This window comes from Meriones unguiculatus (genome assembly GCF_030254825.1).
Source record: "Meriones unguiculatus strain TT.TT164.6M chromosome Y unlocalized genomic scaffold, Bangor_MerUng_6.1 ChrY_unordered_Scaffold_23, whole genome shotgun sequence".
NCBI lineage: Eukaryota > Metazoa > Chordata > Mammalia > Rodentia > Muridae > Meriones > Meriones unguiculatus.
This window is the reverse complement of record NW_026843709.1, coordinates 18,876,911-18,948,999: the sequence shown is the minus strand read 5'-3', so window position 1 is coordinate 18,948,999 and position 72,089 is coordinate 18,876,911. Positions and strand designations below refer to the sequence as shown.

General features: G+C 37.7%; 1 protein-coding gene across 1 annotated transcript; it reads left to right on the top strand.

Moving 5' to 3' along the window:
• The first annotated feature begins 22,781 nt into the window (after window positions 1-22,781).
• On the top strand, window positions 22,782-69,003 carry LOC132651578 (uncharacterized). Its single transcript, XM_060376818.1, is given in 8 exon segments — window positions 22,782-22,823; window positions 22,873-22,881; window positions 22,883-23,575; window positions 23,578-24,240; window positions 24,242-26,672; window positions 26,675-26,752; window positions 28,544-28,662; window positions 68,860-69,003. Coding segments are annotated over 8 exon segments (4,179 nt in total).
• Window positions 69,004-72,089: the final 3,086 nt, after the last annotated feature.

Genomic DNA, 72,089 nt, shown 5'->3' with positions numbered 1-72,089 from the left:
GTACTTGAGGCTGTTTTACGAATATGCCTAGGAGTGGTATAGCTGGATCTTGAAGAAGCACCATTCCTATTTGTCTGAGGAAGTGCCAGATTGATTTCCAGAGTGGTTTTACAAGTTTACATTCCCCCAAGCAATAGAGGAGGGTTCCCCCTGCTCCACAACCTCTCAAGCGTATGCTGTCACTTGAGTTTTTGATCTTAGCCATTTTCATTGGTGTAAGGTGAAATCTTAGGGTCATTTTGATTTGCATTTCCCTTATGACTAAGGATGTTGAGTATTTCTTTAAGTGTTTCTCTGCCATTTGATATTCCTCTATTGAGAATTCTGTCTTTAGCTCTGTACTCCATTTTTTCGTTGGATTACTTGATTTTTTGCTGTTTAACTTCTTTAGTTCTTTATATATACTTGATATTAGTCATCTGTCAGATATAGGGTTGGTGAAGATCCTTTCACAATCTGTAGAGAGTCATTTTGTTCTGACAACAGTGTCCTTTGCTTTACAGAATTTTCAGTTTCTTGAAGTCCCATTTATTGATTGTTGATCTTAGATCCTGTGCTATTGGTGTTCTATTCAGGAAGTTGTCTCCTGTGTGAATGAGTTAAGAGCCCAGATGCCCCTCAGTGGAGGAATGGATACTGAAATTACATCTACACAATGGAATATTATTCAGCAATAAAAAATAAGGAAATCATGAAATTTCCAGGTAAATGGTGGAATCTTAAAAAAGATCATCCTGAGTGAGCTATCCCAGAAACAGGAAGATGCCCATGGTATATACACACTCATATAGACATATAATATAGGATAAACCTACTACAATATGTACACCTAAAGAAACTAATCAAGAGGGAGGACTATTGCTAAAATGTTCAATCTCTATCCAGAAAGTCAAAGAATATGGACAGTGAAGAAAGCAAAAAGAGGGAACAAATCAGGAGCCTGACACAAGGACCTCTGAAAGGCTCTTCTCTGAAGAACATCAATGCAGATGCTGAGACTTATGGGCAAACTTTGGGCAGACTTCAGGGAATCTTATGAAAGACGTGGGAAACAGTAAGATCTTGAGAGGACAGGAACTCTACAAGGAGCACAGTTGTCTTTCCTTAGACTGATACTCCAACCAAGGACCATGCATGAATATAACCTAAGACTCCTGCACAGATGTAGCCCATGGCAGCTCAGTGTCCAAGTGGGTTCTTTGACATGAACTGATTGACCTGCTCTTTAATTATCTCCTCCTGAGGTGCAAGCAGCATTACCAGGCCACAGAAGAAGACAATAAAGCCAACCCTGATGAGACGTAATTGACTAAGATCAGACGGAAAGAAAAGAAGACCTCCCCTATCAGTGGACATGGGGAGGGTCATGCATGCAGAGGGTGGAGAAAGGGAGATATTGGGAGGGGATGAGGAAGGGAACCACAGGGGCGATACAAAGTTAATAAAGTGTAATTAATAAAGAATAAAAAAACAAAAAAGTAAAAGAAAAAATGCTAATATTATATCAAATTCTATTATAATATCCCAATCAAATTATGACATTATAATGGTGTTATAAGATCAAAATGCTGTTATGACATCACAATGCTAATATGATACCTTATTGATACAATCACATTAGAATTTTATTATGACATCTCAATGGTATCATGTCATCACAAGGGTGTCATCACGTAAAACTGATTTTATAATATTACAATGGTATTATGAAATAAAAACAGTGTCATGACTTCCCAATGGTGTTATGACATCACAATAGTAAGACATTCCAATGTTATTATTATATCAAAATGTTATTATGATATCACAGGACTATTATGATCTAATGGAATTATTACATGACAATGGTAAGACATTCTAATGCTATAATATCCTCACAGTTATATGACTTCACAATGGTATTGAAACATCACAATGGTGTTATGACTTCACAATGGTATTACAACATCAAAATTCTATTATGTTCTCAAAATGCTATTATGACATTACAAAGGTATGATAACTTCACAAAGATCTTACAACATATCAATGCAATCATGAAATCACCATGATAAAACACCTAAATGCTATTATGACATCACAATGTTATGATGAAATCACAATAGTATTATGATATCACACTGCTGTTATGATTTCAAATGGTTTTATGACCTCACAATTATATGATGATTAAAAAATTATGACATCACAGTGGTATTAGGACATCACAATGCTATTATGACCTTACAATGCTATGATGACATCACAAATCTATGATGACATCATAAGGGTATGGCATCACAAGACCATTATGACATCACAATGATATGTTTACATCACAATAGTATTATGAATTCAAAATGGTATTATGAAATCACCAAGCTATTAATACAGTGGTATTACAAGATTGTGCTATGACATCACAATGGAATTTTTATATCAAAATGATATTATGATTTTAGAACTATATGACTTCAAAATGCTCTGATGACATCACAGTACAATTATGCTATGACAATGGCATTAAGACATCAAAATTCATCATGACATCACAATGGAATTGTGACATAAAAGTACTATTACACCATGATTGTTTTATAACATCACAAAGGAAATTTGACAGTCATAATAACAGTATGACATCACAACACTATTATGACCTCAAATGTTATTATGACATCACAATGGAATTATGACATCACAATGCTATTATTGATTCACGATGCTATTCTGATATCTCAATGTTATTGTCACATTAAAATGATATGAAATCACAATGCTATTACAATATTACAGACCCAGCTATACCACTGCTAGGTATATACCCAAAGTTTGTTCAAGTACACAATAAGGACATTTGCTCAACCATGTTTATAGCAGATGTTCATCAATGGAGGAATGGATACAGAGATTGTGGTATTTTTACGCAATGGAATACTACTCAGCAATCAAAAAGGGGGAAATCATGAAATTTGCACGCAAATGGTGGGATCTGGAAAAGATCATTCTGAGTGAAGTATCCCAGAAGGAGAAAGACAAACATGGAATATACTCGCTTATATAGACCTAAAAGATATGATAAACATAATGAAATCTATACACCTAAAGAAGATAATCAAGAAAGCAGACACAGGGTATGATGATCTATCCTCATTTAGAAAGACAAATGGGATATGCATTGAACTTATGACAGGAGTCTACCGCAGAAAGCATCTGAAAGACTCTACCTAGCAGTGCTCCAAAGTAGATACTAAGACTCATAAGCAAACCTTTGGTAGAGTACAGGGAATCATATGAAAGAAGGGGAGTTAGTATGATAGAGAAAGGATAGGAGCTCCACAAGGACCAAGCATATCTGGGCACAGGGTCTTTTCTGAGAAGGACACTCAACCAAAGACCATGAGGGGATAAAACCTAGAACCTCTGCTTGGAGGTGACCCATGATAGCTCAGTAATCAATTGGTTTCCCATAGTAAGGGGAACAAGGACTATTTCTAACAGGAACTCAATGATTGGCACTTTGACCTCCCCACCTCCCAAGGGAGGAGCAGTACTGCTAGGCCACAGAGGAGGACTTTGCAGCCAGTCCTGAAAATACCTGACAAAAGGGAGTCATATGAAAGGGGAGGAGTTCCTCCCCTATCAGTGGACTTGGAAAGGGGCAGGGAGGAGATGAGGGAGGGAGGGTGGGATTGGGGAGGGAATGAGGGATACAGCTGGGATACAGAATTAACAAAATGTAACTAATGAGAAAAATAAAATTAAAATAAAATAAAATAAAATAAAATATGCTGCTCTCTACCCTCAACTGATTGATCATTGAGGTGTTCTTCTTTCTACAGAGATGCTTCCTTCTGCATCAAATTGGATTGCATACAGAAACCCACAGTCTGATATTATGCACAAAAGAGACCTTAAAACAGCCAGCTCTAAATGGAATTTCCCTATAAAATTCTCCCTCTCCTCAGAGCTCTGAGGGGCCTAAAGGAGAGAATGTAAGAAGAGTTTCATAAGTACTGACAATTGAGGACACAAGGAGAACAATGCCCTGAGAATCATGCTGCAGAGGAAGGTGATGCAGCTAGCCTTGATGAGATCAGTTAAAATAGGGTCAGAGAGAAGGTGAAGGAGAACCTCCCCTATCAGGGAAATAGAGAAAGGGTATAAAGGTAGAAGAAGGAGGGTGTGTGGGACTGGAAGGAGAAGAGGGAGGTGGCAGAAATCTGCATAAACTGTGAACAAATCGTAATAAATAAATACATAAAAACTGTGATCAAGGTGATGAAGTATAGAGCTCTTCAGTATTGATGGCTTCTTCTTGGGAGTGGTGGCAGGATGTGGCAAGGATGAACTCAGTTTTCTTTAAGGGACTTGGCACTGAGACTCTGATCATGTTTCAATGTGTATATCAAAAATATATACCTCACTTGATGTATTTTAATGGATGGGAAAAAAATAATGTGACACATGGGTAAGAATTTGAACCTGGGAACAATGGAAAAAGAGTGTAATGTATGTTATATGAAAGTCCCACATATTCAATAAAAAGATTATGTTGACAACTTTTATACTGACTTTTAACATGGAGAAAATTTTCCGCTAAAGGAGGGCAGAGTTTGACTTTGTAAGGCATGCTTTCCAGGTACTCATTATGTAGCAGGGAATCCTAACCATGAACTAATGGTTACATCGGTACCTCAGATCCCATAGCTCATTGGCGCCTCTGAACAATCAGTCTTGGCACTAATTCTACATTTAGAGAGTTTGTCTGGAGGACATAGTTGCTCTTCTGTCCTAGGTCTAAAACATGGAACCATTTCTCTATCCTGAAGGCTCTGTTTTAACTGTAAAACCCAGTACCAAGAGGGTTCTTCACTGACCACTGTTAGGACACAACTGCCCATAAAGCCAGGTCAGCCAAGACAACCATGCTAATACAGGGTTGGCATCACTAGTATTTAACAGCACCAGCTGTCAAGAAATAGCTTGCCCTCAATTCTCCCTTTACACTCACTGATCTTTATCACTTTCAGCCAAACCATTCATAGGAACTGTCAGGTTCACATTTTTTTTCCCTATTCTTTAAGACTCAATACCCTAAGTAGTGCTAGGGCTGGTTTGCCTATTATATCAATAAAAATGTGAAGGTACATTTAGTGAGTATGCTAGTAACTTCTCAGTTCTAAGTCACAACCTGGGAAATTTCAGAACCAAGACAACAGTAGCAAACCACCATGTCATTCAATACATTTCCCTTAATCTCACATTCTTTTAAGCTTCCCTAGTTAGGAAGCTGTTCAATTGAATAAACATTGAAGGTTCATTTCAAACCTGACATTGTCACAGAGGTAAACAGGAGTAAAGGTGTGGGATCTGGATATAGAGATGAGATAAAGGATTCTTCGGTTTCACAAGAAAAATCCATGCTCACAGGACCAGAGACACTGGACACTGAGAAAAGTTTGTTTACTCATCTCCATGGAAACCTCAAGATTCTCTCAGGCTGAGAGGGAGAATGATGTCATGAAACAGCTGAAATCCAGCAAGAGTTTCATGAGCCAAGTATTAAAAGGGCCAAGTGGATAGCCTGCTTGAGATATAGGCTGAGAAGCCCTACCTGCCTCAATCTGGGCAGCTGAAAGCACACAACCCAGAGATGACAATTCCTGTGTCTAAGACTATTAGTTCAGGAAAAGTGTCACATATTTCTTTCAAGTGGTCATTAATAAAGCCAGGTGACTTTCACATTATCACAGTTTCCATTATTATTGATTAAATGCACAGATATGCCCTCAGTCAGTGAATTTCTTTTTGTGAAAATGCTCTTTGACCAAGGCAAGTCTTTGAACAAAAAGTGTTTAATTCGAACCTTGTTTATATTTTTACAAAAAGCATCCTGATTTCAAGTCAGCAAGAAGTCAACTTGTTGTTTTCCTTCAGCAGAACTGAATGCTTTTCATACTGAAACACAAGCAGCAGACATAGAGAGGGAAACAGAGTGTAAGACAGAGAAAGGGCTAGATAAACAGATTAAAATATATAGAGACCAAGCCCAACAGAAACAGAGATATAAATTGACAGAGATCAAGAGACTCTCTTCTGTCTGGTCAGTCTCATTGCCATATCAAACTCAAAGCACACCCTCCTATAATATAAATCCAAAAGGAATTATATTAATATTTTTATTTAAATTTTTATTAATTACAATTTATTCACTTTGTATCTCTCCATAACCCCCCCATCTCCCCTCACCAGCCCATCTTTCTTCGCCCTTCTCCATGCTTGCCTCTCCCTAAGTGCACTGATAGGGGAGGACTTCCTCTCCTTACTTCAAATCCTAGTCTATCAGAACTTCTCTGTGGCCTGGTAAGGCTACTCCCATATCAGGGTGAAGTGATCAAAGAGCAGGCCAATCAGTTCATGTCAGAGGCAGTCCCTGTTCCTATTACTGTGGAATCCACTTGGACACTGAAGTACCATGTGCAATAACAGTGCAGGGGTTCTAGGTTATCTCTATGCGTAGTACTTGGTTGGAGTATAAGTCTCAGGAAATGGCCCCTGTGCTCAGAGTTTTTGTTTCTGTTGCCCTTCTGTGGAGCTCCTGTCCTCTCCAGATCTTACTATTTCCCACTTCTTTCATTAGATTCCATGTACTCAGTGCTATTATGACTTCACAATGGCATTATGACATCAAAATGGTATTATGGCATAACAATGCTAGTATGATATGACAATGGTATGACATCTCTGTTGTATGTGTTGATTTTATTTACATTTGATACATCATCTGGAAAAGCTGCTGTTAAAGTAGGGAGCTGTGTAACCAAATCACTACATAGATTCTGGTTTTATTTAGTTATCCTAGAACACAATGCTGGCCAATAGTTACTCCCTCCTAAACCTCCAAAACCTTATAGTTTCCTAACATTTAAATTTTACCCATTTCACTTACTTTTTTGTGAAATCTTAATTCTGGTTCATTTTCCATGTATTTCCTAGTTCCCCACACAGCTTATCTCTCCTTGCTCTGCCCCCCCCCCCTTTTTTTTTCTCCCATTCATTTCCTATATTCTGGCTCCTCCCCTCTCCTTGCTTTACATTGTGGCTAGTTGCTTTATATTAGCCTTGAATCAGGATGCATAAAATAGCTATTAAATGCAATATCCAGATTGAAACCAAATAGTTAGGGGTAGAAATCAGCATTTGAATGAACAAGCCTAAGCTGTATATATTTTAAAAGTACATTTTACCAACCTTTCCCCCTTTAAGTCCAATAAAAGTCTCCTTTAATTTCAATACAATAATAATTATGAAATTATGAAAACTGTTAGGTAAAATCTACATGTTCAATGTCCAGTCCATGTATATTTAGCAAATTAGGCGACATTATCAAATTATCCTATTTTGAAAAGTTTAGAGTTCTATACCTAAATTGGTTTTTATACTCATTGGTATTAACTATATGAAAACATTTCTTAACTTCTAAACAACTTAAGCTTTCTTGTGGCACTATAACTATTTGGTCTTCAACCCCATCAGAAACTTGAGAAGAAATTAAATTAGTTACTAGAGTAAATAGGAAGTAAACTAAGTAAATAAGTAAAGTGAGTAAATAGTAAGTTGCATGTTAGCAGCTTCCAAAAAAATTGACAAAAAAAAATTGTTACCTGAACAGTCACCCATAAATATCTGTAACATTGGAGCACCATCTTCAGCCTTCTGGCTCAGAATACTTGACAGACATATATGTGAAGGAGGAAATATTTAGGACTTGCTTAGTATGTCTTGGAGGAATCCGGTAAAGGTATTACATCTTAATGCTATGCTGACATCCTAATGTTATGATATCACAATGCTATTATGACACCACAATTGTATGACAACTGAATGCTATAATTACATGATTTTTGTATGACATTAAAATGGAATTTTGACATCACAATTCTATAACAATATCACAATACAATTAACTATAAGATATTTACATGACATCACAATGGAATTATGAAATCACATGCTATTAAGACAGAACAATGCTATTATGCCAAAACAAAGGTATGACATATCAATGCTATTATGAAGTCACAATGAAATTATGACATCATAATGCCATCATGACATCATAATGCTAGGATGACATCACAGTGCTATTATGATATCACAGTGTTCTTAATGCATGGTTTTAGTATGTCATCACAATGTAATTTTGACATCACAATGCTATGAAGACATTGCAATTGTATTACTCCATCACAATGCTATGATGACTCACAATGCTATCATGAATGCAAAATTTTGTTTTGACATCACAAAGCTATTATAACATCATAATGTTATTATGACATCACAATGCTATTATTACATCACGATATTATGATATCACAATTTTATTATGACCTCAATATGGTAATATGACATCACAATGTTATTAAGACATTACAATGTTATTATGACTTAAAAAATGCAATATGATATAAAAATGGTAAGACATCTAAATGTTATTATGACATCACAATATGACATCACAATTGTATTATGATATCCCAATGCTATTATGACTTCATAGTGCTATTATGACATCACAATGGCATTATGACATGATTGTCATATGACATCACAATTGAATTTTGTAATCAAATACCTATTAAGAATTCACAACGGCAGGACTTTACAATCATATAGGACATCACAATAATAACATCACAATTCTGTGATGACTTCTCAGTGGCATCAAGACATCAAAATTAATCAGTGTACCCCAATGGTATTACGACAACAAAAAGCTTTACAACATGATTGTGCAATGACATCACAATTCTATTATGATATCACAATGCTATGACATCACAAATTTTTTTATGAAATTAAATTGCTATTATGACATCAAAAATCTATTATGACAAAACAAAGGTTTTTGTCAACTTCACATTGATATGACATCACAATGCTTTTATGAAAGCACAATGGTATTATGTCATCACAATGGTATGATGATATCACAATAGCATTATGACATCAAAATTCATCATGACATTCTAATGCTGTTATGAGATCACAATGCAATAAAGACATGATTGTGGTATGACATCATAATAGAATTTTGATATCACAATGTTATTATGATATCTCAATGCTATAAAGATATCACAATAGTATTATGACATCAAACGCCATTATGACCACAAAATAGTTTTATGAAAACACAATGCTATTATGCTATCACAATGTGTTATGATTTCAAAGTGTTATTATGACATTAAAATGTTATGATATCACAATTCTGTTATGACCTCATAATACTATTAGAACTTCAAAGTGGTATTATGACATCACAGTGCTATTATTTTATTACAATGGTTTATGACTGCAAAAGATTAATATGACATCACAATCGTATTATGATATTACAATGTAATGATGATATATCAATGCTATTTTGACATAACAATGATGTGAAATCAGAATGCTATTACTACATGACAAAGGAATTTTGACATCACAATGCTATTATAACATCACAATGTTATTATAACCACAAAATGGTAATATAATGGCACAATGGTACTATGACATCTCAATGCTATTATGACTGTAAAATGTTATGACGTGACAATGCTCTTATGCTATCACAATGGTGCTATGACATACCATCATGACATCACAACTATATGACATTACAATGATATTATGACATCAAAAAGCTCTTATGACATCAAAATTCATCATGACATTCCAATGCTATTATGAAGGCATAATTCTATTTAGACATGATTGAGATATGACATCACAATGGAATTTTGATATCACAATGCTATTATGACACCTCAGTGCTATTTTAACATCACAATACTATTATGACCAAAAAATGATATTATGACATCACAATGATACAAATTCACACTGCTATTACAACATCACAAAGGTATTTTGACCTCCAAATACTATTATGATATCACAAGGTTATAACATCCAAATGGTTTTATGATTTCACAATGTTAATATGACTTCACAAAACTATTATTACATTACAATGCTATTACTACAACACAATGCTTTTATGACATCACAATGCTATGATAACATCACAATGCTAAAATGATATCACAATGGCATTATGACATCAAAATTCATCATGCCATCCAATGTAATTATGATAGCACAATCATATTACAACATGTTTGTGGTATGACTTCACAATGGAATTTTGATATCACGATGGTGTTATGCTAATCAATGGTGTTATGGCTAAACAATGCTCTTATGACTTCACAATGGTAATATGACTGCACAATGGTATTCTGAATTTACAATGGTATTATGATATCTCCATGCTAATATTACAGCACAATGGATAGGTAATGATTGGTGGAGAGGGTGAATAATGTCATGAAACAATTTAAATCCAGTAAGAGTTTCAGGACCCAGTTATTTAAAAGGCCAAGTGAACAGCCTGCTTGAGAGAAAGGCTGAGCAGCCCTACATGACTCAATTTGGGTAGATGAAAGCACACAATACAGGGATGACAGTTCCTGTGACTAAGACTCTTAGTTCAAGAAATATGTCACATATTTCTTTCATGTGGTCATTAATAAAGTCACTTTTCCTTGACATGTGACTTTGATATTATCACAGATTCCATTATTATTTATTAAGTGCACATATATGTCCTCAGTCAGTGAATGACTTACTGAGAATCACTCCCTGAAATGGCAAATCTTTGAAGAAAGATATTAATAGGGACCATGCTTATATTTTAACAGAGACTATCCATGATGCCACATAAGCAAGCAGATAGTTTGTTGTAGTCCTACAGCAGAACTGGGAGCTTTTCCTACTGAAGAACAAGTGGAAGGCAGAGAGAGGGAGCCTGAAAGAAACAGAGAGAGAAAGAGCTAGAAAAAAAGATTCAGAAATAGAGAAACCTAGACATATGAAACAAAGATGTAAAATGACAGAAACAGAGAGACAGAGACCCATTCTGTCTGGTCACTTTCATTGGCATATCAACCTCAAATCACACCATCCTATAATATAACTCCAATAAGAATTATATTATCTAACAAGGCCATACCTCCTAACACTAACCAGAAATTTTCTCAATGGGGACTCAACATGTAAATAGAAGAGCTTCAAGACGACTTTGACATTGAAATTATCAGGTAGTAGAAAAAGACTTAGGGACTTCTAGGCTAAAAGAACATAGTTATCCTGATAATTTCTCATTCAATACAATGATTAAAGTCCCAGAAACTTCTAAGGACTAAAGAGGACTCACAATCTCCTTTGGAGAAAATGAGGAATATTTCCATAGGGAGTATTATTCATCTAAGAAAATGACAAGATATTTTCAGGTAAATGCATGGAAGCAGGAAAAATTGTCCAATGTGAAGTAACTAAAATGCAGAAAAACAAAAATGGTATGTATTCACTTTAGGAGGTCTCCTAATAGTGGGTGTTAAAGTTCCTATAAGCCATCTAATTGTGACCAAACCAGTCTTCCACTAGGGTGATTGGGTGATTAATTGAGTAGATGCCAGGGCACCCTACAGAAATTTTAAAGCAACCCAGGCTATTAGTTTAAAATATGTTGCTCTCTGCCCTCAAATGATAGATCAGTCATCTTCTTGCATCCAAAGTTACTCCTCATTCTGCATGAAATGTGATTACATACAGAGACTCACAGCCCGATATTAGGCAGAGAGAGAGAGACCTTGAAACACCCAGATCTAAATGGGATTTCCCTATGAATTTCTCCCTCCCCTCAGATCTCTGGGAAGCCTGGAGGAAAGGAGGCAGGAAGAGTGTCATAGTTAGAGGCAACTGAGGACACAAGGAGAACAATGCCCTGAGAATCAGGCAATAGAAGAAGATGCAGCCATCCTTGTTGAGACCTGATAAGATAGGGTAGTTTGAAGGGGGTGGAGGGCCTCCCCTATCAGGGAACTAGAGAGAAGGCATGGAGGTAAAAGAGGGATTGTGGGTGGGATTGGAAGGAGAAGAGGGAGGGGGCTGTGGAGGGGATACAAAATTTAAAAATCATAATATAGAAATACATTAAAAAACTGTTATGAAAGTGGTGAAGTATAAAGCTCTTCAATACTGATGGCTTCTTCTTGGGGTTGGTGTCAGAGTGTGGTAAGGGTGAACTCAGTTTTCTTTAAGGGAGTTGGCACTGAGATTCTGATCATGTTCCAATGAGTATATGAATAACACATACTTGCATTGGTATATTTAAAAAAAATAGTATGACTCATGGGTAGGAATTTGAACCTGGGAACATTGGAAAAGCAGAATAATATATAGTATAGGAAATTACCACATCATCAATAAAAATAATACATTGTCCACTTTTACAATGACTTTTAACATGGAGAAAATATCCCGCCAAAGGATGGCAGAATTTGACTGTGTAAGAAATGCTTTCCAGGAACTAATTACGCAGCAGAGAATCCTATCCATAAACTACTGGTTATCTAGCTACTTCAGACTCCCATGAAATCATGTGGCACTTCTGAAAAAGCAGTTCTGGTAATAACACTATGTTTAGATGGCTTGTCTAGAGGACAACATCAAGGAACACTTCTGCTCCTGTGTCCTCAGCATATAACAGGGAACCATTTCTCAGTTCTAAATGACCAGTTTTAGTTGTTAACCCCAGGACAAGAAGGATTTCTCACTTTCCAATGAGTAAGTCACAGCTGCCAATCCAGCCAAGGCAACCTTCCTCATAGAGGTTTGCCAACACTAGTGTGGGACAGCACAAGCTGTCAAAGAGTTTATTGTCCCTCAGTTCCCCTTTCACATAAACACATCTTTCACCGTTTCACCCAAACCAGTCTCAGTAATTGTCTGGTTACCTTCTCTTTTCACTGCTTTTAAAGGTGCGCTACCCCCAGAACACCTAGACCATGCCAGCCTATTATATCAACAAGAATGTGAAGGTACATTTAGTGAGTGCATGAATAACTGCTCAGTTCAAATTTCAGATCCAAGACCACATTATGAGACTACCTTGTCATTCGGGACATTCCCTTCAATCCCACATTACTTTGAAGCTTCCCAACTTAGGAAACTGTCCAGTTAAAGAATATTAAAGTTTCATTTTGTAATTCATATTGTCACAGAGGTAAACAGGAGTAAAGGTGTGGGATCTGGATAAAGGGATGAGATAAAGGCTTGTTGGGTTTCACAAAAAAATGTTAAGTGTTCACAGGATCAGAGATACTGGACATCGAGGAAAATTTGTTTCCTCGAGGAAAATTTGTTTCCTCATAGTTACTCCTTTCATTTCCTCCTTTCAATTTTTCCTCCCCCTTCTCCAAGCATGCCCTTCCACAAGTACACTGATAGTGGAGATCTTCCTCTCTTTCCTTTTGATCTTAGGCTATCAGATTTCATCATGTGGCTGCATTGTCTTCCTCTGTGAACTGGTAAGCCTGCTCCCCCATTAGGGTGAGTTGACCAACAGCAAGACAATCAGTTCATGTCAAAGACAGTCCATGTTCCCATTACTTTGGAAACTCCTTAGACACTGAACATCCATGGGCTACACCTGTGCAAGGGTTCTAGGTTACCAACATGCATGGTACTTGGTTGGTGTCAGGAAAGACCCCTGTGCTCAGATTTTTTGGTTCTGTTGCTCTCCTTGTGGAGTTACTGTCCTCTTCAGATCTTATTACTTCCTACTTCTTTCATTAGATTCCATGCACTCTGCCCAACAGTTGGCCATAAGTGTCAGCCTATGCTTTGATAGTCTGCAAGGCAGAGCCTTTCAGAGGCCCTCTGTGACAGGCTCTTAATTGTTCCCTATTTTCTCCTTCTTCTGATGTCCATCATGTTTGCCTTTTAGAATGGAGACTGAGCATTTTAGCTAGAGTCCTCTCTTATCATTAGTTTTTTTCAGTGTATATATTTGAGTAGTTTTATCCTATATATTATGTCTGCATTAGTGAGTCCATTACATATGTGTCTTTCTACTTCTGGAATTGCTCACTCAGGATACTTTCTAGTTCCCACCATTTACCTGCAAATTTCATGATTTCCTTGTTTTTCATTGCTGAGTATTATTCCATTGCTTAGATGTTCCAGAAGTAGTTCTCTATCCATTCTTCAGTTGAGGGGGCATCCTGTTTTGTTTTGTTTTTTCCAAATTCTGGCTTTTTTTTTCTGAGTACAATTTTATTATTATTATTACTATTATTATTATTATTATTTACATTTTATTAACTCTGTATCCCACTCTCTCATTCCCTCCCATCCTCACCCTACCCCCTCATCTCCTCCCTGCCCCTTTCCAAGTCCACTGATTAGGGAGGACCTTCTCCCCTTTCATCTGACCCTGTTTTATCAAGTATCTTTACGACTGTCTGCAAAGTCCTCCTCTGTGGCATAGCAGGACTGCTCCTCCCTTGGGGGATTGGGAGGTCAAAGAGCCTGACATTGACTTCTGAGCACAAAATTTAAATGCAAAGATCAGCAACATTTCTCTATACCAAAGACAGAAATACAGAAAGAAATTAATAAGAAGTATTATAAGAGCTATGCTAAGTAGCAAGGTGGGTACATTTTGTATTTTGGCTTTTGTCTTTTTTTCCCCATTTTTCATTTTCTCTGAACAGCAAAAACGCTGAACAAAGAGACATGAAGAAAAGATGCCCTTCATTCGGGTCAGAGTTGAGTTCAAATCCCTGTTCATCCTTTCATTAACTCTGCCAGCTTGAGCAAGGTACATAATGTACTTTATCCCTAGATGATGGATAGCCTTGCCTACTGATATTAGAGAAGATGCAAGTTACAAAGAAAACTGCAAATTACTTGTCTACTTAGCACCTGTCCCTGATTCCAAGGGTGAATCATCTCATGCCTGTTGGTACTCGCCTTTGTTGAGGAAACCCTTAGCTTCTTTGTTGTTCTTTTTAGAGCTGCCTACAATGCAAAGGAATACACAGTGAGGCTCTGACTCCAATAACACTTTCTTCTATCTAATCAAGGTAGCCAACAATATATTTTTATATAAAGAAATAAAAGCATTACACTAATTTTGAACAAAGATGGAATAACAAACAATACCTAACTATATCAGGAGAGTTGCAGATTCCACTCATAGGTTACATACAGCCAAGTGAAGCTTTTTAGAAAATAAAGACATGAATAAATCATGCTGACACATAGGAACAGACTCTCCAGCTGGTGCTTTCCATGCTTCCATTAGAAACTCAGCATAGAGCTGCCTGTCCAGTGTCTATGCTCTTTCACCATTCCTACTTTCATATCTCCCATTTTAGAACTTTCCTAAGGAGCTAGCCACTGCTGACCTATCTTCCTTTGTGTTCCCTTTGATCCCACAACTGTAATTAATCAAATTCTGGCTTTTACAAATAAGCTGCTACACACATGGTTGAGCAAATGTCCTTATTGTGTACTTGAGTCTCTTTAGGATATATGACTAGAGGTGGATATCTGAATCTTGAGGAAGCACTTTTCCAAGCACTAGATTGATTTCCAGAGTGGTTATACAAGTTTACATTCCCCCCAGCAATGAGGACTGTTCCCCTTTGACCACAATCAATCCAGCATGTGTTGTCACTTGAGTTTTTGAACTTGGCCATTTTGATGTGTGTAAATTTCCGGGTCATTTTTATTTTCATTCCCCTGGTGGCTAATGGCATTGAGCACTTCTCTAAGTGTTTCACTGCCATACAATATTCCTCTATAGAGAATTCTCTGTTTAGCTCTGTTCCCCTTTTTAAATTGGAATACTTTATTTGTTGCTTTTCAACTTCTTTAATTCTCTATATATACTGGATAAAAGTCCTTTGTCACATAGAAGCTTGGTGGAGATTCTCTCAAAATCTGTAGGCATTCCTTTTGTTTTGATGACAGTCTTTGCTTTCTTTGATGGCAGCAAAGGAGATACAAATGAACAAATCATAATAAATAAATATATAATAAAACTATGATCAAGTTGATCAAGTATAGAACTCTTTAAGACTGAAGGATTTTCCAGAAGCTTTTCAGTTTCATGAGGTCCTGTTACTCATTGTTGGTATATCCTATGTTTTAGGTGTTTTATTCAGGAGCTTATTTCCTGTGCCAATGATTTCAAGGCTCTTCCCCACTTTTTCTTCTACCCAATTTAATGTGTCTGGTTTTATATTGAGGTCTTTGATCCACTTGGACTTAGGTTTTGTGTAGGGTGATAAGTAAGAATCTATGTAGACATGTAGACATTCAGTTAGATCAGCGCCATTTGTTGAAGATGATATCTTTTTTAATTATATGGTTTTGGAATCTTTGTTGAAACTTAAGTGTCCATAAGTGTTCAAGTTTATTTCTGGTGCTTCTCTTTGGTTCTACTGATTCACCATTCTTTTTCTATGTCAGTACCATGCAATTTTTATTACTGTTGCTCTATAACACAGCTTGAGATCAGGGATGGAGACACCTTCAGAAGATTTTTTTATTGTAAAGGATGGTTTTAGCAATTCTGGCTTTCTTGTTTTTCCATATGAAGTTGAGAATTTTTCTTTAAAGATTGTAAAAAAATCGTGTTGGTAATTTGATGGGAATTGCTTTGAATCTGTAAATTGGTTTGATAAGATAGCCATTTTTACAATGTCAAGCCTGCCAGGCCATGAGCATGGGAGATCTTTCCATCTTCTGATACCTTCTTCTAATTCTTTCTTCAGAAACTTGAATTTTTTTTTTTTCATACAAGCCTTTGACTTGCTTGGTTAGTGTCATCCAAATGTACTTTATGTCTTTGACCAAATACAAGACCACCTCAATAATATCTTCCATATGACTAAGTAGGCTTCATCACTGGTATGCAAGGATATTTCAAATAATGGAAATCCATCAAGGTGATCCACTATATTGAAAAAAATGAAAGAAAAAAAAAACATATGATGATCTCCTTAGATGCTGAAAAAGCACTGGGCAAAATCCAACATCCATTCATACTTAAAGTATTGGAGAGGTCAGGGATACAAGGCACATATCATAATATAGTAAAGGCAAAATACATCAACTCTATAGCCAATATCAAACTAAATAGAGAGAAAATTAAAGCAATCCCACTGTATTCAGGGACAAGTAAAGGCTGCCTGCTCTCTCTATATCTAGTCAACATAGTTCTAGAAGTCTTTGCTAGAGCAATAAGACAATTGAAGGAGATCAAGGGAATACAAATAAGAAAGGGAGATGTCACTATTTGCACATGATATGATAGTATACCTGGGTGACTGCCAAAAACCTACCAGGGAATTCCTACAGCTGATAAACACCTTCAGCGAGGTGGCTGGATACAAAAGTAACTCAAAAAAATCAGTAGCCCACTGATATAAAAAGACAAAAGGCCTGACAAAAAAATCACGGAAACAAAAGAAATTATATTATCTAACAAGTCCATACCTCTTAACACTAAACAGACATTTCCTCACTGGGGACTCCACCTGTAAATAGATTGACTTTGAAGGGAGATTGCAATTCCAATCACCAGGAAGTAGAAGAAGATGGATGGAATTATAGGCTAAAAGTATATTGTTACTCTGAAAATTTGTCATTAAATACAATGATTAAAGTCCCACCAACTTACAAGACTAAAGAACTGGAATGAAAATCTCCTTGAAATATATCCATTTGAATATATATAATATAATATTTGAATAAATATATCCATAATGAAGTATTATTCACCTAAGAAAATGACAATAAGATATTTTCAGGCAAATGAATGAAACCAGGAAAAATCATTCCGAGTGAAGTAACTAAAAGGCAGATAGATAAATATGGTATGTATTTACATATTAGGAGGTGTCCTAATAGTGGGGGATAAAGTTTCAATAGGCCATCTACTGTGTCCAAACCAGTTTTCCACTAGGGGGATTGGATGGCAGTTAATTAGGTTAATGGGCCAGGGCATCCTATGGAAATTGTCAAGCAACCCAGGCTGTTGTTATTAAAATAGGTTGTTCTACCCTTCACTGATAGATCAATGCTATGTTCTTGGATCCACAGAGATGCTTTCTTCTGCATCAAAAGGGATTGCATACAGAGACCTGCAGTCCCACATTAGCCATAGAGAGAGACCTCAAAACACCCAGCTCTAAATAGGATTTCTCTATGAAATTCCCCTTCCTCTCAAAGCTCTGGGGAAGCCTTCAGGGGATGAGGCAGAAAGAGTGTCATAAGTAGAGGGTATTGAGGACAAAAATAGAACAATGTCCTTGGAATCAGGTCGCAGAAGAAGATGATGTAGCAAGCATGATGAGACCTGATAAGCTAGCTTCAGATAGAAAGGTGAGGAGGGCTTCCCTATCATGGAACTAGATAAAGGGCATAGGGTTAGATGAGGAAGGGTGGGTGGGATGGGAAGAATAAGGAGAATGGGCATCAAAGGAGATACAAATGAACAAATCATAATAAATGTATAAATATATAATAAAACTATGATCACGTTGATGAAGTATAGAACTCTTTAAGACTGAAGGATTCTTCATGGTGGTGGTGACAGTGTGCAGCAAGTATGAAGTCAGTTTTCTTTAAGGGACTTGACAGTGAGACTCTGATCATGTTCCAATGATTATAAGAAAAATACATACTTCAATTGGCATATTAAAGGAAATGAATTTAGTGTGACACATGGGTAGGAAATTGAACCTGGGAGTAATGGAAAGACCGTAATGTATATTTTAAGATATTGCCACATAATCAAATAAAATTAACATGTTGACAACTTTTACAATGACTTTTAACATGGAGAAAAGATTCTGCTAAAGGGTGGCAGAATTTGACTTTATAAGGCATGTTTCCAGGAGCTCATTATGTAGAAAAGAATAGTAGCCATGAACTGGTGGTTACCCAGCTACCTCAGACCCCATTAGCTAAGATGGCACATCTGAACAAGCAATCCTGGCACTGACACTACCTTTAGAAAGTTTTTCTGGAGGACAAGAGCAGGAAACAGAGCTTCTCTTCTGTCTTTGGTATGTAACACGGATCCATTAGTCTGTCCTGATGGCATATTTTAAACTAAATCCCAGGACAAGGTGGGTTCCTCACTGACCACTGAGTAGGACATAGCTCCTGATCCAGCCAGGTCAGCTAAAGAAACCATGCTCTTTGTGGTTTGCCAACACTAGTGCTGAACAATGCCAGCTGTAAAATACATTATACCTCTCAGTTTTCCTTTTTGCTCATTGATATTTCTCTATTTCAGCCAAAACAGTCCCAGGAATTGTTAGGGTTCGTTTTCTTTTTCCTGCTTTTAAACACTCAATATCCCAGCTAACTCTAGACACTGCATACCTATTATATCACTAAGAATGTGAAGTTACATTTAGTGAGTTCACAAGTAACTGTTCAGCTCAAAGTCACAATTTAGGAAATTTCAGATCCAAGACCACAGTAGGAGACCACATTGTTATTTTGTACGTTCCCCTTAATCCAACATCACTTTGAAGCTTTCCTACTTAGGAAACTGTTCAATTAAATAAACACAAATGTTTCATTTTTTACCTGACATTATCATGACAAAAAGAGGAGTAAAGTTGTGGCTCTTAGAGAAAGGGATGAGATAAAGGCTTGTTGGGTTTTACAATAAAAAGTAACATGTGCACAGGATCAGAGATACCCGACACTGAGGAAAGTTTGTTTACTTACCTCCATGGAAACCTCAAAAATTTCTCAGGTGCTAATTGGCTGATAGGTAATATGGTATCATGAAACAGGTGAAAGCCAGTAATCCTTACAGGAGCCAGTCATTAAAAGGGACAAGTAGACATTCTGCTTGAGAAAAGGATGAACAGCCCTACATGCCTCAACCTGGGCTGCTGAAAATACACAATCTGAATATGTCAGTTACTGTATCCAAGGCTCTGAATTCAGGAAAAGTGTCACATATTTCTTCCAAGTGTTTATTAATAAAGTCACGGGTCCTTGACATGTGACTTTCAGATTATCACAAATTCCATTATTATTGGTTAAATGAACAGAAATGTCCACAGTAAGTGAATTACTTTCTGTGAATATGCTCCCTGACCAATGCAAATATTTCAATGAAAAGTGTTTAATTGGGACCTTGCTTATATTTTTACAGTTACCATCCATGATGTCATGTCAGAAAGCACTCATCTTTTTATAGTCCTTCAGCAGAACTGAGATCTTTTCATAATGAACCACAGGCAGCAGCCAGAGAGGGGGAGGCAGAGAGAGACAGAGAGTCGTAGAGAGGGAGACAGAGAGAGAAAGAGCTAGAGAGACAGGTTCAGAAATAGAGAGAATGAGACCAACACAAACAAAGATATAAATGACAGAGACCAAAAGAAAGATATTCCATTCTCTCTGGTCCTTTTCTCATGTCAACCTCAAAGCACAACTTTCCATTACATAACTCCAAAAGGAATAATATTATCTAACAAGGCCGTACTTCCTAACAATTCCCAGAAGGTTTCTCATTGAGGACTCAACATGTAAATAGATGAGCTTCAAAGGGATATTGCAATTCAAATCACCAGAAAGAAGAAGATGATGGAGGGACTTCTAGGCTAAAAGAACATAGTCATTCTGTTAATTTGTCATTCAATACAATGATTAACATCCCAGCAATTTCCAAGTTCTACAGAGCAGGAGTCACAATCTCCTTTGGGGAAAATGTGGTATATTTCCATAACGGAGTATTATTCAGCTAAGAAATTACATCGAAGTTGAGGCATATTTATGGAACCAGGAAAAAAAAATCATGGGTGAAGTAAATAAAATTGAAGAGAGACAAATTTGGTATGTATTCAGTTATTAAGGCATTTCCTAATTATGGGGGATAAAGTTCCAATAGGACATGTATTGTGACCAAACCAGTCTTCAACTAAGGGGACTGGGTGGGAGTGACTTGAGTTGTGAGGCCAGGGCATCCTATGAAAATTTTCAAGCAACTCAGGCTGTTGTTATTAAAATAGATTGCTCTCTGCCCTCAACTAATAGATTAGTGGCATCTTCTTGTACACAAAGAGATGCTTCCTTCTGCATCAAATGGGAATGTATAGAGACCCACAATGTGATATTATGCAGAGAGAGACCTTAAAAAACCCAGCTCTAAATGGGATTTCATTATGAAATTCTCCCTCCCCTTAGAGCTCTTGGAAGGTGTTAGGAGAAGAGGCAGGAAGAATGAGATAAGTAGAGGACAGAATAACAATGCCCTGAGAATCAGATTGCAGAGGAAGATGATGCAGCCAGCCTTGATAATGAGAAATGGACCATCCCAAATTAGAAAGAAAAACAACTGGACCTTGAATAAGGGCCAGCTAAAAAGAAGGAGCAAGTCAGGCAATTTAGGGGAGGACTGTCCTTGAAGCTGTAAGCAGCCTGCTACAGAACCGAGAGATGGGAGAAGAGGGGAGGACTGTCCTTGGAGCTGGGAGTTCCCCACTACAGCTGCCAAACCGCATAACTGCTATCTTTTCTGCTAACTAATCAATGTAAAGACCTGATTTTTTAGGAATAAAAACTCTGTGCTTTGTATGCTCGAGGTCGTCTCCTGCTTTGAAGGGACGACCCCCATCGCGATCGGAATAAACTTCCTCTTGCTTTTGCATCGAACCATGGTCTGTGAGTCACTTTGGGGGAGGGAGCGGTATGGATCCTGCACCGGGAGTGCAGGTTTTGCATGTTTTGCGTCACCCAGGAAACCGACACGACCCTTCCCCAACCCTCACCAGACCGAGTTCAGAGGTCAGGTTGAAACAGGTTAGTCATTATGTTTGTTTGACCTCAGGTTTCTGCAAATTCTGTTTTGTTCTGTTTTTCTGGTTAGGCGCCTGTCTGAACCATCTTGGTTGTCTGATTAGGCTATTTCGATTGACGGGCGCGTCAGATAATCGAAAAGCCAGGAAGCTCGAGGATGCTCCAGGTTCCGTTTGTTGGGAGGTTGGATCAGAGACGGTCCTCCTCCCGTCTGAGTCTGATTTTTGTAGGGACTGGCCGGGGAGCCATTCCGTTAGGGCACTGTGGTATCACCCGCAAGGACATCCTTGTCTGATTGCTTGTTTGGTTCTTTTTGTCTCTGTTCTCGTTGCCTCTCTGACTTTTCTGACGGACGATTTCATTATGGGACAGACGGTGGCTACACCCTTATCTCTCACCCTTGACCACTTCTCAGAAGTGAAATATAGGGCACATAATCTCTCAGTGGAAGTTAGAAAAGCAAAGTGGCAAGCCTTTTGATCCTCGGAATGGCCTGCTTTTCAGGTTGGATGGCCACCAGAGGGCAACTTTCACCTTGACATGATTTTTGCTGTTAAGACTAAGACTCTCCAAGCGGAGGGGGGCCATCCTGATCAGGTACCTTATGTCCTAACCTGGGAGGATATTGTTCACCATCCACCCCCCTGGGTGCGCCCCTTTGTTCTCCCCACAGAGACTCCGTCTACAACTGTTTGTGCCATTAAGGAAGAGGAGAAAAAGAAAGTCCTCACTTCTCCAGAAGCAGACCTCCCCCTTTTTGACCTTCCGTCCCCTTATGCGCCAGCCATGGTCCCTACCCCTGCCAGTTCCCTGGCCGGTTCTCCTGCCAGACCTCCGACCGTTTCCTCTGTCAGATTCCCGGAGGCTGTCAGTTCTCCCTCGGGGCCTAAGGCAGGGCTAGCATGCAACTTTTCTAGTCCCCTCACAGGTCCCTCAGCAGGAGCTGTGGGTCCCTCAGCCCTGCCGCCGCAGACACAATCGGCACCGCAGACACCGGCAGAGGTCCCGCTGCACTCACCAGCTGACACTGCTCAGAATGAACGGGGCCCAGCAGCTGGAACATGAAGCCACAGAGCAACGCAGCTGGACTTGGTGGCTCTCCCGTTGGGAGCCTATGGATTTCCAGAGGGGGATGGGCAATACCCCTTTCAGTACTGGCCTTTTTTCCACAGCTGATCTCTACAATTGGAAGATTCACAATCCCCCTTTTACTGAGAACCCCCAAGCCTTGACTGACTTGTTTGAATCTGTCCTTTTCTCTCACCAGCCCACTTGGGATGATTGCCAACAGCTTTTACAGACACTCCTGACTACCGAGGAGAGGGGACGAGTTCTTCTAGAAGCAAGGAAGAATGTCCCAGGGGCGGATGGGAGGCCTACAGTTCTCCCCGACGAAATTAATAATGGGTTCCCTCTCTCTCATCCTGATTGGGATTACAATACACCAGAGGGTAGGCAGCACTTGAAGGTTTACGACCAGACTATAATGGTGGGTCTCCGTGGGGCTGCTCGAAGACTCACCAATTTGACTAAGGTAAGAGAAGTGGTCCAGGGGCCAGAGGAATCTCCTGCAGCCTACTTAGAATGGCTGATGGATGCATTCCGCCAGTTTACTCCCTATGACCCTGCTTCAGAGGAGCACAGGGCAACAGTAGCTGTATCTTTCATAGATCAGTCAGCTAGGGATATTCGTAGGAAAATTCAGAAATTAGAAGGTCTGCAGGATAAGTCGTTAAAGGATTTAGTGCAAGTAGCAGAGAAAGTCTTCTATAGTCGAGAAACAGAAAAAAAAAAAGAAAAAAGGAAACAGAAAGAACAGGAGATGAGAGAGAGAGAGAGAGACAAGAGGCAGGATAAAAAAAATTGACTAAGATTCTGGCCACCACAGTTCAGGAAAGTCGTACGAAAAGGGAGAGAGTTCCTGGCAACCGTAAGGGCCCTTTGTCTAAGGACCAGTGTGCCTACTGCAAGGAGATGGGACACTGGAGGAGGGATTGCCCCAAAAGGAAGAAGAAGCAGCTGAATTCTCGAGCCACAGGGACCAGGGTCCTGACCTTAAACAATGACAGCAATTAGGGAGGACAGGGTTCGGTTCCCCTCCCCGAACACAGGGTAACCCTCAAGGTGGAGGGGAAGCCAGTCCATTTTCTAGTGGATACTGGCGCTCAGTATCCACTAGATTCTGTTCTGCTGCAAGACTCAGGGGCTAAGAAAGAAAAAAAATCATGGGTTCAAGGGGCCACTGGATATAAGCAATATACATGGACTACCCGAAGAACAGTGGACCTTGGAGTGGGCCGCTTATCCCACTCTTTCTTAGTCATGCCTGACTGCCCATACCCATTGCTTGGATGGGATATCCTGACCAAAATAGGGGCCCACATCTATTTTAACCCAGAAGGCCCACAGGTTACAGATAAAAGAGGGGCTCCTATTCACATGCTTACAATTCACTTGAAAGATAAATACTGGCTATTTGAAAATTTAAAAGAGGGGGGAAAAGACATTGACTGGTGGGTAAAAAAAATACCCTGAGGCCTGGGCTGAAACAGCTGGCTTAGGGAAAGCAAGAAAGCAACCGCCAGTCCAGATAGAGCTAAAACCTCAGGCAGCCCCAGTTGCAGTGCAGCATTATCCAATGTCTAAGGAAGCCCATGATGGGATTCGCCCTCATATACAGCGACTCCTTGACCTAGGGGTTTTGAAAAGGTGTCAATCTGCTTGGAATACTCCATTACTGCCGGTCCAAAAGCCTGGGAGCAACGATTATCGGCCTGTGCAAGACCTGAGGGAAGTTAACAAACAGGTTATGGACTTACATCCAACAGTCCCCAACCCGTATAACCTGCTGAGCTCCCTTCCCCCTGACAGAGCCTGGTATACTGTTCTAGACTTTAAAGATGCATTCTTTTGTCTTCAACTTAGCCCCGCCAGCCAAGACATTTTCTCTTTTGAATGGAAAGATCCCGACTCCGGGGTCTTGGGCCAACTAACTTGGACTAGACTTCCCCAAGGATTTAAGAATTCTCCTACCATATTTGATGAAGCCCTGCACTGAGACCTGGCACACTTCTGGGCCACAAATACTCAGGTAACTCTTCTCCAGTAAGTGGATGACATCTTACTAGCTGCAGATTGTCAGAAAACCTGTCTCAAAGCCACTGGCCAACTGTTACAAAAATTGGGTGAACTCGGCTATAGAGCATCAGCAAAGAAGGCCCAGATATGCCGGAAAAAGGTCAGTTACCTGGGGTATATACTAAAGGAAGGAAAAAGATGGTTATCGGAGGCTAGAAAAGAGACTGTGTTTCATATTCCCCCTCCACGAACTACAAAACAACTGAGGGAATTTCTTGGTACAGCGGGGTTTTGCCGATTATGGATTCCTGGGTTCACTGAAATGGCAGCCCCTCTGTATGCCCTTACAAAGGGCAATGACTCTTTTTCCTGGGGAAAAGATGAACAGGCTGCATTTGATAATATTAAACAGGCTTTAATGTCAGCTCCAGCCGTGGGACTTCCTGATGTCACTAAACCTTTTCATCTCTATGTGGCCGAGAACCAGGGAATGGCTAAAGGGGTGTTAACTCAAAAGATTGGACCCTGGAAGAGACCGGTAGCTTATCTATCTAAAAAGCTTGATCCAGTAGCAGCAGGATGGCCGACCTGCCTTTGGATAATAGCAGCAGTCGCCGCATTGGTAAAAGATGCTGACAAGCTGACCTTGGGACAAGATGTTACTGTTTATGCCCCTCATGCCCTTGAGAGTGTTGTCAGACAGCCACCTGATTGCTGGCTCACAAATGCGCGCATGACTCATTATCAAACTTTGCTTTTAAATAATGACAGGATTACTTTTGCCCCAGCAACGGGGCTAAACCCTGCCACCCTGTTACCAGATCCAGAGATTCAGCCCCCAGAGCATGATTGCTTGCAGGTATTGGCGGAAAAACAGGGATGGCAAAAAAACTTAAAAGATGAGCCTCTGCCAGATGCTGAGGTGATATATTACACAGATGTGAGTAGCTTTTTGGAAAATGAAAAAAAAAAAAAAAAAAAAAAAGCAGGAGCAGAGGTGGTGGATGGACACAAGGTAATATGGGCCCAAGCGCTGCCTGAAGGCACCTCTGCTCAATGAGCAGAACTAATTGCCTTAACTCAAGCATTAACTTTGGGGAAAGACAAAAAGATAAACATCTACACTGACAGCAGGTATGCCTTTGCTATGGCCCATGTGCACGGGGCCATCTACCAGCAGAGAGGCCTATTGACGTCAGCTGGTAAAGAAATTAAAAATAAAAATAAAATCTTGGCCTTGCTCAATGCCTTACTACTGCGCACCAAGGTAAGCATAATTCACTGCCTGGGACATCAGAAGGGAAATTCCAAGGCAGCAAAGGGAAATAACATGGCTGATCAGGAGGCTAAAGCAGCTGCTAGAGGAAGTCCTGCTCCAATGAAATTAACTACTAAATTGCCAGAGAAGGAACAGCTAAAATACTCAGAAGATGACCTGGAACAAATACAGAGAAAGCAAGGGACATTTGATGCTAATGTGGGAGCATGGATTGACTCCAAAGGTAAGGTCATTTTGCCACAGGAAGATGCTAAGAGACTAATAGCGCAAATGCTTCAATGGACTCATTTACGGGCAAGGAAATTGACTGATATTGTTCTCCAATCTCCTTACTGAATACTAAACCTCACTGCTCTAACCAAAAAAGTGACTCAGACATGTATCCCTTGCCAAAAGGTAAACGTAGGGAAGAATTTCCAAAGCTCGGGAAAACGGTTAAGGGAAACTAGACCTGGAATGCATTGGGAAGTGGAATTTACCAAGATCAAGCCATTCAGGTATGGAAATAAATATCTTCTAGTCTTTGTAGATACCTTCTCAGGATGGGTGGAAGTTTTTCCCACCAAGAAAAAGACTGCTCAGGTTGTAGCCAAGAAGATTTTAGAAGACATTTTTCCCCAGTTTGGAGTTCCAAAGGTAATCGGGTCAGAGAACGGGCCGGCCTTCGTTGCTCAGGTAAGTCAGGAGGTGGCCAGATTTTTGGGGACTAATTGGAAATTACATTGTGCATATAGACCCCAAAGTTCAGGACAGGTAAAAAGAATAAATAGAACTCTAAAAGAGACCCTTACTAAATTGACCATGGAGACTGGCGGTGACTGGGTGGTACTCCTCCCTCTGGCTCTTTTTAGGGTCAGGAATACTCCTTCCTTGTTGAATCTCACGCCTTTTGAACTATTGTATGGAGTTCCTACTCCCTTGACTCTCCTGGGAGACCCTCTTGACATAACTAGTGGTAACTTTGACTTGTTGTCCAGGTTAAAGGGACTGCAGCTTATTCAAAAAGAAATCTAAAACAAGGTTGGCAGTGCATATGCGCCAGGATCCTTAGAGGTGCCACATCAGTTCCAAGTTGGAGACTTGGTTTATGTACGGCGACACTGTAGTCAAAATTTGGAACCCCGGTGGAAAGGTCCTTACTGCATCCTGCTCACCACCCCAACGGCTGTGAAGGTAGAAGGCATTGCTGCTTGGATCCACGCATCACACATCAAACCCGCTCCAGAGAACTCCACTTCTGACTGGAAAATCCAGCCCAGTGACAATCCCTTAAAATTTAAACTTGTTAAGAATGTTAGCCGTGGGTGATATCCACAAACTGCTGGTGCTTTTGGCTCTGTTAAGCACTTACAATACTTGCTTGGGATCTAGTCCTCACCAGCCCAAACTTTTGTCTTGGGAAGTAACTAATCAGAGACATATTATAATTTGGTTTGTTTCAAAGATAGCCCCACCCTTCACATGGTGGCCGGACTTGTACCCTGACCTTTGTAAAATGTCTCTAGGAGCACCTGCTAACTGGGATTTGCAAAGCCAGCTAGACCCCAACGTGGTTCCTGGGGACCATAGACGTGGGTCTTTTAGTGAGAGAAGGGGCTTAGATCCCTGGGGGGGGGCTGCGGGACCACCAACCACCGCAGTATGCTGCGAGTCCTAACCTTTTATGTATGTCCAGGACCCCACCAGCAACCTAAAATGGTAAACAAATGTGGGGGGAGAAATGACTTCTACTGCAAGAATTGGGGGTGTGAAACCACTGGTGATACTTACTGGAAGCCTACCTCCAGTTGGGATTACATTGTTGTTAAAGCTAATTACAGTCATGCCCAACCCCCAGACTGGAGACCAAACAATAGGTGGACTAATCAGCCAATATGTACCACCTGGTGCCACCCCCTGCTAATCCGGTTCACAGACGCTGGAAAACAGATTTCAACTAACTGGGTGACGGGGTTCACTTGGGGCCTATGAATATATAAGGAAAGATATGATGATGGGTTACTTTTCACCATCAAATTAAAAATAACAGCCCCATCTGCTGAAGTAGGGCCAAATAAAGCTGGCCCTCACCTGGTTCCCCCAGTGAAAGTGGACCCCCAGACTATATAGCCCCACGTCCAGCAACCCCCTCACTGACTCCTAACTCAAAAATGGGTAAAGATTCTTCTTCCCCTAAGCCTCCTGGACCATACATTACTTCCCTAGCACAGGGGGCCTTTCAGGCCCTAAATAATACCAACCCCAAGGTTACTGAGTCTTGTTGGTTATGCTTTGGAATTGCTCCCCCATATTATGAAGGAATTGCCTTTACAGATGAGATAAGTAACTCCCAAGAGGCAACAGCCTGCCGTTGGACGCAAAGGGAGCCTAGACTTTCCCTGTCTGCCGTTTCAGGGCAAGGACTCTGTGTAGGTAAAGTTCCCCCCAGTCATCAGTTTTTATGCAACCAAACCTATGATGTTGCAGGTCTGTCTGGGTACCGCATACCACCAATCGATGGATGGTGCGCCTGTGCGAAAGGGATCACTACTTGTGTAAGTACTCAGGTGCTTGTCAATTCATCTGACTACTGTGTCCTGGTCCAGGTAATCCCCCGAGTCACCTATCACCTGTATGAAGAGCCCTTCCAATACTGGGACTCTGTGGGCGAACCGCTGATATGAACAAAAAGAGACCTGGGAATTTCCTTAGCCATAATGCTTGGGGTCGGGCTAGGAGCAGTAGGGACAGCAGCTGGAGGGTCGGCTATAGCCCTCCAACATAGCGGGTTAAATGAGCTTAGGGCAGCTGTTAATGAGGACATAAAAAGATTAAAAAGCACAATTAGAGAGCTCAAAGATTCCTTACAGTCATTATCAGAGATGGTGTTACAAAACAAAAGGGGCTTAGATTTATTGTTTTTGCAACAAGGAGGTTTATGCATGGCCCTAAAAGAAGAATGCTGTTTCTATGTCGACCATACTGGAGTTGTCACTGAGATAAGGTCAAAGAGGGCTTGAAAAAGAAAAAGCGAGAACGAGCCCAGAGTCTAGGATGGTTTGAAGGATGGTTTAATTCCTCTCCATGAATGACCACTTTAATCTCCACCTTGTTAGGCCCTTTGCTAATTCTTCTCCTGATTGTAACTCTTGGCCCCTGCATTCTTAATAAGCTAGTCAATTTTGTGAGAAAACGGATCAGTACCGTTCAGGTCCTTATGCTTCGACAGCAGTATCAGCAATTAGAGATTCAGGCTGAATCTAGCCTGTAATTTTAGGGTTAAAATTATGCCAAAGAAAAAGGGGGGAATGAGAAATGGAACCATCCCAAATTAGAAAGAAAAACAACTAGACCTTGAATAAGGGCCAGCTAAAAAGAAAGAGCAAGTCAGGCAATTTAGGGGAGGACTGTCCTTGAAGCTGTAAGCGGCCTGCTACAGAACCGAGAGATGGGAAAAGAGGGGTTGACTGTCCTTGGAGCTGTGAGTTCCCCACTACAGCTGCCAACTGCATAACTGCTATCTTTTCTGCTAACTAATCAATGTAAAGACCTGATTTTTTTAGGAATAAAAACTCTGTGCTTTGTATGCTCGGGGTCGTCTCCTGCTTTGAAGGGACGACCCCCATCGCGATCGGAATAAACTGCCTCTTGCTTTTGCATCGAACCGTGGTCTGTGAGTCACTTTGGAGGAGGGAGCGGTACGGACCCTGCATCCGGAATGCAGGTTTTGCAATAAGACCTGATAAGCTAAGGTTAGATAGAAGGGGGAGGAGGTCCTTCCAAACCAGGGAACTAGAAAAAGGGCATAGGGGCTTAAATTAAAGGAGATGGGGGACATGAAGGAGAAGAGGGAGGGGGCACCATAGGGGATACAAAGTGAACAAATTTTGATAAATACATACATAAGAAAAACTGTGATCATGGTGATAAAATAAAGAGCTCATCAGTACTGATGCTTTCTTCTTGAGGGTAGTCCAGGTTGTGGCAAGCATAAACTCAGTTTCTTTAAGGGACTTGGCACTGAGACTCTTATCATGTTCCAATGAATGTATAAACAACACATACTTCAATTGAGGTATTTTACAGAAAAAAAATATTGTGACACATGGGTAGAAATGTGAACCCCAGATCATTGGAAAAAGACTTGTATATTATATGAAATTCCCATATAATCAGTAAAAATAATATGTTGTTCACTTTTACAATGACTTTTAACATGGAGAAAAGATTCCACAAATGGAGAGCAGATTTTGACTTTGTAAGGCATGCGTTGCAGGAACTCATTATGCAGCAGAGAATCCTAGCCATGAATTAGTAGTTACCCAGCCAGCCTCAGACACCATGAGCTCAGCTGGCACCTCTGAACAAGCAGTTCTGATGCTAAACTATTCTGGAGGGGTTTTCTGGAGGACCACAGCAAGAAACACAGCTGCTCTTGTGTCCTATTCATATAACACGGACCCATTACTTTGTCCTGAAGACCCAGTTTTAATTGTTTACCTCAGGACCAAGAGGGTTCCTCACTGACCACTGAGGATAACACAGCTGCCAATACAGCTAAGTCAGCCAAGGCAACAGTAGTGTGGAACAGAACCAGCTGTCAAATAGTTTATTGCCCCTCGCTTCTCCTTTTACACTCACTGTTCTTTCTCTGTTTCACCCAAACTAGTCCCAGGAATTACCCACTTTCCTTCTCTTTTCCCTGCTATTAAAGACTCAATACCCCAGGGAACCCTAGACTCTGCCAGCCTATTATATCAATAAGAATATGAAGGTACACTTAGTGAGGATGGGAGTAATTTCTCAGTTCAAAATCATGCAACAGTTGAAAACCAGTGAGAATTTCAGGAGTCAGTAATTAAAAAGGGCCAAGTGAACAGCATGCTTGAGAGAAAGACTGAGTACCCCTACATGCCTCAGTCTGGGTAGCTGAAGGCACACAACCCAGAGATGACAGATCCTGTGTCCAAGACTCTTAGTTCAGGAAAAGTGTCACATATTTCTCTCCAGTGGTCATTATAAAGTCATATGACTTTCACATTATTGCAGATTTCATTATTATTTGTTAAATGCACAGATATGTTCTCAGTCAGTGAATTATTTACTGTGAAAATGCTCTCTGAATAAGCAACTCTTTGAACAAAATGTGTTAAATAGGGACCTTGCTTATATTTTAGTGAGACTATCCAGGATGTCATGTCAGCAAGCATTCATCTTGTTTTCCTTCAGCAGAACTGAGAGATTTTCATTCTGAATCATAACTGGTAGGCAGAGAGAGGGAGACTGAGAGAGAATTAGCTAGACTGACAGATTCAGAAATAGAGAGACCAAGACAGACAAAACTAAGATATAAAGTGACAGAGACCAAGAGACAGATACTCCCTTCTGTCTGGTCATTTTCATTGGCATATCAATCTCAAAGCTCGCCATCCTATAATATAACTCCAAAAGGAATTACATTATCTAACAAGGCCATACAATCTAACTTTTCACAGACATTTCCTCACTGGGGACTAATCTTATAAATAGAAAAGCTTAAAGAGGAAATTGCAATTCAAACTACCAGGAAGTGCAAAAAGATTGCGGATCTTCTAGGCTAAAAGAACATAGTTATCCTGAAAGTTTCTCATTCAATACAATGACTAAAGGCCTAGCAATTTCCAAAGACTAAATAAAGGGACCAGCAATCTCCTTTTGGGAAAATGTGGAATATTTCCCTAACAAAGTATTATTCAGTAGAAAATGACATCTTGGTATTTTCAGGCAAATGGATGTAATCAGGAAAAATCATCCTGATTGAAGAAAGTAAAATGCAGGAAGACAAATATAGTATGTATTCACTTATTAGAGAGTCTCTTAAAATCTGGGATAAAGTACCAATAGGCCATCCATTGTGACGAAACCGAAACCAGTTTTTGACTATGGGATTGGGTGGCAGTTAATTGAGCTGTGGGGCCAGGGCATCATATGAAAATTTTCAATTAACCCAAGCTGTTGTTATTAAAATATGTTGCTGTTGCCCTTAATTAAGAGATTAGTGCCATGTTCTTGCATCCACAGAGATGCTTCATTTTGTAATAGTTGGAATTGTATCCAGAGAACCACAGTCTAATATTATGAAGATAGAGACCTTAAAAAAACAGCTCTAAAAGGGATTTCCCTGTGGAATTCTCCCTCCCCAAAGAGCCATGGGAAGCCTGAATGAGAGGAGGCAGGAAGAGTGTCATAATTAGAGGGAATTGAGGACACAAGGTATACAATGGCCTGAGAATTTGACCCCAGAGGAAGATGATGCAGCCAGCCTTGATGAGACCTGATAAGCTATGGTTAGATAGAAGAGAAGGAGGACCGCACCTATCAGAAAACTGGAGAAAAAGAATAGGGGTAGAAGAAGGAGGCTGGGTGAGACTGGAAGGAGAAGAAGGAATGGGTAGCAGAGGGGATACAAAGTGAACAAATCATAGCAAGGAAAAACAAAAGACAAACTTTGATCAATGTGATGAAGTGTAGAGCTCTTCAGGACTAATGGCTACCACTTCTTCTGAGTGGTATCATCATGCAGCAAAGATGAACTCAGTTTTGTTTAAGGAACGTTGCACTGAGAGTCTGATCATGTTTCAATGAGTATATGAACAACACATACTTCAATTGATATGTTTTAATACAAAAAAGTAATGTGACACATGGATAGAAATTTCAACCTGGAAGCAATGAAAAAGGAGTGTATGAAATTCCCACATAATCATTAAAAGTAATATGATGAGAATATTTATTATGTCTCTATCATGGAGAAAAGATTCTACTAAAGGAGTGCAGAGTTTGAATTTGTAAGGCATGCTTTCCAGGAACTCAATATGTAGCAGAAAATCCTACCCATGAACTAGTGGTGAGCCAGTTACTTCAAATTGCATGAGCTCATCTGGCACCACTGAACCAGAAGTCATGGCCCTAACACTACTGTTAGATGCTTTGTCTGGAGGAGCACTGCTAGAAATACAGCTGCTCTCGTGTCCTAAGCTTTCAAGATGGAACAATTACTCTGTCCTAAAGGCCCAGTTTTAACTGTAAACAACAGCACCAGGAGGGTTCCATACTGAACACTGAGTAGTATAAATCTGAAAATCCAGCCCAATTGTTCAAGTTAACCATGCTTATAAGGGGTTGGCAAAACTAGGATAGAACAGCACCAGTTGTCAAATAGTTTATTGCCTCTCAGTTCTCCTTTTACATACACAGATCATTTTCTGTTTCAGCCAGACAAGTCCCAGGAACTGTCTGCTTTCCTTCCTTTTTACTACTCTTAAAGACTCAATAACACAGGGAACCCTAGTCCCTGACAGCCTATTATATCAATAAGAATGTGAAGGTTCATTTAGTGAGTACATCAGTAACTGCTCAGTTCAAAGTCACAACCTAGGAAATCTTAAATCCAAGACAACCGTAGGAGACCACCTTGTCATTTGGTACATTCTCCTAAATCCCACATCACGTTAAAGCTTCTCTGCTTAAGAAAATGTCCAGTTTAATAAACATTAAAGTTTCATTTCTTACCTAACATTGTCACAGAGGCAAACAATAGTAAAGATGTGGTATCTGGATAAAGGGATGGGATAAAAGCTTGTTGGGATTCACAAGAAAAAGCAACATGTACACAGAAAAAGAGATACTGGGCACTGAAGAAAGTTTGTTTGCTCATCTCCATGGAAACCTCAAGATTCTCTCAGGTACTGATGAGTTGAGAGGTAGAATGATGCCATGCAAAAGGTGAAAGCCAGTAAGAGATTCAGGAGCCAGTTATTAAAAGGATCAATTGTACATCCTGCTTTAGAGAAAGGCTGAGCAGCCCTATGTGCCTCAATCTGGGTAGCTGAAACCTGGAGATGACAGTTCTTGTTTCCAAGACTCTTAGTTCAGTAAAAGTGTCACATATTTCTTTCAAGTGGTCTTTAACAAAGTCACCAGTGCTCAACATGTGAGTTCCACATTATGACAGATTCCATTATTATTTGTTACATGCACAGATATCTACTCAGCCAGTGAATTACTTAGTGCAAAAATGCTCCCTAACAAAGGATAATCTTTGAAGAAAAAGTGTTTAATTGGCTGCTTGCTTATATTTTTACAGAGACCATCCAGGTTGTCACATTGACAAGCAGTCATCTTGTAGTCCTTCAGCAGAATGAGAGTTTTTCATACCGAACCACAGAAGCAGGCAGAGAGAGGGTGATAGAAAGAGCAAGAGAGAGAAATACCCAGAGAAACATATTCAGAAATATTAAGACTGAGACTGACAGAAACAAAAATACAAATTGACAGAGACAGAAATAGGCTCCATTTTGTCTAGCTACTTTTATTGGCATATCAACCTTCAAGTACACCCTCCTATAAATAACACCCAAAGGAATTATGCATTTTAATACTTTTTATTTTAAATTTTATTAATTACATTTTATTCACTTTGTATTCCTCCATAAACTCCTCCCTCCTCTCCTCCCAATCTCACCCTTGTCTACCCATGGTCCTCCTCAAGACCACTGATAGGGGAGGTCTTCCTCTTCTTTTTTCTGATCCTGGTCTATCAGATCTCATCAGGAGTGTCTGCATTGTCATTCTCTGTGGCCTGTTAAGGCTGCTGACCGTTCAGGGTGTGGTTTTTAAGGAGTAGGCCAACCAGTTCATGTCAGAGGCAGTCCCTGTTCCTGTTACTATGGAACCTACCTGAACAATGAAGTGCCATGGTCTACTTCTGTGCAGGGATTCTGACTATCTCCATGCATGGTATTTCCTTGGAGTATAGTCTCAAGAAAGACTCTTGTGTGCAGAATTTTTGTTTTGTTGCTCTCCATGGGGAGCTGCTGTCCTCTCCATATCTCATATCTAAGTATTTCCCATTTCTTTCATTAGATTCCATACACTCCACCCAATAGTTGGCCATGAGTCTCAGCATCTTCTTTGATCGTCTGCAGAGCAGAGCCATTCAGAGGCTCTCTGGGGCAGGTTCCTACTTTGTTCCCTGATTTCTTCTTTTGATGTCCATTCTTTTTTGCCTTTCAGGATGATTATTGGGCATTTTAGCCAGAGTCCTCCCTCTTGATTATTTTACTTAGGTGTATAGGTTTTTGTAGGTTTATACTATATTATGTGTCTATATGTGTGAGTATATTCCATGTGTGTCATTCTGCTTCTGGGTAGTTCACCCAGGAAGATCTTTTCCAGTTCCCACCATTTACCTTCAAATTTCATGATTTCCTTATTTTTCATGGCTGGGTAATATTCCATTGTGTAGATGTACCACAATTTCTATATACATTCTTCATTTGAGGGGCATCTGTGTTGTTTCTAGGTTCTGCTAGTTACAAATAAAGTTGTTTCAAACATGGTTGGGCAAATGTCCTTATTGTGTACTTGAGCCTCTTTTGGATATATGCTCGATCTTGAGGAAGTGCTATTCCTAGTTATCTGAGAAAGCGTCAGTTGATTTCCAGAGTGGTTGTACAAGTTTACATTCCCACTAGAAGTGTAGGAGGATTCCCTTTGTTCCAAAACCTCTCTAGCATGTGTTGTCACTTGAGTTTTTGATCATAGCCATTGAGATAGTGTAAGGTGACATTCAGGGTAGTTTTGATTTGAATTTCCCTGATGACTAATTACATTAATCATTTCTTTAAGTGTTTTTCTGCCATTTGATATTCCTCTATTGAGAATACTATGTTTAGTCTGCTCTTCATTTTTTAAATTTGCTTACTTGATTTGTTGCTTTTCAACTTCTTTAATTCTTTATATATACTGGATATTAGACCTCTGTAACATAGAGGCTTGATGAAGAATTTTTCAAAATCTGTAGGCATTCATTTTGTGTTGATGATGGTGTCCTTTGCTTTACAGAAGCTTTTCAGTGTCATGAGGTCCAATTTATTAATTTATGCTCTTAGAACCTGTGCTGCTGATGTTCTGTTCAGGACATTTTCTCCTGTACCAATGAGTTCAGGGCTCCTCTCCATTTTTTCTTCTAACCCAATTAATATGTCTAGATTTATGTTGAGGTCTTTGATCCACTTGGACTTTAGTTTTGTGCAGGATGATATGTATGGATCTATTTGCATTTTTCTACATGTAGACATCCAGTTAAACCAGCACCATTTGTTGAAGATGCTATCTTTTTTCATTATATGGTTTTGGCATCTTTGTCAAAACTTAAGTGTCCATAAGTGTTTAAGTTTATTTCTGGGTCTTCTCTTCAGGTCCAGTGACTCACCTTTCTGTTTCTATGCCAGAAACATCAGTTTTTATTACTGTTTCTCTATTGCTTGAGATCATGGATGGAGATTCCTCCAGAAGATCTTTTATTGTAGACTATTGTTTTATCTATTCTGGGTTTCTTGTTTTTCAACATGAATTTGAAAATTTTTCTTTCAAGGTCTGTAAAGTTGTGTCTGTAAAGTGTTGGTAATTTGATGGAAATTGCATTGAATCTGTAGATTGCTTTTGGTAAGATGGCCATTTATTTTTACTTTATTAATTCTGCCAAGCCATGAGAATGGGAGATCTTTCCATTCTCTGATATCTTCTTCTAATTATTTTTTCAAATTATTGAAAATTTTTCCATACAAGTCCTTGACATGCTTCGTTAGAGTCACACCAAGATACTTTATTTCTTTGACTGAATACAAGAACACATCAAAGATATCATTCACTATGACCAAGTAGGCTTCACTCCAAGAATGCATGAGTGGTTCAATATGTGAAAATCTGTCAAGATGATCCACCATATTAACAAACTGAAAGAAAAAAACAAACATGAAAATCTCCTTAGATGCTGAATAAGCAGCATTTTACAAAGTCCAATATCTGTACATGTTTAAAGTATATGGAGAGATCCGGGATACAAGGCAAATAACTAAATATAGTAAAGGCAATATACAGAATGCCTTTAGCTAACATCAAAAGCAATGTAGAGAAACTTAAAGCATTCCCGTTGATATCTGGGACAAGGCAAGGCTGCCCACTCTCTCCATATCTGTTCAGCATAATTATAGAAGTTATTGCTAGAGAAATAAGACAATTGAAGAAGATCAAGGTTATAGAAATAGGAATGGAAGAAGTAAAAATATCACTATTTGCAGATGGTATGATAGTATACCTAAGTTCCACAAAAATTCTACCATGGAACTCCTACAACTGATAAACACCTTCAGCAATGGGCTGGATACAAAATTAACTAAATAATAATAATAAGCCCTCCCATATACAAAGGACCAAAAGGTCAAGAAAAAATTAGGGAAACAAAAGAAATTATGTTTTCTAACAAGGCCATACCTACAAACATTCCCAGATATTTCCTCACTGGGCCCTATACATGTAAACAGATGGGCTTCAATACATGGGTGATTGAAATTCAAATCACCAGGAATGGAAGAAAATGGAGGGAGTTTTAGGCTAAAAGAACATAGCTATCCTGATAATTTGTCTTTAAATACAATGATTAAAGTCCCAGCAACTTCCAAGGACTAAAAACAGGACTGACAATCTCATTCATGCAAAAAGTGGAATATTTCCATAACGAATTACTATTCAGCTAAGAAAATGACATCTTGATATTTTAAGGTAAATGCATAGAACCAGGAGAAATCATCTTGGAGTGAGTGACTAAAATACAAAAAGACAAATACATTATGTATTCACTTATTAGGAGTTCTCCTAATAGAGGGGGATAAAGTTCCACTTGGCCATCTATTGTGACCAACCCAGTCTACCACTAGGGACTTTGGGTGGCAGTTAATTGAGTTAGGACTTCAGGGCATCCTATATAAAATTTCAAGCAACCCAGGCTGTTTTTTATTAAAATATGTTGCTCTCTACCCTTAAATGATAGATCAGTACCATGTTCTTGATCCACAGAGATGTTTCCTCCTGCATCAAATTAGATTTCCTACAGAGACACGCAGTTTGATATTATTCAGAGAGACCTTAAAACAGAGAGCTGTAAATGGGATTTCCCTATGAAATTATTTTCCCCTCAAATCTCTGGGAAGCCTGCAGGAGGGGAGGCAAGAAGGTGTCATATGTAGAGGGAATTGAGGACACAGGAGAAGAATGTCCTGAGAATCAGGCCTCAGATGAAGATGATGCATCCCGCTCTGGTGAGACCTGATAAGCTAGGGTCAGATAGAAGGGGAAGGAGGACCTCCCCTATCAGAAAGGACATTGAGGAAGAAGAAGTATTGCCAGTGGGAGTGGAAGCAGAAGAGGGAGGGGGCAGGAGAAGGGATACAGTGTGGACAAATAATAATAAATAAATACAAAAGGAAAACTGATCAACATTTTGAAGTTAGGAGAGCTCTTTAGGAATGATGGCTTCTTTTTTGGGGTGGTACCAGTGAGCAGCAAGGATGAACTCAGTTTCCTTTAAGGGACTTCCACTGAGACTCTGATAATGTTGCAATGAGTATATGAACAACACATATTTGAATTGATTTTTTGAAAGAAAAAAAATAGTGTGACACATGGTTAGGAATTTGAACCTGGGAGCAATAGAGAAGGAGTATAATGTATATTATAAGAAATTCTGACATAAGCAATAAAAATATTATGTTTACAACTTTTACAATGACTTTTAACATGGAGAAAAGATTCTGCTAAAGGAGGGCAGAGTAAGGCATGCTTTCCAGGATTTCATTATGTAGCAGACAATAGTAACCATGAACTAGTGGTTTCCCAGCTACCTCAGACCACATGACATAAGGTGGCACTTCTAAACAAGCAGTCCTGCACTAAGTCTACATTTAGAGTGTTTATTTGGAATGTCACAGAAGAAAACACATCTGCTCTGTGAGTTAGGCATATAACACAGAACTATTTCTATGTCCTCAAGGACCATTTTTAACTGTAAATCACAGGACCAGGAGGGTTCCTCATTGACCACTGAGTAGGACACAGCTGCTAATCCAGCCACGTCACCCAAGGCAACCCTGCTCATAGAGGGTTGCCTACACTAGTGAGGAACAACCCTAGCTGCCAAATACGTTATTGCCCCTCCGGTCTCCTTTTATACTCGCAGAAATTTCTCTGTTTCAGGCTAACCAGTCCCCATAATTATCTGTTTTCCTTCTAATTTCCCTGTTCTTAAAGACTCAATAACCTGGGGAACCCTAGACCCTGCCAGCCTATTATATCAATAATAATGTGAAGGTTCATTTAGTGAGTACAACAGTAACTGCTTAGTTCAAAGTCACAACCTAGGAAATTTCAGATCCAAGACCACAGTAGGAGACCACTTGTCATTCAGTGCATCCCCCTTAATCCCCTTAATCATTTGAAGCTTCCCTACTTAGGAAAAAGTTCAATTCAATGAACATTAAAGTTTCATTTTCTACCTGACATTGTCACAAAGGTAAACATGAATAAAGGAATGAAATAAATACTTGTTGGGTTTCACAAGAAAAATTCACACATGCACAGGATCAGAGATAATGGACAGTGAGTGCAGTTTGTTTATTCATCTCCATGGAAACCTCAAGATTCTCTCAGGTGATGATTGGCTGAGAGTGAGAATGATGTCATGAAACAGGTGAAAGCCAGTAAGAATTTCAGGAGCCAGTTATTAAAAGGGCCAAGTGGACAGCCTGATTGAGAAAATGCTGAGCATCACTACATGCATCAATATGGGCAGCTGAAAGCACAAAACACAGAAATGTTAGTTCCTATGTCTGAGACTCTTAGTTCAGGATAAGTGTCACATATTTCTTTCAAGGGGTTCTTAATAAAGTCACATTTCCTTGACATATGAGTTTCACATTATGACAGATTCCATTATCATTTGTTAAATGCATAGATATGTCCTCTGTCAGTGAATTACTTACTGGGAAAATGCTATCTTATCAAGGTAAATCTTTGAAAAAAAGAGTATAATTGGGACTTTGCTTATATTTTTACAGACACTAATCAGGACTTCACATTTGTAAGCAGTCATCAAGTTGTAGTCCTTCAGCAGAATTGAAAGATTTTCATACTGAACCACAAGAGGTAGGAAGAAAGAGGGAGACAGAGAGAAAATATCTGGAGACACAGATTCAGAAATAGACAGAAGAAGACCAACAGAAACAAATATATAAATTGGCAGAGACCTAGAGAGAGAATCCATTTTGTCTGGTCACTTTCATTGGCATATCAACCTCAAAGCATACCTTCTATGATATAACTCCAATAGGAATTATATTATCTGAAAAAGGTCATACATCCTACCCTTTCCCAACTATTTCCTCACTGGAGATTCTGCAAGTAAATACATGAGCTTCAAGGGGATATTGCAAGTCAAAGCACCAAGATGTGGAAGAAGATGGAGGGACTTCTAGGATAATAAATGTTCTTATCCTGATAGTTTATCATTCAACACAATGATTAAAGTCCCAGAAACTTCTAGCTGACAATCTCCTTTGGAGAAATGTGGAATATTTTCATAATGGAGTATTATTCTGCTAAGAAAATGACATTGTGTTATTTTCAGGCAAATCAAACCAGGAAAAATCATCCTGGGCGAAATAACTTAAATGCAGAAAGATAAATATGCTATGTATTCACTTATTAGGAAGTCTACTAATAGTGGGGGATAAAGTTCCAATATGTCAGCTGTGGGGAACAAAGAAGTCTTCCACTAAGGAGATTGGGTGTCAGTTAATTGAGTTGTTGTGTCAGAGAATCATATGGAAAATTTCAAGCAACCCTGGCTGTTGTTATTAAAATATGTTGCTCTCTGTCATCACCTCATGTATCAGTGCCATGTTCTTGCATCCAAAGAGAAGCTTTCTTCTGCATTAAATGGAATTTTATAGAGACACAGAGTCCATTATTATGCAGAGAGAGACCTTAAAACACCCAGCTCAAAATGGGATTTCCCCTGAATTCTCCCTCCCCTCAGATCTCTGGGCAGTCCACAGAAGAGGAGGCATGAAGAGTGTCATGAATACAAGCAATGCAGGACACAAGGAGAAATAGACCCTGAGAATCAAGTCATAGAGAAAGAAATGCAGCCAGCCTTGATGAGTCCTTATAAGTTAGAGTCAGTTAAAAGGGGGAGGAGGACCTCCCTTCTTAGGAAAGTAGAAAAAGGGCATAGGGGTAGGTGAAAGACAGTGGGTGGGACTGAAGCAGAAGAGGGAGGGGGCAGCATTGAGGATTTAAATTGAATAAAAATGTAATAAATAAATACATAATTAAAACTGTGGTAAAGGTGATGAAGTATACAGTTCTTCAGGTCTGATGGCTTCTTCTTGGGTTTGGAGCCAGAGTACTACAAGGATGAACTCAATATTATTTAAGGGACTTGGCACTGAAAATCTGATCATATTCCAATGTATATATGAACCACCCATACTAAAATTGATGTATTTTAAAGAAAAAAAAGTAATGTAACACATGGGTAAGAATTTGAAGCTGAAAGCAATGGAAAAGGAGGACATTGTATATTACATGAAATTCCCATATAAACAATAAAAATAATAAGTTGACAACTTTTACAATGACTATTAACATGGAGAAAAGATTCTTCTAAAGGAGGGCAGAGTTTGACTCTGTAAGGCATGCTTTCCAGGAATTCATTATGTTGCAGTGAATCTTAGCCATGAAGTAGTGGTTACTAAGCTAACTCAGACCCATGATTTCAGGTGGCACCTCTGAGCCATTTCTGTTTCCTGAAAACCTAGTTTTAACTATAAACACAAGACTAGAAGGATTGACCACTGACTACCAGATAGGATACAACTGCTGATCCATCCAGGTCAACCAAGGCAACCCTGCTCATTGCCAACACTAATGAGGAACAGCAACAGCTGTCAAATAGTTTATTGCCCCACAGTTCTCTTTTTCTATACACCCATCTTATCTGTTTCAGCCAAAGGAATCCCAGTAAATGTCTGTTTTCCTTTTTATTTCCATGCTCTTAAAGAATCAATATGCCAGGGAACCCCTGACCCTGCCAGCCTATGATATCAATAAGAATATGAAGGTACATTTAGTGAGGACTTCAGTAACTTCTCAGTTCAAAGTCACAACCTAGGTAACTTCAGATCCACCACCCAAAGGAGAACACCTTGTCATTTGATACATTCCCCTTAATCCCACATCACTTTGAAACTTCCCTACTTAGGAAACTGTCCACTTAAATAAACAGTAAGTGTCATTTCAACCAGACATTGTCACAGAGGTAAACAGGAGTAAAGGTGTGGGATCTGGATAAAGGGTTCAGACAAAGACTTGTTGGGTTTCACAAGAAGAACTTACTTATGCACAGGATTAGAGATACTGGACACTGAGGAAAGTTTGATTACTCATCTCCATGGAAACCTCAAGACTCTCTGGTGCTGATTGGCAGAAAGGGTGAATGATGCCATGCAAAATGTGAAAGCCAGTAAAAGTTTCAGGAGCCAGTTATTAAAAGGAAAAAGTGGACAGCCTGTTTGAGAGAAAGGCTAAGCATTCCTACGTGCTTCATTCTGAGTAGTTGAAAGCCCACAACCCAGAGAAGAATTTTCTGTGTCCAAGACTCTTAGTTAAGGAAAAGTGTCACATATTTGAGTCACATATTTCTTTCGAGTGGTCATTAATAAGGTTACATGTCCTTGACATGTGATTTTCACATTATCACTGATACCATTATTATTTGTTAAATGCATAGATATGTCCTCTGTTAGTGAATTACTTACTGGGAAAATGCTTGCTAAACAAGGCAACTTTTTTAACAAAAAATGGTCCTTGCTAATATTTTTACAGGGAAAAACAGGATGTCTGTCATGTCAGTAAGCAGTCATTTTCTGCTAGAAGTTCAGCACAACTGAGATCTTTTCATATAGATCCACAAGCAGCAGCGAGAGAGAGAGAGAGAGAGAGGCAGATAAAGATAGAGCTACAGCAACAGATTCAGAAATAGACTGGGAATGACAGAAACAAAGATATAAAGTGACAGAGATCGAGAGACAGAGACTCCATTTTGTCCAGTCACTTTCATTGGCATATCAACCTCAAACACACCCTCCTATAATATAACTCCAATAGGAATTATATTATCTAACAAGGTCATACTGCCTAAACTTTCCCAGGCATTTCCTCACTGAGGATTCTACATATAAATAGATGAGCTCCAAAGGGACATTACAATTCAAAGCACCATGAAGTAGAAGAAGATGGAGGGACTTCTAGGCTAAAAGACCATAGTTATCCTGATATTTTGTTATTCAATGTTTAACATCCCAGCAACTTCCAAATACTAAAGAACAGGACTGATCATCTCCTTTAGAGAAAACGTGAAATATTTCCATAACAGAGTATTATTCAGATAAGAAAATGACCTCATGATATTTTCAGACAAATGGATGAAACCAGGAAATATCATCCTGGGTGAAGCAACTAAAAGGCAGAAATACAAATATGGTATGTATTCAATTTTAGGACATCCCAATGGTATTATGATAGCCCATTGCTATTAATACATGATTATGGTATGATGTCACAATGGAATTTTGATATAAAAATGGTATTATATCACAGTGGTATTATGACATTTAAATGCTATGAAGATATCACAATGCAATTATTTCATCACAATGGTATTATGACATAACAATGGATTGATGACATCATAATGCTATAATGTATCACAATGTTATAATAACTGCACAATGGTTATATGAGATTACCATGCTATTATGACATCACAATTATAATATGAAATCACATTACTATTATGACATCACTTCTATTACATCACAAAGCTATTTTGACATCACAATGCTGTTATTACATCACAATGCTATTATGCTATCACAATGATGTTATGACTTCATAATGCCACAATGACAATAATATTGTATGATGACATCACAATTGTATTATGATATCATTCTGCTATTATGACATTACAAAGTTATTAGGACATCATTTTATTAAGACAACACAATGCTATTATGATATCTCAATTGTACTATGATATCACAATGCTATTTAACTTCCCAATGCTAACATGACAATGATATCATGAATTCACAACTGGATGACGTCAAAATGGTGTTCGGATATCACAGTGCTAATAAAACATTATCATGCTATCATGTCATCACCATGGGGTTATGACTAAAATATGTTTTTCTGACATCACAATAGTATAATGGCATCACAATGATATTATTATATCACAATGCAATTATGACATCTCAATGCTATTAGGAAGTCACAATAATATGAATTCACAATGCTATAGTTCAACACTAAGATACTTTGACATCACAATGCTATTATGATATCAATATTTTGCTAATTTGAAATTACAATGCTATTATGACATCACAATGGTATTACGACAGGGTTGTAGTATGACATCACAAAGGAATTTTGACATCAAAATGCAATCATGACTTGACAACAGTATGACTTCACAAAGATATTAGGACATAACATTGATATTATGATATATAATGCTATTATGACATGTGCTATTTTGACATGATTGTGGTATGATATCACCATGAAATTTTCATATCATAATGCTATGATGGTATCACAATGCTAATATAACATCACAAAGCTATTATTACATCACAGTGTTATTACATCTAAATGGTATTATAACATCAAAATGACATTACAACGGTGTTATGAAATCACAAAGCTATTATATCATCACAATGCTATTGTGATATCACAATGCTATTGTGAACATCACAATAGTATGACATCTAAATGCTATTATGAAATCCTAATGATATTAGGTCATCACAATTCTATGATGACATCACTACTGTTATGCTATCATAATGATGTTAGGACTTCACATGCTATTATGACATCATAATGATATAACAGCACATTGCTGTAATGACATCACAATGATATTATGACATCACAATGGCATCATGACATCAATATTCATTATTATATCTCAGTACTATTATGACATCACTATGATATGACAGCACAATGTCATTTTGATATCACAATGCTGTTATCATATCACAGTGATGTTAGGATTTCACAATGCTCTTATGACATAACAATGCTCTTATGACATCACACTGACATAACATCACATTTCTTTGATGATATCACAATGGGATTATGACATCACAATGGCATCATGACATCAAAATTCATCATGACATTCTAATGCTCCTAGGATATCACAATGCTATTACAACACTATTGTGGTGACACACCACAATGGAATTATGACATTACACTGCTATGAATTTTTTCTGATATCTCAAAGGTTTTATGTCATTACAATTGTGTCATGACATCTCAGTACTGTTATGACATTACCATAGTATTATGATATCTCAATTATATTATCATATCACAATTATATTATGATATAACAATTTATTATAACATCTCAATGGTATTATGTCATCTCAATGGTGTCATTACCTCTCAGTGATATTATGATATAACAATGAAATCATGATATCACAATGGTGTCATGACATCCCAATGGTATTATGACACACTAGTGGTGTAACATCACAATGCTATTATGATATCACAAATATATTTCAACATATTTTGATATGTAATCACAATAGATTTTTTATGTCATAATGGCATTGTGACCTCAAAAACATTATTATGATATCACAATGGTCTGACATCTCAATGCTATTTTGAAATCATTATGATAGGACATCACAGTGGTGCCTATGACATCACAATGGTATTATGACATCAAAAAGGCATAAAAACATCAAAATATCACTGATATCAAAATGCAATTTTAGTATGACATTCTAGTATAATTATGACATCACAATGATATTATGAGATCAAAATGGTATTTTTTACTTTAAAATGGTATGAGATTTATATGGTATTATGACATCACAATGATAGGACATCACAGTGGTGTGAAGACATCACAGTGCTATGAAGACATTACAATGTTATTATGCTTTCAGAAAGATATTATGACATCACATGCTTTTAGACATCAGAATGTTAAGATGATATCACAATTCTCTTACAACATAACAATGCTCTTAGGACATGATTGTCTTATGACATCAAATTGGAATTAGGACATTACAATGTTATTATGACTTCACAAGGGTATGACTTTTCAATGATATTAGGACATTTCAATGGTATTATGCCATTACAATGCTATTACGTTTTCCAATGCTTTTATGACTTCAAAATTGTATTATGACACCACAATGCTATTATGACCGCAAAAAATTATTATGACATCAAAATGGTATTATGGCCTCACAGTACTATTATGACTTAACAATGCTTTTATAATATTTCATTGCTATTACAACATCACAATGATGATGCTGTTATGACATCACAAAGGTATTTTGACATCACAATTCTAATATGAGATTATAATGTTATGACATCCCAATGGTATTATTTCACAATGCTACATCACAATGCTATTATGACATCAGAATGGTATTATAACTTCACAATGATATTATGACATGATTTTATATGATATCACAATGGAATTTTGACATCAAAAATATTTTGACTTCACAACGTTAGACTTCACATTTATATTAGGACATCCAATGCTATGATGACATCCTAATGATATTATGATATCACAATGGTTAGATGCTGCTTGGCTGAGAGGGAGAATGAAGTCATGAAACAAGTGAAAGCCAGTAAGTGTTTTAGGAGCCATTTATTAAAAAGGCCAATTGGACAGCCTATTTGAGAGAAAAGATGAACAGCCCTACATGCCTCAATATGGGCTGCTGAAAGCACAAAACCCAGAAATGACAGTTCCTGTGTCTAAGAATTTTAGTCCAGGAAAAGTATCACATATTTCTATCTAGTGGTCATTAGTAATGTTATGTGTCCTTGGCATGTGGCTTAATATTATCACAGATTCCAATACTATTTTTTAAATGTACAGATAAGTCTTCAGCCACTGAATTACTTACTGTGAAAATGCTCTGAGCAAGGCAAATCTTTGAACAAAAAGTGTTTATTTAGGACCTTGCTTATATTTTTACAGAGACCATCCATGATGTCACATCAGCAAGAGGATAACTTGTTGTAGTCCTTCAGCAGAACTGAGAGCTTTTTCTACTGAACCATGAGCAGCAGGCAGAAAAAAGGGAGACTGAGAAAGAAAGAAAGAGAATGAGCTGGAGAGACAGATTCAGAAATAGAGAGACGGAGACATACAGAAACAAAAATATAAAGTGATAAAGACAGAGAGATAGAAACCCATTCTGTCTGGTCACTAACATGGACATAGAAATCTCACAGCACACCCTCCTATCATATAACTCCAATATTAATTACATTATCTAACAAGGCCATACCTCCTAACACTTGCAAAATATTTCCTCACTGGGAACTAAACAAGTAAAGAGATGAGCTTCAAGGAGACACTGCAATTCAAATCATCAAGAAGTAGAAGAAGATAGAGGGACATATAGCTAAAAGAACATAGCTATCCTGAAAGTTTGTCATTCAATACAAGGAATAAAGTCCCAGCAACTTGCAAGGACTAAAAAGCAGGACTGACACCTCCTTGGTAGAAAATGTGGAATATTTCCAAAACGGAGAATTATTTGCTTAAGAAAATGACCTCATGATATTTTGAGTCAAATAGATGTAACCAGGAAAAATAATTCTGTGTAAAGTAACTAAAATGCATTAAGACAAATATGCTATGTAATCACTTATTAGAAGATCTAATAGTGAGGGATAAAGTTCCAAAAGTTCATCTAATTGTAAAAAAAACAGTCTTCTACTACGGTGGTTGGGTGGCAGTAAATTGAGCTCTGAGCAAGGGCATCCTGTGGATATTTTCAAACAACCCAGGCTATTGTTATTAAAATATGCTGCTTTCTGCCTATAAGTGATTGATCAGGGCCATGTTCTTGAATGGACAGAAATGTTTCCTTCTGCATCAAATTGGGTGTATACAGAGACCTTCAGTACGATATTATGCAGAGAGAGACCTTAAAATACCCAGCTCCAAATGGAATTTCCAAAAGAAATTCTCCCTCTTCTCAGAGCTCTGGGAATCCTGCAGAAGAGGAGGCAGAAAGACTGTCATAAGTAGAGGGAACTGAGGACACAAGGAGAACAATGTCTTGAAAATCAGGCCGCAGAGAAAGATGATGCAGCCAGCCTGGATGAGATCTAATCATCTAGGGTAAGATAGAAAGGGGAGAAGGACCAAACCTATAAGGGAACTAAAGACAGGTCATAGGAGTAGAATAAGGAGGCTGGTTGGGCCTGGAAGGAGAAGAGGGAGGGGCAGCATAGGGGATACAAAGTGAACAAATTGTAATAAATAAATATGTGAGAAAATCTGTGATCAAGGTGATGAAGGATAAAGCTCTTCAGGACTGATGGCTTGTTCTTGGGGGTGGTGCCAGGGTGCGGCAAGGATGAACTCAGTTTTCTTTAAGGGACTTAGCACTGAGACTCTGATCATGTTCCCATGACTAAATAAACAACACATACTTCAAATGATGCATTTTAAAGAAAAAAAATTCAGTGTGACAGATTGGTAGGAATTTGTACCTGGGATCAATAGAAAAGGACTGTAATGTGTATTATATAAAATTCTCACATAAGCAATAAAAATATCAGGTTGACAAGTTTTACAATGAAATTAAATTGGAGAAAAAATTCCACTAAAGGAGGGCAGAGTTAGACTTTGTAAGGCATGTTTTCCAGAAACTCATTAGGTAGCAGAGAATCCTAGCCTTGAACTAATGGTTACCCATCTACCTCGGAACACATGAGCTCAGGTGGCACCTCTGAATTAGCTGTCCTGACACTAATGCTACATTTAGAGTGTTTTTCTGGAGGACCAAAGCAGAAAACACAGCAGCTCTTGTGTATTAAGCATATAAAGCGGTCCCTTTTTTTTTTTTTTGTCCTGAAGGCTGAGTTTGAAATTGAATCCCTAGGACCAGAATTTGTTCCTCAATGACCACTGAGTAGGATACAGATAACAATCCAGCTTAATCTGCCAAGGCAACCCTGCTCATAGAGGGTTGCCAATATTAGTGTGGAACAGCACCAGCTTTCAAATAGTTTATTGCCCATCAGTTCTCATGTACACTCATACATCATTCTCTGTTTCGGCCAAAACAGTCCCAGAAATTATATGGATTCCTTGCTCTTAAAGAATCAATACCCCAGGGAACCCTAGACCCTGTCAGCCTATTTTAATACGAATGTGAATGTAAATTTAGTGAGGATGTGAATAAATGTTCTGTTCAAAGTCATAACCTAGAAATTTTCAGATACAAGACCACAGTAGGAGACCACCTTGTCTTTCTGTACATTCCCCTTAATCCCACAACATTTTGAAGCTTCCCTACTTAGGAAATCATCCAACTAAAATGAACATGAAAGTTTCATTTCCTACCTGACATTGTCACAGAGGTAAAGAGTGGTAAAAGTGTGGGCTCTGGATAAAGGGATGAGATAAAGGCTTGTTGGTTTTCGAAAGAAAAGTCACATATGTACAGGTTCAGAGATACTGGACACTTTGGATCATTTGTTTACTCATCTGCATGGAAACCTCAAGATTCTCTCAGGTGCTGAATGGCTGAGAGACAACAATGTCATGAAACATGTGTTTCAGAAGCCAGTTATTTAAGGGCCAAGTGGATAGTGTACCTGAGAGAAAGCCTGAGAAGCCCTATATGCCTCAATCTGGGCAGCAGAAAGCAAACAACCACAAGATGACATTTCCTGTATCCGATACTCTTAGTTCAGGGAGAGTGTCACATATTTCTTTCAAGTGGTCATTAATAAAGTCACTTGTCCTGGACATGTTATTTTCACAGATTCCATTATTATTTGTTAAGTGATAGATATGTCATCAGTCAGTGAAAACTTACTGTTAAAATGCTCCCTGACAAAGGCAAAACCTGTAAAAAAAGAAGCATTTAATTTGGACTGTGCTTTTATTTTTAAAAAGACCATCCAGCATGTCAGGTCAGCAAGCAGTCATATTACTGGACTCCTTCAACAGAACTGAGAGCTTTTCATAACTGGCAAGCAGATTGAGGGAGACAGAGAGAGAAAGAGCTAGAGAGACAGATTCAGAAATAGAGAGACTGAGTGACAAAAACTAAGATATAGAGTGATAGAGGCTGAGATACAAAGTCTCAATTATGTCTGGTCATTATCATTAGCATATCAACCTCCTATCATATAACTCCAATAGGAATTATATTATCTAACATCGCCATAACACCTATCCCCTTCCAGATATTGCCTCACTGGGGACCCCACTATATTTAGACAGCTTCCAGGGAATATTACAATTCAAATCACCAGTAAGTGGAAGAAGAGGGAGGGACTTCTTGGCTAAAAGAACATAGCTATCCTTATAGTTTCTCAATCAATACAATGATTAAAATCCCAGCAACTTCCAAGGTCTAAAGACAGGACTGACTATCTTCTTTGGGAAAAAGTGGAATATTTCCATAACTGAGTATTCTTCAGCTAAGAAAATGACATCATTATATTTTCAGGCAAATGGATGGAACCAGGAAAAATCATCCTGGGTAAAGTAACTACAATGCAGAAAGACAAATATGTTATGTATTCACTTATTAGAAGGTCTCCAAATAGTGGAGATATTGTTCCAACAGGCCATTTATTGTGACCAAATCAGTGTTCCACTTGTGGGATTGTGGGTAGTTAATTGAGTTATTGAGCCAGGGCATCCTATGCAAATTTTAAGCAACCCAGACTGTTATCATTAAAATATGTTGTTTTCTCCCCTCAACTGATACATCAGTGCCATATTCTTGAGTCCACAGAAATGCTTCCTTCTGCATGAAATGGGATTTCATTCAGAGACCCACAGTCCAATATTATGCAGAGAGTGAGACCATAAAACTTTACCGAGTTCTAAAAGGGATTTTGCTTTAAAATTCTCCCTCCCCTCTCTGTTGCTCTCTGCCCTCAACTGATAGATCAGTGCCATATTCATGTATCCACAGAGATGGGATTTCATACAGAGACCCACAATCTGATATTATACAGAGACAGACCTTAATACACCCAGCTCTAAATGGGATTTCCCTATGGAATTCTTCCTCCCCTCAGAGCTCTGGGAAGCCTGCAGGAGAGGAGGCCAAAGAGTGTCATAAGTAGAGGGAATTAAGGACACAAGGAGAATAATGCTCTGAGAATCAGGCCACAGAGGAAGATAATGCAGCCAGTCTTGATGAGTCCTGAGAAGTTAGGGTCAGATAGAAGGGGGAGGAGGAACTCTCCTATCAGGGAACTAGAGAAAGGTCATAGGGTTAGAAAAAGGAGGGTGGGTGCAACTGAAAGCAGAACAGTGAGGTGGCAGCAGAGGTGATACATTGTGAACAAATAGTAATAAATACACAAGAAAAACTGATCAAAGGGATGAAGTATAAACCTCTTCAGGACTGATGACCTCTTCTTGGAGGTGGGTGCAGGGTGCAGCAACGATGAACTCTGTTTTCTTTAAGGGACTTGGACTGAGGCTGTGATTATGTTCCAATGAATATATGAACAACACATACTTGAATTGGTGCATTTTAAACAGAAAAAAATTTAGTGTGACACATGTGTTATGAATTTGAGCTGGGAGCAATGGAAATGGACTGTATTGTATATTATATTAACTTCCCACATAATCAGTAAAAAATATGTTGACAACTTTTATAATGACTGTGAAAATGGAGAAAAGATTCCACTGAACAAGATGTCCTGGCACTAATTCTACATATAGAGGGTTTGTTTCCACTGAAGGAAATACAGCTGCTCTTGTGTCCTACTCCTATAATATGGACCAATTTCTTTGACCTGAAGGCCTAGGTATAACCCTCCCAGAACCAGGAGACTTCCTCACTGATCACTGAGTAGGACATAGCTTGCTTGAGAGAAATCTTGAGCAGCTCTACATACCTCAAACTGGGTAGTTGATAGACAACAACACAGTGATGACAGTTCCTATTCAATTCTTAGTTTAGAAATATTATCACATATTTCTTTTGCTCATTAATAAAATCACCTGGTATGCCAGCAAAATGGAATTTTGACATCACAATGGTATCATCACAATACTCATCACAATACTACCATGATATCACAATGCTATTATGACATGACAATGGGGTTATGACCTCTATATACTGTTATGACATCACAGTGATATTAAGACATCACAATGGAATTATGCATCACAATGCTATCATGATATTACAATGCTATTATGACCTCCAATGATATGAATTCACAATGGAATTATAACATCACAATAATAAGATAACAATGCAATTATGACATCACAATGCTATTACGACATCATTGTGGTATGACATCACAATGGAATATTCAGTTCAAAGTGACATTATGACTTCAAAATACTACTGTAACACCACAATGTTTTTGTGACATAACAATGATATAATGATATCAGAAGGTATTATGACATCACAAATGTATGACCTCACAATGCTATGATGACCTCCCAATGGTATTATGACATCAACATGATATGATGTCATAATAATGTTGTCATGATATGCCAATTGTTTATGACATCCCAATGTATTATGACATCACAATGCTATTATGACTTCACAATGCTATTATGACTTCACAATGCTATTATGACATCACAATTTTATTATATCTTCACAATGATATGACATCGCAATGGTGTTATGACATCACAATAGTATAATGGCTTAACAAAGGTATGTTGTAGGTGATGATTAATATTCATTAATATTGGTTTATATTTTATTAATGCTTGCTGTTTATCCTAAACAGCTATATAACCAATTTGCCACATAGAGACTGGGTTAATTTAGTTAACTTAAAATACAATGCTGGTCAATAGTTACTCCTTCTTAAAACATCAAGTCCTCATAGTTTTGTAACATTTAGATTTTACCCATTATACTTGATTTTTGTAAAGGCTTAGGTCTGGTTCATTCTCTCCTGCTGTGCTCTCCAAGTTCTGTTTGCTCGCCCTGTCTCCTCTCACTCATTTCCTGGCCTCTGGCTCCTCTCATCACTCATCATTGTGGCTAGTTCCTTTATTCAGGCTTGTTTAAACAAATTTGAGACAGGATGCATAGCATAAATATTACAATGCAATATCCGGATTGAAACTAGAGAGTGCAGGGTATAAATCAGCATTTGAATGAACAAAGGTAAGGTGTATGGATTTCAAAAAGACATTATACCTACAATGTTAGGAAAAATCACAGTGTTATTTTGACATCACAATGCTATTATGAAATCACAATAGGGTTATGACCTCAATATTCTATCAAGACCTCAAAAGAATATTATGACATTAAAATGCTATTGTGACATCACAATGGTATTATTAATTCACAATGCTATTATGACTTCACAAAGGTATTATGAGATCACAATGCTATTATGACAGTACATTGATATTATGACAGTACATTGATATTATGACATCACAACTTTATCATGAAATATCAATGGTATTATGTCATCACAATGGTGTCATGACATATCAGTGCTTTTATGATATCACAATGGTATGATGACCTAACAATGGTGTCATGATATTCAATGGTATTATTACATCACAATTCTATTATGTCTTCATAGTGTGATTATGACATCACAGTGAAATTTTGAAATAGAAATTTCATTATGACCCCAAATTCTATTATGATATCACTTCGGCATTTTGGCTTCACAATGATAGTATTATTTCACAATTGTACTATGACATCACAATGCTATTCTGATATGGTTGTGGAGTGACACCACATGGAACTTTGACAACACTATGGTTTTATGACCTGAAAAATAGTTTTATGACATCACATTGCTCATATGACATACATATCAATGGTATCATGACAACATAATGATACGACATCACAATACATTTATGACATCTCAATTATATTATGCTATCACAATTGTATTAAGACATCACAATTTTTATGACATAATATTGGTGATATGTCTTCTCAGTTGTGTCATGACATCTCAGTGTTATTATGACTTCACAATGCTACTAAGATATCACACTGATATTATGACATCATATGGTATGATAGCACAATGAAATTATAACCTCACAAAAAATAATATAACATAACAATGCAATTATGACATCCCAATGCGATGCTGACATCACCTGAGACTTATATCATAGCATTATGACATCACAATGTTGTTTTGAAAACATCATGATGCTATTATAACATCACAGTGGTATTATGACATCAAAATGCTATAAGGACTTTACAAAGTATGTCACCTCAATGCAAGTATGACCTCACAATGTTATGATATCACAATGACTTTATGACTTCACAATTATATTACACCACAATGCTATTATGAAATTACAATGGTTTTATACTTCACAATTATATGACATTACAATCCTATTGTGATATCACAATATTATAACATCACAATGTTATTATGACATCACAAAGATTTGATATCACAATGCTATTATATAGCATATGGTGTGTTATCACAATGCAATTAGAACATCAAAATAATAATACAACAATGCAATTAGGATATCACTATACTATTATGACAGCTCAATGTTATGACATCTAGTGGTCGATTTCATAGCAGTTTTATGAAATCACAATGGTGTTATCACATCACAATGCTTTTATGACTTCACAATGGTACTAAAACATCACAATGCTATTATGACAACAAATTTTTCATGACATATCAATGCTTTTATGAAGTCACAATGTTATTATGACACCATAATGCTATTCCAACATAATTGTTTTATGACATCACAATGGAATTTTGATATCACAGTGGCTTTATGACCTCAAAAATCTATTATGACATCACAATGGTCTGACATCTCAATGCTATTATATCAAAATGGTATTATGACATAACATTTGTGTCATGATATCCCAATGGCATTTTGATATCACAATGTTATTATAACATCAGAATATTATGATATCACAATGCTAATATATCTTCACAATGGTAGGACATTATAATGGTATTATAATATCACAATGCCATAATCACTTCAAAACGTTATTACAACACAACAGTACTATGATGACAACACAGTGGCAATATGAAATAAAAATGCTATTATGACCTCACAATGGTATTTTGACTTCACAATGGTATTATGACATCACAAATATATTATGACATCACAATTGTAATATGACATCACAACTTTATTATGACCTCTCAACAATTTTATTTCCTCACAATTGTGTAAAGACATTGCAGTACTCTTATGATATCACTGTGGTTTTATGACATCTTAATTATATTATGACATCACAATGTAATATGACATCACAACTTTATTAGGACATCTCAATGGTTTTATATCATCAAAATTGTCTCATGACTTCTCAGTTCTCTTATGACATCATAATGGTGTTATGATTTCCCAATGGTATTATAACATTCCAATGACATTATAACATCACAAAGCTATTATGATATCACAATGGTATTTCAATGATTGTGGTATGTAATCAAAATAGAATTTTGACATCAAAATGACATTGTGACCCCAAAAGTCTATTGTGACATCACAATGGTCTGACATCTCAATGATATTATGACATCACAATGACAGGGTATCATGATGATATTATGACATCACAAAGGCATTATGCCATCAAAATGCTATTATGACATTGCAACTTTATTATGACATTTCAATGGTATTATGTCCTAACAATGGTGTCATGACATCTCAATGCTTTTATTGCATCACAATGCATTATGAAATAATAATATGAAATAATAATGGGGTCAAGATATCCCAAAGGAAATATGACATCACAAAGCTATTTCAAATTGACTGTGGTATGAAATCACAATGGAATTTTGAAATCACAATGGCATTATGAACTCAAAATGGCATTATGACATCAAAATCTTATTACGATATTAACGATGGTTTATGACTTCACAATGATATTATGACATCAAAATATTATTACATTACATCAAAATGCTACTATGACATCAAAATAGTATGGCATTCCAATATAATTATGACATCACAATGGTATTTTGAAATCACAATGGTATTATGAGATCACAATGATATGCATTCACAATGGTGTTATGACATGACAAATGTATTATGATATCACAATGGCTTTATGAAATAAAATGCTATTATTAATGAAAATGCAGTTATGACATCATAAGCATATTATGACATCACAATGGTATTATGACATGTCAACGGCATTATGATAACACTATTAAGATATCACAATGGCATTATATCTTATTGATACAATCACCTCAAAATAGTATTATCACATCAAAAATTTATAATGACATCTTACGTGTATTATGTCATTACAAAGGTGTTATCAGATATAAGTGCTTTAATGACATCACAATGGTGTTATGAAATAAAATCATTGTTATGATTTTCCAGTGGTATTATGAAATTACAATGCTATTATGACAACACAGTAGTATGACATTCCAATGCTATTATAATATCAAAGTGGCATTATGATAGCACAGGGCTATTATGACTTTGCAATGGAATTTCAACATGATTGTGTTATAACATCACAATGGTATTTTGAAATAAAAAACAATTATGACTAATGGAATTATAACATGACAATGGTAAGTCATCCCAATGCTATAATATCCACAGAAGTGATATGACATCACAATGATATTACGACATCACATGCTGTTATGATCTCAAAATGCTTTTATGATGTTACAAAGTTATTGGTCTTATATCATATTGATGCAATCATGACATCAACCTGATATGACACCTAAATGCTCTTATGACATCACAATAGTATTATGACATTGCAATGGAATTATGACACCACACTGCTATTATGACTTCCCAATGGAACTATGACTTCACAATGCTATTATGACATCACATTGTTATTAGGAGATCATAATACTATGATGATATCATAATGATAATATGACATCACAATGGTGTTATGACATCACAATGCTATGATGACATCCAAAATGTATGGCATCACAAGGCTATTATGAAATCACAATGGTATTATGACTTCACAATTGTATTCTGACATCTCCATGCTATTATGATAGCACAGGTAGTATTACAGCATGATTGTGGTATGACATCACAATGGAATTTTGACATCAAAATTATATTATGACTTTACAATGATAACAGTTCACAATGCTATTATGACATAACAATGCTATTATGACATTACAAGGATATGACATCACAATGCAATGTTGACATCACAATGGTATTATGAATTCAAATGGAATTTTTATATCACCAAGCTATTAATACAGTGATAATACAAGATTGTGCTATGACATCACAATGGAATTTTGACATCAAAATGCTATTATGACTTCACAACAGTATGACTTCATAATGCTCTGATGACATCACAATAGTATTATGACATCATGATTTGATTATACTATAACAATGGCATTATGACATCAAAATACATCCCAATGCTATTCCGATGTCAAATGCTATTAATACATGATTGTTTTATGACATCACAAAGGAAAATTGAGAATCACACTGATATTTTGACATCACAATGCTACTATGATATCTCAATGCTATTATAACATTGCAGTGATATGAAATCACAATGCAAAGGTATTATAACATGACAAAGGTATTATGACATCATAATACGATTATGATATCAGAATTTTATGACATCTTAATGGAATTATGATAACACAATATTATTATGACATCATAACGATATTATGACATAACAATGATATTAGGACATCACCATGTTTGATGACATCACTATGCCCTTACAACATGTTGTTATATCACAATGAAATTATGACATTACAATGCTATTATTACTTCACAACAATATGACTTTCAAATGATATTAAGACATCTCAATGGTATTATTTCATTACAATGCTCTTATGATATCACAATGCTATTATGATATCTCAATGCTATTATGACATCACAATGATAGGAAAATCACAATGCTATTATGACATCACAAAGTATTTTTACATCAGAATTCTATTATGACAGTACAGTATTATGATATCCCAATGATATTATGATTTCATAATGTTATATGATATCACAATGCTATTATGACTGTGCAATCATATTTTGACATGATTGTGTTATGATGTCACAATGGAATTTTGAAATCAAAAAACTATTATGACTACACAACAGACTTCACAATGATATTAGGGCATTAAATACTATCATGATATCACAATGCTATTATGGCATCAAAATGGCATCAATACTTCAAAATTCATCTTGACATCCCAATACTATAATGATATCACAATGGTTAGATGCTGATTGGCTGAGAGAGAGAATGATGTCATGAATCAAGTGAAAGCCAGTAAGATTTTCTGGATCTAATTGTTATTAAAAGGGCCAAGTGGACAGCCTGCTGTAGAGAAAACCTGAGCAGCCCTACATGCTTCAATTTGGGAAGCTGAAAGCACACAACACAGAGATGATAGTTCCTGTGTCCAAAACTCTTAGTTCAGTTAATATGTCACATATTTCTTTCAATTAGTTATTAGTAAGGTCCAGTGTCCTTGACATGTGACTTTCATATTATCACAGATTCCAATATTATTTATTAAATGAAGAGATATGTGCTCAGTCAGTGAATTACTTACTGGGAAAGCCCTCCCTGACCAAGGTAAATTTTTGAACAAAAAGTGTTTAATTGGGACCATGCTTATAGTTTTACAGACTATCCATGATGTCACATCAGCAAGCAGACAACTTGTATTAGTCCTTCAACAGAACCGAGAGCTTTTCATGCTGAACCAAAAGCTGCAGAGAGAGAGAGAGAGACTGAAAGAAAAAGAGAGAGAGCTAGAGAGACAGATTCAGAAATAGAGACCTATACCTAAAGAAACAAAGATATAAATCAACAGAGAGTGAGAGACAGAAAGCCATTTTGTTTGGTGACATTCATTGGCATATCAACCTCAAAGCACAGCCTCCTAAAATATAACTCCAATAGTAGTTATATTTCTAACAAGGCCATACTTCCTAAACCTTCCCAGATATTTCCTCACTGGGGACTCAACATTGAAACAGGTAAGCTTTAAGGGGACATTTCAATTCAAATCACAAAAAAAGTGGAAGAAAATGGAGTGACATCTAGGCTAACATAGTTAACCTTATACTTTTTCATTCATTACAATGATTAAAGTCCCAGCAAATTCCAAGTTCTAAAGAACAGGACTGACAATCTCCTCTGGGGCAATTTGGAATATTTCCATAATGGAATATTATTCAGCTAAGAAAATGACATCATAATATTTTCAGGAAAATAGATGAAACCAGGAAAAATCATCCTGGGTAAAGTAACTAAAATTCAGAAAGACAACTATGGTATGTATTCACTTATTAGGAGGTCTCCTGATAGTGTGGGAAAAAGTTCTAATAAGCCATCAAATTGTGATCAAACCACTTTTCTACAACAGGGATTGGGTGGTAGTGAATTGAGTTGTTGGGCCAGGGCATCCTACTGAAAATTTGAAGGAACCCAGGCTGTTGTTCTTAAAATATGCTGTTCTCTGCCCTCAACTGATTGATCATTGCCATGTTCTTCTGTCCACAGAGATTCTTCCTTCTGCATCAAATGGGATTGCATACAGACACCCACAGTCCAATATTATGGAGTCAGAGAGACCTTAAAACACCCAGCTCTAAATGGGATTTGCCTATGAAATTCTCCTTCCCTCAGAGTTCTGATAAGCCTCCAGTAGAGGAAACAGGAAGAGTGTCATAATGAGAGGGAATTGAGAACACAAGGAGAACCAATGCCCTGTGATTCAGACTGCAGAGGAAGTTCATGAAGCTAGCCTTGGTGAGATCTAATAAGCTAGGTACAAATAGAAGGACGAGAAGGACCTCACCTATCAGGGAACTAGGGAAAGGTCATAGGGCTAGAAGAAGGAAGGTGGGTAGGACAGCAAGGAAAGGGAAGGGGGCAGCAGAGGAGACATAAATCAAACAATATGTAATAAATATATAAAAAATGATCAATGTGATGTATTATACAGCTCTTCAGGACTGATGGCTTCTTCTTGGGGGTGGTACCAGTGTACAGAAAGGATGAACTCAGTTATCTTTAAGGGAAATGGCACTAAGACTCTGATACTGTTTCAATGAGTATATGAACAACACATAGTTCAGTTGATGTATTTAAAGGAAAAAAAATTAATGTGATACATGGTTGGAATTTGAACTTGGGAGGAATGGAACTGGAGTGTAATGTATAGTATATGAATTTCCCACATATTCAATAACAATGATATGTTGACAATTTTTACAATTAATTTTAACCTGGAGAAAAGATTCCACTAAAGAAAGGTACGGCTTGACTTTGTAAGACATGCTTTCGAGGAACTTATTATGAAACAGAGAATCCTAGTCATGAACTAGTGATTACCCATCTACCTCAGACCTCATGAGTTCAGGTGGCATCTGTGAACAAGCAATCTTGGCATTACCAATACATTTGGAGCATTTGCCTGGAGAACCACTGCATGAAACACTGTTACTCTTGTGTCCTAGGCATATAATATGGATATATTTCTCTGTTTCATCTGTAAAAGAAGACAAAGAGAATTTCTCACTGTCAGCTGAGGAGGACACAGCTGCCAATACAGCCAGGTCAGCCAAGGCAACCCTGCACATAGAGGGTTGGCAACCCTAGTGTGGAATAACACTAGCTGTCAAATCCTTTATTGCCCCTCATTTCTCATTCTAAACTTAAAAATCTTTCTGTTTCAGCCAAACCATGCCCAGGAATTATCTGGTTATCCTCTCTTTTACCTGCTCTAAAGACTCAATACCCCAGGGAACCCTAGGCCCAGCCTGGCTATTATATCTATAAGAATGTGAAGGTACATTTAGTGAGTATACCAGTAACTGCTCAGTTCAAAGTCACAACCTAGAAAATTTCAGATCCAAGACCACAGTAGGTCTTGTCATTTGGTACATTCCCCTTCATCCCACATCAATTGAGGCTTTCCTACTTAGAAAGGTGTCCATTCAATAAACATTAAAGTTTCATTTAGTTCCTGACATTGTCACAGAGTTAAACAAGAGTAAAGGTGTGGGATCTGGATAAAGGGATGAGATAAAGGCTTGTTAGGTTTCACAAGAACAAGTCATGTGTGCATAGAATCACAGATACTGGACACTGAGTAGTTTCTTTACTCATCTCCATGAGTAAACCTCAAGATTCTCTCAGGTATTGTTTGGCTGAGAGGCAGAATGATGTCATGAAACAGGTGAGAGCCAATAAGAGTTTCAGGAGGCAGTTATTAAAAGGGCCAAGTGGACACTGTGCTTTCAGCAGCCCTACCTGCTTCCATAAGGGCAGCTGAAGGCATACAACCCAGAAATGTCAGCTCCTGTGTCCAAGACTCTTAGGTCAGCAAAAGTGTTACATATTTCTTTAATGTAGTCTTTAATAATGTCACTACTTGACATGTACAAATTATTATATTTACAAATTAATTAATTAATTAATTAATTGTACATATTCACTGACTAAGGACATATCTATGCATAAAAAAATTAAATGCACAGATATGTCCTTAGTCAGTGAATTACTTACTGGGAAAATGCTCCCTGACAAAGCAACTCTTTGAACAAAATGTGTTTAATTGGGATCTTGCTTAAATTTTTGCAGGGCCATCCAGGATGTCATGTCTGTAAGTAGTCATCTTATTGTAGTCCTTTGGTAGAAGTGAGAGCTTTTCATATTGAACTACAAGCGACATATGCAGAGAGGTTGACAGAGAGTGAGAGAGAAAGAGCTAAAGAAACATATTCAGAACTATTAAGACCAATACCAACAGAAACAAATATATAAATTGAGAGAGACTGAGAAAGTGATATTCCATTTTATCTGGTCACTTCTATTGGCAAATCAGCCTCCAAAGACACCCTCCTATAACATAACACCAAACGGAATTATATTTTTTTATTTTAATTTTTATTATTTACACTTTAATCATTCATATCCATACATAAACCACTCCTACCCCCACTCCCAATCCCCAAATCCATCTGCCTTGTCCATGCATGACCCTCTGCAAGTCTACTGATAGGGGAGTTCATGCTCTCCTTTCTTTTGATGGTAGTCTATCAGATCTCATTAGGAGTGGCTGCAATGTCTCTCTTTGTAGTATATTCAGGCTTCTCCCCCAAAAGGGTGTGGTTTTCAAAGAGGAGGTCAATAAGGTCATGTCAGAGGCAGTCCATGTTCCCATTACTATGGAACTCCCTTGGACACTAAACTGCATTGGGCTACACCTGTGCAGGGGTTCTAGGTTATCTCCATGCATGGTACTTGGTTGGAGTATGAATTTCAGGAAAGATCCCTGTTCTCAGATTTTTTTGGTTTTGTTGCTCTCCTTGTGGAGCTCCTGTCTTCTCCAGATCTTACTATTTCCTACTTCTTTCATTAGATTCCATGCACTGTGCCCAATAGTTGGCCATGAGTCACAGCATCTGCTCAGAAAGTCTGCAGGGAGAGCCTTTCAGAGGTCTTTTGTGGCAGGCTCCTAACTTGTTGCCTGTTTTTTCCTTCTTCTGTTGTCTTTCAGGATGGGGATTGAGCATTTTAGCGAGAGTCCTCCCTCTGGTTAATTTCTTCAGGTGTACAAATTTTAGGAGGTTTATCTTATATTATATCTCTCTTAGTGAGTGTGTGTCTTTCAATTCTGGAATGGCTCACCCAGGATGATCTTTTAAAGTTCCCATCATTGACTTCAAAGTTCATGATTTCTCTGTTTTTTTTTGTTTGTTTGTTTTGTTTTGTTTTGTTTTGTTTTTCTGAGTAATATTCCATTGTGTAGATGTACCAGAATTTCTGTATCAATTTTATAGTCTGTGTTGGGTAGGTAGGGGGGTCTGGGATGTTTACAGGTTTGGGGTATTACAAATAAAGCTGTATAGACATGGTCGGGCATATGTTCTTATTGTGAACTTGAGCCTCTTTTGGATATATGCCTAAAGGTAGATAGCTTAATCTTGAGGAAACACTAATCCTAGTTGTCTGAGAAAGGTCCAGATTAATTTCAAGAGTGTTTCACAAGTTTACATTCCCATCAGAAGTGGAGGAGGATTCCCCTTTGTCCATAATCTCTCCAGCATGTATTGTCATTTGAGTTTTCATTTTGGCCATTCTGATGGGTGTAAGGTGAAATCTCAGGGTCCTTTTGAAATGCATTTCCCTGATGGCTAATGAAGGTGAGTTATTCTTTAAGTGTTTCTTTTCCTCTATGGAGAATTATCTGTTTAGCTCTGTTCCCCATTTTTTAATTGGATTAATTGATTTGTTGCTTTTCAACTTCTTTAGTTCTTTATATATCCTGGATATTAGCCCTTTGTCACTTAGAGTATTGGTGAAGATTTTTTCCCAATCTGTAGGCATTCATTTTGTTTTGAAGACAATGTCCTCTGCTTTACAGAAGCTTTATGGTTTCATGAGGTCCCATTTACTGTTTCTTGCTCTTAGAGCCTGTACTGTTGGTGTTCTGTTCAGGAAATTATGTCTTGGGTCAATGAGTTCAAGGCTGTGCCTCACTTTTTTTGTAACTGATTTAATGTGTCTGGTTTCATGTTGACATCTTTGACCCACTTGTACTTTACTTTTATGCAGACTGATAAGTATGGATCTATTTGCATTTTTCTACATGTAGACACCCTGTTAGACCATAACCATTTGTTGAAGATGCTATCTTTTTTACATTGTAAGGTTTTGGCATATTACTGAAAACTGAGGTGTTCATAAGTGTGTGGGTTTATTTCTCGGTCTTCTATTTTGTTCCATTGATTCTGTTTTTATGCCAGGACCATGCAGTTTTTATTATTGTTGCTTTATAGTACAGCTTGAGATCAGGGCTGGAGTTACCTCCAGAAGATCTTTTATTGGAGAGGATTGGCTTATCAATTCTGGGTTTCTTATTATTCCATATGAAGTTGAGCAATTTTCTTACACAGTCTGTAAAGAATTGTGTTGGAAATTTGATGGGAATTGCATTGAATCTGTAGATTGCTTTTGGTAAGATGGCCATTTTTACTATGTTAATCCTGCCATGCTGTGAGCATGGGAGATTGTTCTGTCTTCTGATATCTTCTTCTAATTCTTTGTTTAGAGTCTTGAATTTTTTTTTTCAGACAAATCTTTGAGTTGCTTGCTTAGGCTCACAGCTAGGTAATTAATGTCTGTGACCAAATAAAAGAACACAACAACGATATCATCCACCATATCCAAGTAGGATTTATCCCAGCTATGCAGCGGTAATTCAATATACAGAAATCCATCACTATTTTCCACCGTATTAACAAGTAGAAAGAAAAAATCTACATGATAATATCCTTATACGCTGAAAAAGCTTCTGAAAAAACAAATCCAACATCCATTCATGTTTCAGTCATTGGAGAGATCAGGGATACAAGGCACCTACCTACATATAAAGGCAATATACAGCAAGCCTATAGCTAATATCAAAATAAATGGAGAGAAACTTAAAGCAATTCTACTGAAATCAGTGAAAAAGCAAGGCTACCCATTCTCTCCTTATCCAACATAGTTCTGGAAATCCTTGCTAGAACAATAAAGCATTTGAAGTATGTCAAGGGGATAGAAATGCGAAATGAGGAAGTCAAAGAATCACTCTTTGCATATGATATGATAGTATATCTCAGTGAACACCATATTCTATATGGTAACTCCTACTAACTTGAAATAGCACTAGCAGTCAAATAGTTTATTGCCCCTCACTTCTTCTTTTATACTAACTGATCTTTCTTTGTTTCAGTCAAACCAGTCCCAGGAATGGTCTAGTTTCCTTCTCTTTTCCTGCTCTTAAAGACTGAATACCACAGGGACCATAGGCCCTGACATCCTATTATATCAATAAGAATGTGAACATACATTTTTTTTTGAGTATGCAAGTAAATGCTCAGTTCAAAGCCACACCCTAGGAAGAAATTTCAGATCCAAGACAACAATAGGAGACTACCTGTCATTAAGTGCATTCCCTTTAATCCCACATAACTTTGAAGCTTCCCTACTTAGGAAGCTGTCTAATTAAATAAACATTAAAGTTTCATTTCCTACCTGATATTGTCAAAAAGGTATACAGGAGTAAAAGTGTGGGATATATATAAAGGGATGAAATAAAGGCTTGCTGGGTTTCACAACAACAAGTCACATGTGCACAGGATCACTGATATTGGACACAGAAAAGTTTGTTTACTCGTCTTTAAGGAAACCTCAAGATTCTCTTACGTGCATATTTGTTGAGAGGGAGAATGATGTCATGAAACAGATGAAAGCCAGTAAGAGTATCAGGAGCCAGGTATTAAAAGGGCCAAGTGGACAGTTTGCTTGAGAAAAAGGCTGAGCAGCCCTACATGGCTCAATTTGGGCAGCTGAAAGCATACAACCCAAAGATAAAATTTCCTGTTTCTAAGACTCTTAGTTCAGAAAAGGAGTCACATATTTTTTCCAGTGTTCATTAACAAATACATATGACTTTCACATTATTACAGATTCCATTATTGTTTGTTAAATGCACAGATATGTCCTCAGACAGTGAATTACTTACTGTGAAAACACTCCCTGACCAAGGTAACTCTTAGAACATAGCATTCAAAAGGGATCTTATATTTTTACAGAAAACATCCAGGATGTAATGTGAGCAAGCAGTCATCTTGTTGTAGTCCTTAATCAGAGCTGAGAGCTTTTCATACTGAACAAAACAGAGAAAGTGAGACAGTGGTATAGAGAGAAAGAACTAGAGAGATGGATTCATAAGTAGAGAGACCAAAACCAATAGAAACAAAGATAAAAACTGAGAGAGACCTAGACTCAGAGAATCCATTCTGCCTGGTCACTCTCATTGGCATATCAACCTGAAAGCATAGCCTCCTAAAATATAACTCAAATAGTAATTATAGTATCTAACAAGGTCATAACACTTTACCCTTCCCAGACACTTTTTTACTGGGGACTAAAGATCAAAATAGATGAGTTACAAGGGGACATTGCAATTCAAATCAGCAGGTAGTGGAAGAAGATGGAGGGAATTCTAGGGTAAAAGAATATTGTTATCTTGATAATTTTTCATTCAATACAATGATCAAAGTACCAGCAACCATGAAATCCTAAAAAAAAAAAAAATCAGAAAGACAAATATGGTATGTATTCACTAATTAGGAGGTCTCCTAATGGTGGGGGGTAAAGTTCCAATGGGCCATCTATTGTGAACAAATCATTCTTCCACTAGGGGAATTGGGGGCCAGTAAAATATGATGTAGGGCCAGGGATTACTATGGAAATTTTGAAGCCACCAGGATGTTGTTAGTAACATATGTTGCTCTCTGCCCTCAACTTATTGAGCAGTGCCATGTTCTTGGATCCACAGAGATGCTTAATTCTGTATCATATGGGATTCCTTGCAGAGACCCTGTTGTATGTGACTATTAACATTTACTATTGATTTATCTTCTGGTAATGCTGCTGTTAGGGAATTGAGGACACATGGAGAACAATGCCCTGATAATCAGGCCACAGAGGAAGATGAGAAAGCCAGCCTTAATGATACATGATAACCTAGGGTCAGATATAAGGGGAAAGAGGACCTCCCCTATCAGGGAACTAGAGAAAGAGCATTAAGTAGAAGGAGGAGGCTGTCTGGCGCTGGAAGGAGAAGTGTGAGGGGCAGCAGAGGGAATACAAATTGAACAGTTTGTAATAAATAAATACAAAAGAAAAATTGTATTAAAGGTGATGAATTACATAACTTTTCAGGACTGATGGCTTCCTTTTGGAGTGGTGCCAGTGTGTGGCAAGGATCAAAACAAATTTTTTTAAAGGGGCTTGGCACTGAGACTCTGATCATGGTCCATTGAATAGAAGAACCACACACAGTTGAATTGATGTATTTTAAAGAAATAAAAATTGTTAGTGTCACACATGGTAGGAATTTGAACCTGGAAGCACTGGAAAACAAGTGTAATGTATATTATATTATATTATATTATATTATATTATATTATATTAGGCATGTAGGGATGCTCAGTCTTTCTTTCAAGCAGATTGTCCATTTAGCCCTTTTAAAAACTGGCTCCTGAAACTCATTGGATTTCACCTTTTGCATGGCATCATTGTTCCTCTTAGTCAACCAGCACCTTGAAGAATCTTGAGGTTTTGGAATATTTTCATAAGTAAGTATTCTTCAGCTAAAAAAATGACATCATTATATTTTCAGGTAAATGGATGAACCCAGGAAAAATAATCCTGGGTGAAGCAATTAAAATGCAGAAAGAAAATATGTTATGTATTCACTTATTAGGAGGTCTCCTAATAGTGGGGGATAAAGTTGCAATAGGTCTTTTTTTGTTACCAAACTAGTCTTCCACTAGGGGGATTTGGTGGCATTTAATTGAGTTGTTGGGCCTGGGCATCCTACAGAAATTTTTAAGCAATCCAGGCTGTTTTCATTAAAATATATTGCTCTGTTCCCTCAACTGATAGATCAATGCCATGTTTTTGGATTCATAGAGATGCTACCTTCTGCATTGCATGGGATTTCATACAGACACCTATAGTCTGATATGCATAGAGAGACCTTAAAACACCCAGCTCTAAATGGAATTTCCTTATGAAATTCTCCCTCAATTCAGAGCTCTGGGAAGCCTCCAGGATAGGAGGCAGGGAGAGTGTCTTAAGCAGAGGGAATTGAGGACACGAGGACAACAATGCCCTGAGAATGAGGATGCAGGATAAAATGATTAAGTCATCCTTGATGAGACCTGATAAGCTAGGTAGAGATACAAAGGGGTAATAAGGGAAATGCATAAGGGTAGAAGGAGGGTGAGTGGGACTGGAAGAAGAGAGAGGGGGCAGCAGAGTGTACACAAAGGGAACAAATCATAATAAATAAATATATAAGAAAAACTGATCAAGGTGATGAAGTATAGAGCTCTTCAGGACTTATGGCTTATTCTTTGGGGTGGTGCCAGGGTGCAGCAAGGATGACCTCAGTGTTTTGTTTTTTGTTGTTGTTGTTGTTGTTTGTTTTTTTTTAAGGGACATGGCAATGAGACTCTGATCATGTCACAATGAGAATATGAACAACACATACTTCAATTGATGTAATTAAAATAAAAAATTCTTAGTGTGACACAGTGTAGGTACTTGAATCTGGGAGCAACTGAAAAGTATTGTAATGTATGTTATATGAAATTCCCACATATTCAGTAAAAGTAATATGTTGACAACTTTTACAATGTCTTTTAACATGGAGAAAAGATTCCACTAAAGGAGGGGACAGTTTGACTTTAAAGTTATGATATCCAGGAACTCATTTTGTAGCAGAGAATCCTAGCCATGAAGTAGTGATTACCCAGCTACCTCAGACCCCATGAGCTCAGATGGCACCTCTGAACAACCACTAAAACTACGTTTAGAGGGACTGTCTGGAGGACCACATGAGGAAACACAGTTGTTCTTGTGTCCTAGGCATATAATTTGGACCCAATTTTCTGTCCTGAAGGCTCAGGAATAACTGTAAACCACAGTAACAGGAGGGTTCCTCACTGACCACTGAGTAGGACACCACTGTCATTCCTGCCAGATCAACCTAGGCAATCTTGCTAATAGAGGGTTGGCAACACTAGTGTGTAATAGCACCAGCTCTCAAATAATATCTTGCCCCTCAGTTCTCCTTTTTCATTCACAGATATTTCACTTTTTCAGGGAAACCAGTCCAGGAAGTCAGAGGAAGAAACTGCCATGTCTCATAATTCAGACTGGCGTCCTGAGCCCTTTGTTCCCATGGCTTTCCCTGACACATGTGTAGGAGATACAGAACCACTGCAGGAGGCTATTATGGTTTTCTGAGAGAAGGTCCAATTAGAAAGGGAACAAGTTCAGTTATTAAGGGAATAAGTGAAATTAAAATTACAAAATAATAATAAAAGTAACAACAACAATATTAATAAAATTGAATTTTTTGCACTGGTAATTTTTAAAATCTGGTTTTCACTTTTAAAATTATAAATGTGCTTTATGATTTCAATACTAAAGATGATGCTTTGTTTTACTATTACAAAAACAGATTTAAGAAAAATATTTAAATATTTAAAAAGCAGGTACTTCAATTGTTTTTGTCTTTGTCTCTGCATTTCTTGTTTCTATCTGCCAGCCTGTTTTGGTTTGCTCAAGAGGTCTAGGAAACTTGTAGAGTTTACAATCTGGTCTAGAGAATCCACAGGACACACCAATTCCCATGGAAGAGGCCCATAAAGGATCTACTCCTTTTGGGACCAGTAGAGAGGGTTACTGGGACTTTATTCTGTATGAGAAGAGGGCTGCTGGAGCTAGCTCTCCATCTGGAATCTGTGGAAAGGGCTCTGGCGTCTCTGCTCCTTTTGGAATCTATGTGTGTGGAGGGGACACATGAAGGTATCCACTCCTTCTGTAATCTGTGTGTCTTCTGTCCAGTAGGGGCTGGTCAAGTCCTGGTATTTGGGTATTCTGGTTAATCCAAGTGACAATGTCAGATTTTTATGTTCCTTATATATCTCTCTGTGTGTATATGTTTATCTGTAGACTTGGATATTTTTAGAAATGAGACAATTTGAAACAACACCTCTGAGTTTGGTCCTGGACCATTGGCGTAAAATCTAAAACATTTTAAAATTTATCAGGTATTTTAAAATAGTAACCCTTGGGTGGTCTAACAAAGAACTTAAAACAGTTTTTCAACACTTTGGAGGAATAAAAACCTTTGGTATTTATTTTATTAAGTTTACAAAGTAAAGTCAAGCCATGCTGTTTAAGCCAATTAAACAAAAATTTCAGTTATTACAATATATCATGTAAAAAATTTAAAATATGTTCTTCATTTTAAAAGGCTGGAGATTCTTCAACGCAAAATATTTGCTTATGCTCTTTTACAGGGAAAAAAGGACTATGGTTCTATGTTAGCCCAGGGTTATGCAGTGTAATATTCAGATCATTGTTAACCCTTTTAAGAAACATATGCCTGGCTGCCAGTACCTAAATAAATGATTTAATGCTGCTTCTTTCTGGCCTATATATTGGTACAGCAGAATAGTCCATTTTTTGTACAGGGCTACAGGCTAATTTTAGTTCTCCACTTAATGTTAAATAAAACTTTTGTCCTTTATTTTTTTGCTGTTAGGTTTTAATACAATATGATAGGATTGATAAAATTTGCTAGCCCCTTTATAAATTAGGTTTAATTAAAAGTTTTACTTTGATTTTAGTTTAAAATTAGCAGATTTAAAGTTATGCTAAAGATTATAGTTGAGTAAAATACTGAGTTTTACCTCGTTTCCTTATTAAGGTTTTTCTTCTTTTCTCTTCTTTATTAAGGTTAAATCTAAAATGGGTAACCATAAAGTTTGCCTCTGTAGATCTACCTAAAATTTGGTTCTAAAACATACATTTGAAAAATATACCAAAATTGAGATTGTAACATCATGTTTTATAGGATGAAGTATAGAGCAGATGATAAAGGTAGACAAAGAGTAACTCAAATATGCTGGCACTCAGACTTGTAGGAGGTCTGATAAATATGGCATTTAAACATATGTAAGCTTATTATGACAGAGCCCAAACTGGTGAGGCACAGAAAAACAAATTATGTAAGTTTCTATAGGTGTAACCTATAGTTTTTCCATTTTAAACAAAAGTTAGCCCGATTGTTGATAGTTTAATGGTATTTAATGATGGTTCATTATCTGGTGTTGCTGCCTATGCTTATAAAAGAAAAACAATATATTTTTAAGTTTCTAACACATCTGCAGAAATCACAGAGTTTTCTGAAGTATTGGCTCTCTTTCAAAGTTTTAATAAGCAGTATTTGAACATTTTTACACATAGTGCATATGTAGCTCAGTTTTTGCTTAGGTGAGAGAATGCAGGTCAAATTCAGACATCTTTTCCTGCTGGAATTTTATTTTTACAAATTCAAAATTCAATTAAAAAAACTTTCCTTTTTTATAGGACAGTTGAGGGCTCATTATAATTTGCTAGGACCCCTGCCTAAAGGAAATGTATTGGCAGAAAAGCCACCAAAGTTTACTGTTCACAGTTAAAAAAAGCCCAGGATGCCCATAATATGCATCATCTTAATATTCAAACCTTTAGACTTAAATATGTGTTGACTAAGGAACAGGCCCATAGTATAGTCAAGGCTTGCACTACTTATCCTCAATTTTAGCCTGTTCCTCATTTTGAGTCAATCTTAAAGGATTGGCTTCAAATCAGGTTTGGCAAATGGATATTATTCATATTCCTGAATTTAAAAAACTAAAATATGTACATATTTGCCTAGATACCTACTCTGGATTTATTTTTACCACTCCTCAAACAGGAAAAGCTGCAAAGAAAGTTATTGCTCATTTTCTACAGGCTTTTAATGTTCTAGGAGTTCCTATGCAATTTAAAACTGACAATGGAACAGGATATAACAGATTCCATTATTGTTTGTTAAATGCACAGATATGTCCTCTGTCAATGAATTACTTACTGGGAAAATTTTCCCTGACCAAGGCAACTCTTCAAAAAGCCTTTAATTTGGATCTTGCTTATATTTTTACAGAGACCACTCAGAATATCACATTGCACACATCATCATGTTTTAGTCCTTCACCAGAACTGATATCTTTTCCTACTGAACCACAATCAGCAATGAAGAGAGAGGGATACTGACAGGTGGCAACTCTGAACAAGCAGTCCTAGCACTAACACTACATTTAGAGGGATTGTCTGGAGGACCACATGAGAAAACACAGCTGCTCTTGTGTCTTAGGATTATAATACAGACACTTTTCTCTGTCCTGAAGGCCCAGGTATGACTGTAAATCCCAGGACTAAGAAGGTTTCTCACTAACCTCTGAGTAGTAAACAACTGCCTATCCAGCAAGGTCAATCAGGGCAACTCTGCCCATAGATGT